This window comes from Aphis gossypii, unplaced genomic scaffold (assembly GCF_020184175.1).
Source record: "Aphis gossypii isolate Hap1 unplaced genomic scaffold, ASM2018417v2 Contig00649, whole genome shotgun sequence".
Lineage (NCBI taxonomy): Eukaryota > Metazoa > Arthropoda > Insecta > Hemiptera > Aphididae > Aphis > Aphis gossypii.
The window spans coordinates 1-70730 of NW_026083210.1; the positions used below are offsets into that span (position 1 = coordinate 1).

A 70730-nucleotide genomic window follows, 5' to 3' on the forward strand; every position below is an offset into this window, starting at 1 on the left:
ATAATCAATATCATACATTAAGATGATCGTATACTTCTAGTAAAACCAAATTACCTATTTTCAAAATTATTATTATGTAAAAAAATATAAACATCAATTCGGGGGGGGGGGGGGGGGGGGAAATGTCCAGTACCACTAAAATTCCCGAGGGGGAAAAGGCACGAGGGGGAAACGTCCATATATCCCAAGTAACCAGTCACCAAAATAACCGCCTTTTGTTTTTTCCACAAGTTGATACGGAGTCTAATATATAACGCGTCGGTCGTCGGTATACGCAATACGCCACACGGTACACACTACACATGCACAGTGCACACAACAACAGTATACGACACACCATATTACACCAATAATATAAGCATTGATTATGAATAGTGAATACTCATTAATTCATAATCAATGATATAAATTATAACCAAATTACACGAAGTTTTAACTCAACACTCAACGACTGTCAACGTTTGTGTTTTATAACTTAATAAGTGTTTTATAAGTACCTACCGATGGTGAATATATTATAGTGGCTACGCGATCAACAATACGAACAAGAGTTGAGACTACTGAGAGAGATCAATCAGGTAAAACATTTTTAACTTATATTATAATAATTTTTTTTTTTATATAAGCATATATACCTATAACAGAAATCCTATTGCTTTTATCGCCATTGTTTTTGTTTGTTCTTAAAATAACGTCTTACCATAACAAAGTCTAATTAAATTAAATGTTTTTATTTCCATGTAGATTTTTTGTCTACATCATAATATTCTTAAGGCATTCTAAAATGATAAAAAGATATAGATCCAAACGGAGAAAAATTGCAGGTATCACGTCAATTGTTCGTCTAAAATAGTTCACGCGACAATTAATCGCGTGACAATTATTCGCAGGATAATTATTCGAATAAGACAATTGTTCGTAAAAAAAAAAAATAATAAGACTTGATTATCATGTAATATATTTTATTATCTATACGGCAGTTGATAAATAACGTACTATTTGATTTAGTGTGAAATGTGTGAAGTTTTAAAATCATATCGATAACGTATCTCGTTATTGAACATTATTATATTATGGGCACAAAAATCCCAATGTGTTCTGGAATAGTAGGTACCTACTAATAACAATACTAATGCTAACACATACCGGTATCTGTCACAAAAATCATATAACAGTACAATCTGTAATTTTGACCATCCAATTTTATTTTAACGCAATAAGTATTTATTTACTACCTATGGTTTTAAAATAGTAAAAAGTGATCGCAGTACAGATATACTCGTAGATAATAGTTACATGTTCTACCGCAAAAAAACAAACGGAAACAAAAACTTATTGGAAATGTTCATTGTATAAAAAATATAAGTGTGGTGGTCGTGTTCATGTGGAAAATGACGAAGTTGTCAAAAGTTATTAACATAATCATATACCAGATAATGTTCAAGTGAAGACAAAGGAATTAATCTATAATATGAAACACGATTCACGAACCTCCGTTGCTACAAGTCAAGGAGTTATAGGAAATTTAGCAAGTCAGGTAAATTGAATTATCTAAATATTTTGAATCTTAAATTAAAGTTATGAAAAAGTGCTCGAAACTTGCGTCAAGAACTTGAATTTTAGGCTGAATGTTATAGGAATAAAATACATGTCATGTTAAAACTATTTCAAAGAAAGTTACATTTTTTGCATTTTATTTAATTTTGTATATTGTTTATTTTTCAAAAAAAAAAAACCTTGTAATTTCACCTTAAGGGGATGTCATACCCGCGTGTTGTCTCCGTCTTACACAAGTACGTCGTAAACATAACGCGTTTACGCAGACTGAGAAGAACTCGCTCAATTTTGGTTCTAGAATAAATGTAGGTACTTCAATTTTCTTTAGATGATATAATTTTCAAAATATTTTGCTTATTTTAATGCTATTAATAAGCATATTTTGAAATATTTGTTTAGTTTTTTTTTTTTTATAAATATTTATAAAAATAAAAATATAATATAAGATTTTTCATAAGTTTGGCTTACAATAAAAAACTTATCATTTATTTGAAATTTAAAGAAATACGTTAACGTTTATATTTTTCTTAGGTCCCGTTATCGGTTGCAGGTCAATTACCCAGCGTAGCTAGTTTGAAAAGAACAATACAACGTGCTCGTCGAACTAAAATTAATAACTAAACTTATTGCAAACTTAATAAACCCTTTAAATTTTAGTTTTGATATTCCTGAAGAATTTACAAAGACGACAAATGGCGACGATTTTCTTCTTTTTGATAACAAAACGGATATAAAAAGAATATTATTGTTTTTAACAAAAAATAGTTTGGAGTTAATGAATAATTGCCTTAATTGGTTTTGCGATGGCACTTTTACTTGTTCACCTATTCCGTTTAAACAGTTATATGTACCTATACCATTCATGCTGTACATTATTCAAATGTTATTCCTTCTGCTTACGCTCTTCTACCCGATAAAATAGATGATACATGTATACAAGTGTTTAAGGCTCTTAAATCATTAAACCAAAATTTCTAGTCTATTATGATAGATTTCGAAAAATCAGCGATGAATGCTGTTAAATTTGAATTCCAAATACCTCAATAAACGGATGTTTTTTTCACCTATTACAATGTATTTGGCGCCATTTACAAGAAGCAGGGTTACAAAAATATTACATACAAGATTCTAAATTTGCCTTACATATTCGTATGTTACCTGCTCTTGCTTATGTGCCACAAAACAAAGTTATAAAAGACTATGAAAAACTTTTAGATTCTGAATACTTCTCTGAAAATGAAAACTTTTAATGCCAATTATAGACTACTTTGAGGGCACCTGGATTGGCCGTTTGCACCGTAGAGGCCAAAGAAGAGATCCGATCATCCCCATTAGTGTATGGAATTCTTATGATTTAGTAGCGGCAGACCTTCCACGAACTAATAGTTCAGTTGAAGGATGGCACAATTGTTTTTCGTCTACACTTAATTCATTCAAACATCCATCAATTTGGAGATTTATACATGCACTCCAAAAAGAAGAAAGTATTAATACTTTAAAAATTCAGCAGTATATCACGGGTCAAGAACCACCATCAAAAAAAATGTATAAAAATAAAAGTGAAAATTTAAAAAAAATATGTGCAGATTATAATAACCGTACAACAATTGATTATCTTCGTGGTATTGCATACAATTTTCAATTGCTAATATAAAAACTATGTACCTTAATAACTTATTTTTGACGTATTATTAGTATATTATTATTATTATTTATTTATTTTTATTTAATATTATGTGAATATACAAACAATGTATGCACGAACAATTTTCGTATTCGAAAAATTTCCAGGCGAACATTAGACGCGCGAGCAACTGTCGCACGAACTATTTTCGTTGAAAAATTGACGCATATCCAAATTTCAGATGAAATTTTCACTATAAATGCCTATCAACCATTATTATGTACAACTAACAGTCATCAACTGCACCAACAAACTTCAGATTTAAATATTAATATAACTGACAACTTTTTACTTAACAATGACAAAAACGAATGTTTATTAGAACAACGTCCAACTATACAATTATTGACTTAATATTACAAAACTCAAGTTTAATAAATGCAGACAAGAATTGTAATGAACATCACTACAATCAATCTAAAAATGATAATAAATAATAAAATAATAGATTTAATAATGATTTATTTCCCCTCGATAATATTACAAACATACCAAATGATATTATTTATTCTAAAATACCATTAGATTTAAAACTAAAAAAATGGTCTATAGAATGTAATGTTCCACATGTGACTCCCAAAAAATTATTAACAATTTTTCAAGAAGAAAATTATCTTCCATTACAAAAATTGCCCTAGAACATTACTACAGTCTGGGTCATCAAAAACCACAAATATAGATATTTTAACTCCTGGAATATACTATCATTTTGGCTTAAAGAAGGTATCAAAAATTCTTCATTGAAGTTTAAACTAGATAGTGAGATAGAAGTCATGGTTGGAGTAGACGGTTTACCTTTATCTAAAAGTAGTTCTAGCCAGTTTTGGCCTATTTTAGCATACATATATCTACATTCTAATTATGTATTCCCTGTAGGAATTTATCATGGTAATGAAAAACCCCATGACAGTAATGATTATCTTGAAAAGTTTATACATGAAGCTAAAGATTTAATATTAAACGGGTTAGAGTTGGAAAATATACTATACAAAGTATCAATTAGAGCGTTTTAATAAATTTATAGGATTTATATAAGGATATACAGTGGCAGTCTGATGGTTGACTTTGTGCTGTTAGGGGAAAAAATATATATTAAATAGATCTATTTTATTTTTTTTATCATAACATTTTAGAGCGTTAAATAAATTTTAATCGTTCACTTAAAATTATTAAAATTATTTACCAAATTAAAAATTTACCCATCTATATTTAGTTTTCATAATGCAAAATTTTGCCGTAAAATACATGAATGATAGCTTTACAATTTTTAATATTTATTACACAAAACATTAATTAGTCTATATACTTATATATATTTATATTACATAAATTTCAGGAAGAATTGGTAAAAAGTTCATAAAAAATACTGATCGAATAAGGTCAGGGAATACTTTAAGGAATACTATAAACCGACGGAAATTGTATAATTATAGTGAAAAATCTATAGGAAGAAAATGGTTAGTGCCCGATCAAAAGGTCCTGACAGTAATTATGGGTTAGCTGAACCTGTAATAGATACTTTAGATGAAGATAAACTACAGAAAAAGAAAAATTCATTTATTCAATATCTGCATACAGTGGACTTAAAAAAAATTGAAATTGATACGAGGGATCAAAACTTTAATCCTAATTGGTTTCAAGAACGAAAAATTAGGTTGACAGCTTCACCAATTTATGAGATTTGCAAAATGCGACCAAACACTAGCTGCAAGACCAAAGTGTATAGCATACTTTATAAGCCTCCTGTTACATCTAAACAAATGAGTTAGGTGTAGGCATAATGTTATGGGCTACGAGATATCAAGGCTAAGTTAGTATGACCATGCCTCGTGTCGAGGGAGATGTATATGCTATATGTACTATGACCATGAAACGTGTCGGTCCAGTGAAAACCGTTCAAGAATAGTCTTTTTTATATGTGTCGAAACCATTAGTCTTTTTGACTGATTTTCCATCGAAAACGGTTTTCGATACCTTTGAGAATAGACCCCCACAATTTGTATCATATACATGAGCAGTAACTGTTAAAAAAGAGTCACTGTTTATAGATGTTCAATTATCTTATGTAATAGCAACATAATTAGATTCAATTAACATTTGTTGCACTTTAACTTTGGTTGATTGGTAAATGTCAGGCATTATTTTCCTAGTAAGGTACGACTTGGTATGAGCTCTAAATAACGAGAATCTAAAAAACTGACCATTTTTCGAAAACCATCATGCAATGGGTTGTAAATCTCCTGCTATCATATCCATTATAATTGATATGAAGTCATTGTTTTGTTTTGTTGATGGTTCGTTAAACCTGTTGCATTAAATACAAATAATAATTATAATTTTTAAAGTGATAATTAGAGGTAGAATTTTATGACTGTCGTACATATTTTCTTTTAGTCTATACAGTTAAAGGGGAGTAAGATTTCATAACGATTCGTCAAACACCAAATTCATAGGAAAAAATTAACTTTGCATAATAATGCATATTTTAGGGGTTAGCGACAGAGGTGTTCCCATTAATTTTTTCGAAAGTATACTACATCACCAAATATAAACATTTAATACAATAAAAATATTTTTCTTATGATTTATAGGAGTAAATCCGGTAGAGAGAGTGTCAATAATATGGAAAAAAAATTTAAATCAGATTTTTTATATATCCTCTTTATATTACATATATATTTTATCAATCTTCAGAAATATTTAAAAGATTAAGGAAATACATTGGTAAAAACATTTTCTGCAACTTATTTTCATCGTTTGATTCTTGCCGTTCCTTACCTCGTGGAACTGAAACTGCTGAACGGCGATTTTTCAACCAAATCTTCACATAAGGTCATGGATAGAAATCTGCAACTGATGGGCCATTGATAAAGATGAATATCAAATCTGACACATTTTCGATGTTTAAACTAATCTTCAAATCAGTTATTGTCAAGTTCATATCTAAAAATCCTCGTTCACAATCAGCTGTTGAAGTCGGGAGTATATTTAACGCATTCATGAAACTAAAAGAAGCATTTCTTGATCGAAAGTCAACTTCATTTTCTCCCTTGGCATTATAAGTTGCTGTTTTGAACACTTCATCAATCACCTAAAAAAATGTAATTTTAATGTCATTTATGCTGTTTAAATTATTGCCAAATTTAAATTTAGTATTATTAATATTTTCAATTTTCATTGCCTGAAAATCTTCTAGTATAGTGCTATTTTTTGTCATCAAATAAGTGATGCCGCATTCTGTTAACTAGATTCTGCAAACATTTTAGCCTGTTCATTCCTTCTGATTTTTTCATTGTGATATTGACATCTTTATGAATTCCTTTCCAAATAGCTTCTTTAATTTACTTTTCTTTTTCTCCAGGTTCAGCTTTCAGACTTTCTAAAATTCTAATGGTTCTATTCATCTCTGATTAGGCACGCATTAAGGTTGTTTTTCTGGACTGTAATATGCGGAATAACATTGCAAGCTCAGAAAGAACATAGTAAAAGAGTCCAAGATCTTCTAAAAAAGAAGAAGATTCTAATTTATTTTATATGCCATTAGATATCGCATCACGTTCTTTACTAATATGTAAATATATTCCAGGATAATTATTCCATATGGCCTTTATAGTTCTTTAACTGTTTGCAGAACAACGTACGTTCAAGACTCGACCGATTTTTTTCATTTCTATGCCTACTTCAACACAAGACTTGTCCAAGCCCATTGCATTTTTGGGACTTTGATGATAGTAAGTATATAGTTTGTCCATTAAACTTTGAAAACCGGATACTCCAGTACAATCTTTTATGACATCGTGTACTGAGAGTTCGAGTCATAAACAATGCCACGTAAATAGATTGGGGATTTTCTCACATAGTTTAGTAGCAACTCCGAATTTCTTACCCGTCATCATACTTGCGTCGTCACTGGAAAAACGAAATCCAATTATTTAATGCAAACGATGATGATATTCCATTTCATTTTAAACTAGTTAGTTATGAAAGAAAGAGTGCGAACTTTTAAATGGAAATTTATATTAAATTTAGAATCACGGCAGCCGTTTCTAGCGTCACTATTGCCATAAATAATAAAGTTAAATAAAAATTAGCGATATCACATCAAAATTCCTTCGTAAACTACGTGTAAAAATGGCTAAGTAAAAAAAAAATATTAGATCTTTAAGCACTATAAAGATGTGATATTATGAATAAATGCTAAGTAAAGTAAGTATATTGAATTTAAATAAACTTATTTTGTTTCAATAATTTATTTACTAAGCTAGGAATTATTTCTTAAAAGAAACAAAGTGTAATGGACATTATAATTAAATGGAGAAAGACAATTACAGTATACCTTATTATTAATATTTATATACTATGATAGTCTATATTCTATAATATTTAAATATCTAAATTACTCTACCTTTACTGCTATGAAGTACCTATCAATACTTGTCCAAAATTAGTAATAACACACTTTTTGTATAATTTAACAAGTTCAATAATTAATTTCTTACCGTTTTGATTCCTTGGTTTTCTTAATTTTGGTAGGTGGCTGTTCGTGGTCCGGTATTTAATCCGTTTCATTTATAAATTGGGCTATATTAGTAAATTTAATATAAAAAGTAATGGATAATAATAAAATATTAATATTAATATTATTATTATCAATCCTAATTAAATTATATTTAATTATAACAATTTATTTTTATCATAGTATTTTTAATTATTTAATCAATTAAGTCCCCAAAAAGTATTAATATTTTAGATTCTGAGAGGATCAATAGATTGTATTGATCTTACGATATTAATTCTTAATGATGCATGATTTTATTTATTGGTAATGTGTACAGTACAGTTAGTACACTAGACAGTTTACACAGTAAATAGTTAAAATAATGTTTTGATTTTCACCTTTGAGGGTGGTTTCTAATAGAAAATTTAATATTAACACAATTTGCAAATTATATTTTAGACACCTACATTACAGAAGAAGCATTATTTCCACCAAATGTTTGGGCTCAATGTAGGGCTGAATTTAATTTAACTACGAATACACTGAGTCGTTTCACTCACATTTAGCACCGTCCTTTGCTAACACACATCCAAATATACATCACTTTACAAAAGCTCTATTAGATATTCAATCATTCTGTAAGCGAGGTCCCTATCAAATTGTTGTTCGGGGTAATCACGCTTTAAAATAAATATGACTAACGACAAGTGGACTGTATGTATAATTAAATATATATAATGAGATGTATTAAAATATAATATAACAAAGTCAATATAAATTATCAATTAATGCACCAAGATATAATTGTATGAAATTACAATACAATATTACAATAAAAATTATACCAATATATTTATAAAAGAAACAATATAACAAAATATATTGAACAAAGTTCTTACCGCGTACTGCGCCACTGCAACAGCCGACAAAACACCAATAATTACGAGGAAATTACTAACGCAAAAAAAAAATACGGTGACTAGCGGGTCAAACGGTCACGGCGGCTCGTATATATAGCGACCGTCGTGGATAGATCAGCAGCGGGGGGAGGGGGTGTCGCGTCTAGAATATTCGAGTTTGTCGTGGTGGCCCAGGCGCGTTTATCGAATGATCGAGAATATCGTAATGTATTGCGATGAAATCTGATAAAGAATGTACCTATTTGCTGTTTTGAATTTGACAACTTGACAAAAATACATGGTAAAAAAACTTGTATAACGAACATTCCATCTTTTCGTAAAGTTATTATGGAAGTTCCTCTTTCTCAACATCACCAGGCATCAAATGATAATTAAAATTCATAACAGTAACAAAAAAAAAATCTTTCAAGTCCATGTCCCCATAATAAAACTTAGCAATTTATATGCTATAAACAATTTAAACAATTTATTCATTGGATAAACTCGTGGTCTGCAATAGCCAATAGGCAAAGGTAAATTATAATTAAAAAATATTTTATTTCTATTATATAGGTTGTTAATAAATTATTTACGCATCAGTAAATTGTAATAATTTTTACAGGAAATTGTACAGGTATTCCAGCATGTGTAGTGAAAACGATTAGAAAAAAATATCCAGAAAATAATGGAAATTACGTTGGCTTCAAAGAAAACAACAAATTCCCAAAGTAACATTATAATAATATGAAAAAAACCTACTATTTATAAAATAAAAATAGTATAATACTTGTTATTCTTTCAACAATATATTATATTATTAGGTCAAGATAAGCTATATTTATATACGCATAATATAAACTTAATTACTAATAAAAAAATACAAAATATCATAAATTCATAAAAATGTATAGAATGATTTTTTAATAAAAACTTAAGTGTTTAAGGTAATTTAAATGTTTTAAGTATTATTCTTAGCTAGTAGCTATTAGTTAAGTATGAAACCAGTATGAACTATAAAGTAGTAATGTAGTATGTCGTACGTTTGTAATAGTCTATAATAATATGATAAATTATTATAATACCAACTCGTATGACATATTTGCATCGCAGCGTAATGTGGAGTGTGGATTATCGGCGGATTACCGGTGACAGGTTAAAAAAAAAGTATATAGTTTGCTATATAAGCCTCATACTTCAATAAAAGAAATGGCACATGGGATCGAAATGGAATTGCACGCAAGAATTGAATTTGAAAAGTTAAGTGGCCGTTTTGTACAGTTATATGGACTGTTTTCTGACATTGAATTTCCATACCTTGCGGCTTCTTCTGGTAATTATTCTATATTCAACATTTTTAAAATCCTAAATATTATGTACAGGCAGTGTATAAATATAAACTATAAAATATGTATATATTTGTTATATATTTAGTCGGACTAGTTGATGAAGATTCCAACCTAGAAATTAAGTGTCCATATGCAGCCAGGGACACTAAAAGTCCTGTTGAAGCAGTAAATAATAAACTAGTAAGAAGTATTTAAAAAATAAAAATTTCATTAAACACCGACAGGCTACAATATTTTTGAATAATTTTAAATTATGATTTTTAGTTAAAATATTGTAATATTATAAACAAAAATCAAATTGCACTAACGAATGAGTACAAATATTGATACCAAATAACGAGTCAGTTACGAATAACTAGTCGAAAATAATTTATTTTGTGATTCATACACATCACTGGACGACCATTCAAGAAATAAATTATGACGACGATTTTGGAAGTTTAAAATTTTTGACAAACGAAATAAGTAAGATAGTACATTGCCATTTACTCTGTTTAACCTTTAATATTCAAATGTGTTACATTTACTTACATAAAATAAGCGATTCTACCTAATACCTAATCTTATTGTACTTCAGATTTTATCTAGAATACCTGGGAGTTAAGTATATTATTAATATGATTCAAATTACCATCAGCAAAAACATTGAAAACAATCATCTCCAAAGAGGAATTACCTGAGTTCTATAGTAAATAAATCAGTTCATTGCACACAATATAGTATTAACATAGGTATTAACTATTAAGTATAAGTACATGTTTCATGAAAATAAAAATAAAGCCAGTTTTCAAAATTGAAAGAAGGTTGAATTACAATAGGTAGGTACTTATTAACAGTATACTTTTATTACTTGCACATTAGATGATAATTTTGACTTCAATTCTAATATTCTTTTAACTATTTTGGCACGATGGACCGTAGGTAGACAAATCACCCGCACCATAGATTCATTTAAGCATAAAAAAGCTCTTTCATCTACTCCATGATTTAACCATTAGAAACATATAGGTAGATAAAAATCATAAATTAATTTTAATATTTAAATGAAATATTATCCTATTGTTTTCTCAACAAAAATGAAATGTATTTATACTTGAACACTTATGTCTTATACTAGTTATACTCTCCGAATATCTTATATTATATAAAAGTAAAGTAGCATAATTTATTACAAGAAAAAAAAATAATTTTTATGGTGATAATTTTATATTATGTTCGTAAAAAATAATTGGATGGCTGACAGTGGCGGATCCAAGGGGGGGGTAATAGGGTAAATACCCCCCCCCCCCCTTGAGCTTATTATATAAAAATGTATAAAATTTATTACATTGCGACTTGCGAAAAATACTAGTTATATTCAGCGTTACGTATCGTATTATAACGATAATAACGTACCCGTGTCTCATTACCCACTACCCAAAAGAATTACGATAAACTATCGATCGGGGATTGACATAACGATTTATTTCACTATAACTCGTTAACTTTATATCTTATCTTTTTGTATATAGTAATATTAAGCTATTATATATAGTATTACTATATATAATACGTACGGTATAGTAATTACGATATAATTTCTGTATAGTAATCTTTAGATTTCCAGTTTAGTTGTGTCCTACGCAGCAAAGTGTATAGTGTATCAGTGTGTATCAGTGTGTGTGTTATAATTTCATTTTGTCACGTAAATACGTAATAATGTCCAAACGAAAGTCTAATCCTATTCTAGAAATGTTCAATAAAAAACAAAAAAAAGAGCAAAATGATGAAGAAAAATTAAACGTAAGTAATGTATTACAACTTAATTCTGACAGTCCTGCGAATAATGAATGTAATGATATTGGTGTTTTATTAGAGACAAAAACTATTTTTACTGATATAATTAGAAAACACTTGCTTACAAATCCATTAATTCCACATCAAAATGATCCACTTCCATATTCTGAGCATTTAAAGAAAGGAAATATTGTAAAATATTATTTAAGATTTTATCATTTTCAAAGATTTTCATGGATAATATACTCACCATTTAAAAAAGGAATTTATTGTAAATTTTGCACCATATTCGCTTTAAATAAACACGTAGGAGCTTATAAATGTAACAGCGAAGCAGGCTATTTAGTAAAATATCCTCTTATTTCCTTTTCTAAACTTATTGGAAAAGATGGAGCACTTATAAAACATGAAAATACTATATATCATAAAAATGCAATAGAAGCTTCAAAAGACTTTTTAAAAATTTATGATCGGCCAGAACTAAAAATAATTAATAGATTAGATGATCATAGGTTAAAACAAATAAAGGAAAATCGTTCACGATTATTACCAATCGTTGATACTATTATTACTATGGGTAAACAAAACATACCATTTAGAGGTCATAGAGATGACGGAAATCTGCTTGATGAACCTGAAAACTTTAGTATTACAAATGAAGGAAATTTTCGTGCTATTTTGAGAATGCGTGTTAGAGCTGGAGATGACGAGTTAAAAAATCACTTACAAAATAGTTCACAAACAGCCACTTATATTTCTAAAACCATACAAAATGAGTTAATTGATATTTGTGGGAAAATTATTTCAAATAAAATATTAAAACAAATTTCTGATAATAAATTATATTCAATTATGTTTGACGAAACCACCGACATATCTCACATTTCTCAATTAAATTTAGTATTAAGATATTTAAACAAAGATTCAATCAGAGAGGATTTTATTACCTTTGTTGATGTTCATAAAGTAAATTTAGAAAATTTAGAAAATGATGATGAACCGAAAATAACAGGTGCTTTATTAGGAAAAACTGTTGTTAAAATAATGAACCAAAATGGATTGAACTTGGATTACTGTGTTGGTATTTGTACTGATACTTGCAGTGTCATGGTTTCAGAACAATCTGATGCTATTTCTGAAATAAAGAAACATACAAAGAATGCCGCTAGAGCTCTTTGTCGAAGTCATGCATTGAATTTGGTACTATCTAAGTCAGCAAATATTCCAAGTATTAGAAACTGCTTTGGTACAATTAAAGAAATAATTGCTTTTTTTCATAGTTCAGCCAAAAGAAATTTTGTTCTCAAGCAAAAATTAGGTTCCGAGTTGAGTGGCTTATGTGATACAAGATGGGTAGAACGACACGAATCTTTAATGTTTTTTAATGATAATTTATTTCAAATACTGCAGGCTTTAGAAAGTATAAGTACATGGGATGATGTGACTTCTTCTTCAAAATCATATTGCTTTATTCGTTGCTTGACATCAACTGACTTTATTGTTTCTGTAAAAATTATTAATTTAATTTTTACAATAACACATTCCCTAAGTAAATCACTCCAAAAACAAAGTTTAAATGTGAACACCGCCACTGAGTTAATTAATAATACGAGACAAATGATACAGAATGAAAGATGCCAAGCAAACATTACATTTAATAGGATTTGGAAAACCATTCTAGACATTTCAGAAAAACTAAATATCGTTCCTAGTATGCCAAGACTATCAGTGAAACAAACGTGTAGGTCCAACATCCCATCTGATACAGTTGAAGATTATTATAGAAAAAATACGTTTATCCCATTATTAGATGCCATTATTTCAGATTTCGACCAAAGATTTGATAAAAATACTGTTCCGATAGAAATAGTTTTATCATCTTTACTTCCAAAAAAAATATCTCAAATAGATACAGAAGAACTACAAAGAGTAACATCACATTTATGGGAAACATATTCAGAATTACTAAATACGAACATAAATACTTACAACAACAAAAATATATTTAAGTCTGAAGTTGAAATATGGAAAGCCAAATGCAACAGTAATAATACGATACACGGTGAATTGGATAATATAGAACTTTTGAAGTTGTGTGATGAAGACATCTATCCGAATTGCAATTTTTTACTTAAGATTTTGGCTGTATTACCGGTGACAGTGTCATCTGCAGAGAGAAGTTTCTCTACCCTGAAAAGGTTAAAAGTCTGGTTGAGAAATAGAATGAGTGAAGAGAGATTAGTTGGATTAGCTCTGCTGAATGTACATAATGATATTGAAATTACGCCTGACGAAGTTATTGACCAGTTTGCTAAGAGTAAGAATAGGAAGCTAGACTTAATTCTTTAAATTTGAATTTAATATTTTATTTTTATTATTATTTTATTGACATATTATATACTATTGTGTACAATGTAAATGAATGAAACCTTATTATATTTTTAATTTTAAATGTGTATTTAAGTATTTTTTTTATTTTTGCTGTACCAGATCTATACAATTAGCGTTATTTTTTTAAAGTATGTAATTAAGTATGTATAGTATCTCAGTATCTGTTAGATACATTTTAATTACCCCCCCCCCCTTGATAAATTTCTGGATCCGCCCCTGATGGCTGAACTATAAACGTTGTCTATTTATGTTACGGCGTATCCATCACTGATAGATTACTATTTATTACCAAATGGAGCATACAAGAGGATATTGATGTTAATAAATTTGACTAGATAGTAGACACTTAGTTATACAGAGAACAATTTAATGTATATTTAAATGTAAATACATATAATATATTTTACTTTACCTACTGATGACCTGGACAAAATATAAATTATGAATACTTATACATTTTCTTTTTTTTTATTTATTAGAAAACAAGAATATATACAATCTGTAATAATGTATACAATAGGTAATGTGAGAGAAGACATATCTTAGGGTCCCAACGCACTGCGGTATATTCGCCGTCGGGTCGAAACGGTTCTACCGTTCGCGGATTTTAGGACCCGCACCGCGCCGCGTTTTTTTGCCGCTGAAACAATTGGTGTTATCACTCGATTTTCGCGCCTAAACTGGCTAAATATCAATTTCTAATTTAAAAATATTGATAATTGTATAAATTGTTAGTAAAATTGTTGGTTAACTACAACTACTATGGTCTGTGATCTCGTGTAATCTACTGTATCTAATACTGTAAATTTAAATTGTCTATAACTACCTACGTACCACGATTTGTACACAAACATCTAAATACATGTAAGTAAATTATAAATTAATTTAATAGTTAATTTAATGCATATGCTTACTTATTAAATTACATTTAATTTATTTAGAATGGAGTTAGATGATTATGACAATTTATTTAAAGTGATTGCTGTCGCCGAAGCATTTAGTGAATTGGATCCACCAAAACCAATAGTAAAATATTGGGTTCATCCAATTAACCATGGTAGAGAAGAATTGAACCAATTTGATACTTTTTATACAAATTTGAGATTGTACAGTGATAAGTTTTTTGAGTATTATAGGATGTCTATTGTCTATAACTTCTTTTGATGAATTATTAGAGAAGTTACGCCCTTACATAACAAAAGAAAATACCCAGTTTCGTAACTCTATTAGTGCTGAACAAAGACTAACAATTACATTAAGGTAATATATCAACTTGATTAAAAAAAAACTACTGGTATGGTAAATTTAAAGCTATTTTAAAATATCAAGTGATTTGAAAACTTAGTAGAGTTTAAAATAAGTGATTGGTTAGTTACCTAGTTAAAACTAGATGAATTATAACCAAAAATCATACCTACTAAGTTTAAACAATTTTGTAATATTAAAATAAAAATAAAACATAATAGGTATATTTGGTATCCGGACAATTTCCCCCCGGACATTTTCCCCCCGGCTGTTTTTGGCGTAGTAGGACATTTTCCCCCCGAAAAATGTTCCGATGCGGACATTTTCCCCCCCATTTTTTTTTTCATAAACATAATAAGACATAAAAAATTATATACAAGTAAAATAAATTAAAAATTTCAACATAAAAATGATATGTTTTGTAAAAAAGATTGAATTTCTGATTCTTTTTTTATGTCGAAGCACATATTTTTTAATCGTCTTTCATATTTGTTTTTTTTTGTTAAAAAAACCGTGCCTGTTTTAAGTTTTAATAATTTATTAATTGCCATTGAATTTGACTTTTGTAGTGCTTCAATGAACATCCAAATATTTGGATGGTGAGTTCTTACCAAAGTTTTAAATTTGTTATTGAAACCTTCACAAATATTATTTGTTCTACCTGTGTTTTTCTTTGTAGCATTATGTACATTCCATAAATAAGGAGGAAATATTGGTGAAGATCGCCAAAAAATAACAATAGTTCATCGATATCAGGATCATTGAAATCTTTTGATAAATCATACAACACAGACATACCTAAACAATTAGTATAATAAAACGTATATGGTATATAATAGTATTATTACATATATTATAGTACCTACATACCTTTCTTAACATATTTTAGAGGCAATAATGCTAAACCTTTAATCATGCCAACCATTTTCATTTTCTTTGTACTTTTTAGCTAATCCTGTGTTTTGAACTTTACGCCAAATACTTTGGGAAAGATGATAATAACAACATTGAATATTAATGTCGACAAATACTAATTCAATAGCCTGAATCATTGATTGTTCAAAGTCAATACTTATAGTTTTTAATTTCAACTCAGACAACATACTTTTAAGTTTTGATAAAAGTTCAATATAGATTTCTTTATTTTTTCTTTGTAATAAAGCATAAACACACGGAATTGATGTGTTTTTAATACATGCGTGAATTATGTATACTTGGTAAAATTCTTTAGGACAAGTAAAAAATGTTCCATCCATACTCCACTTGGTCGATTTTGACAACTCTAACATTCCTTCGGGAGACGCAAAAACAATTAATCGATTGTCATTGTTTTCATTATCAAATAATAAAAATTGTTTTGGTTCAGCACCTCCTGTAGTAGCCCAATTACTATTTATTTTCAATTCCGATAAAGGGCATAGTGAAGGATACTTTTTATTCCGAATTCTTCTTAGTGATCTTTTGATCGATTTTTCATCTGTCAATAAAACCATTGCTTCGTTGGATAAATTAGATGCGTTTCTTCTGCAAAATCTCTGGAAGGAGTATAAAAATTGTTTTGGGCTTTAGTATGCATATTCAAAATGGCTTTTGTTGCTTCTACTTGGGCTGAGGACGGAAGATGATTTTCATGTTCAATATTTTTCAACACATTTAAAATCGACTGATCTGTTGTTATACTACCTTTACATTTTTTCTTTTTTTTTTCCACACACTCCCATCTAATTTTGTTGTTAACAAGATTTTTTTGTTTTGTATACATATAATCATTAAAAACAATCTTTAAACCTCCCCTGTCTGTTTTAATAATTTCTATTTTATCCATGATCACAAACAAAATTACGAGTTTGGAGTTATAACCGCACTAAACCACTACTAAATGACTAAAACTGCTTTAAACAATTTTTATACAAAAGTCCAAAACCTTTGCTGATAAAAATATGAGATTGTAGAAGAATCTTATCTTAATAGTCTAAATCAAATAATAAGATAGTTTTTGACAGCCCAGCAATTGATTGGGTTTTAGATACAATTTTAGATTTCAATGTTACTAGCGAATAATACAATATGCTAGTACTACCTATTACTGTTTTATTTAGACAATCTTTTAAATATAATATATATATTACTATTATTTTATTGCTTCAAGCAGTTGAATTTATCAAAAATACACATCTACTATAATAGGTAATTATAGTATAATTGATTATATTTATAAAAAAAAAATTATATTTTACTGGAAAAAATAATTTCTTATTAAATATTAAATAATAAACTTAAAAAAAAAAATGGGGGGAAAATGTCCGCATCGAAAATATGTTGGGGGGAAAATGTCCTACTACGCCAAAAACAGTCGGGGGGAAAATGTCCGGGGGGAAATTGTCCGCCATTCGTATATTTAACCACCTTTTTGATAGTAAAACTTGTTTATGTAATAAATTTAAATACAAAATAAAATAACTTATAACAATTTATCAAATTTAATAATTTAATTATAACAAGAAAAATGTATAACATTTATAAAATAAAATAAAACAAAATAGGTACCTATGTATTCAAAAAAAGAAAAATTATAAAATAAAATCAGCCTTTTGATAGTAACTTATTAATGTACAAAATTAAAATACAACAAAATAACTAATAACCTTTAGTTAAATTTAATAACTAAATTAGAAAACATTTATAAAATAAAATAAAACTTTGAACATACCTATATTATAATATAATTAATAAAAAAACATTTTTAAATAATACCTATTATAAAATTAATTGGACGGATCTGGAAATGGAGAATATCCTTGAGACTGAGATGGTGTTTGATCAGTCGACTGAGTAAAATTATTACTTATTGGATTATAGAAGTGGTGGTAGGTAGGTTGTGTATAGTTGATAGGTGATGGTATTGATATTGAGCTTTGTGGTTGTGGGGCCTGTTGATAATTTAAAGGACTATAGTAGTTTGATATACTTGGATTATACTGTGGTACATTATTATACTGAGAAATATTCCTAACACACTGATGAAATTGAAATTTAAGTTCTGATTTTTGCTCTGGATTTAAATTTTTAATTTCAGGTAAAAAAGACATTAAGAAAGCTTTATCAGCATCTCCTGTTTCAATAGGTCTGTGAGAGGGGTTCTTTATAGCAGCCAGTAATGTCTCTTGAAAGGGAGTCATCATCGTTTTCTTCTTTTTTTTGAGGTGGAAAAAGCTGGGTGACAGGAGTACATGTGTTTGAAGCAAATTCTGGAGATACACCATCATTCCTATCATTATCAGTTTGAAGTTCAGTTAATGTGTTATCCAATGACGTCTCGATAGAACACATGTTTCCAGTGGTTCTATCAAAATAAATAATGATATGTTAATTATTTTATTAAATTAATGTAATTGAACTATACAAATTTGAAGATTAACATAAATATAACAAATATGTGACCTTTGGTAATTTCTAAGCCAAAAGTATCTTTAAAAGAAAGATTATTAATTTTTAATTGGTCTATTTTTTTAGTTAATTTATTATTTGAACATATCAAAAAATAATCCCAAAACTTAATTAATTATAAACATTTCGAATATTTAATTCAAACACTTATTTACATTTAAAGGGCTTTAAAAAGTTAGTTTTTAAAAAATTAAATTAAATTAGTGAGAACATTAAAAAAAAAAAGCGGGCAAGTGAGTACCGCTCTGCTGTACATTAGGTGCCGTATGGATCATTATTATATATTATAGGAGTGTTAAATTTGAATCCAATGATAGTTATCATTGTATACGAAAAACGATTCTGAACGAAGATGATTTGTCAGTCTAGGATATAATTTCTAGTGGTTGGTGAAAAAGGTGGTTTATGTTTTAATGGCCTGAATACAACAAAATTTAAGTTCTTTTATAATAATTGTAAGCTAAACTAATGAAAAATCTTGTATTAAATTTTCAACTCTTAGCTACTTATACAAAAATTTTTATGAAATATACCTACAAAATAATTTCCAAGTATTCATAGTTTTGACGAATTTTTGTCAATATTTGAACTTCAAATGCTAATAAAAAAAAATTGTGCCTATGTATTCTTATAATTTTTTAATCACTATAAGAATAACATATGAGAAACTTTGCATTAAATTTCCAAGTATTTTGATAGGGTCAAAAAAATTTTATCGACACTTCAAAAAAAATTTTTCAGAAAAGTTGAAAATTTCAGTTGTCTATGAATAGCTCAAAAAAACTCAAAATATTTTGAAAATTAAACCATATAAAGAAAATGCCAATCTAAATAACTGGTAAAATTTTCAAGTATCTACGACTTATACTTTTTGAATAATAACAAATATCAAAAATCGTTTGAGGCTAAACCGTTATTTAACGCGGTTTTGTTAACATTTAAATTTCAAACACTCATAGAAATTTTTTGTCTGAATCCGGTAGAGTTTTTTTTACAGATATCTGAAGAAAAATTTATGGAGAACCTTGTAGCAAATTTTCAAAACTTAGTTATAAAAGAAAAAAATTTTATGATTTTTCAACTTCAAAATTACTTGCAAATTTTCGCGTTTTCGACAGATTTCGTAAAAATTTGAACTAAAACGCTTATAAAAAAAAATTGTGACTAACGATTTTGAATTTTTTTTAGCTACATTAAAAACAACTCATAAGGAACCTTGTATAAAATTTTCAAAACTTTTTGGTCATCCAACAATTTTTTATCGACACTTTAAAAAAAATTTCTCAAAAAAATCGAAAATTTCAGTGGTCTATAAATAACTCAAAAAAAGTCAAATTTTTTTGAAAATTTATACAGATACCACAGACATTAACATTTGGTGAAAATTTCAAGTATTTTCAGCGATTAGTTTTTGAATTACAACCATAAAAAAAAATCGATTTGGTCGAAAACTGGATTTGCGTAAAAATTCCCGTTTTTCCGTCATTTTTTTTTTGTTTTTCTCGATTTTTTTGAAAACTGTTGGAAAATGTTAACTTTTTACCTCTATAATGCACCAAGGATATTCACTTTTACATCGGAAACCACCCCCATTGTTTGAAATTGGAGCATTATTTCGTCTAGTTATGCTGTACACAGATACAAAAACAAAAAAAAAAAAAAAAAACACATCATTGTAAAATCAATACATTCATCACTTCGTTCAGAATCTAAAAATGAGAGTAGTGATGAATTGTGAGTGCGAAGAAACACTACAATAGATCAATGTTTTAGTAATTACCTAGTAAACTAAAATATACAGAATGATTATTTTAAGCATGCTCTGTCCCATTTCAATAGTACATTAATTTTGATTTTTAGAATTTTTAAGTATACCTAAGACCATTTTATCAAATTTTTGATATTTGTTGTACTACTGAAGGAGTGTCCTATGGCGGTACAAACTTCTATTTTTCTGGGCGAAGCCCCCTTTATACTGACAATTATTTAGTGAATGATTTTTTTGAAGATATTGATATATCTAAATCAAAATTCTGAGTTAATAAAATGTTTATACTAAGGATAATAATCCTTAAAAATGGTTTTAGAAAATTGTTAACTATATGTATTATTAGTTGTAATAGGTAACATTGTTATACTGTTTTTACAAATTAAATTTAAAATTAAAATTAACCTACGCCCGTGACAATACAATTTGTAAAAACAGTATAACAATGTTACCTATTACAACTAATAATACGGGCTTAACCGTTTTCGGCCAAATTGATCCTAGCCCGTTATCACCATGGCCGTTTTCCGCCAAAGGTTATTTTCCGATTTCCGCCAAAAAAATTAATACATTTTTTTTTTGAGAACCCCTGAACTGAATCCATTAATTAGTAATGATTCGATGTACGCGTTTCACTTTGTATCACACACGCGTGTTGCCTCACACAGATATTGATCATAAACTATTATCTATATCTTATCTTACTATTATTATTCACCTATTTAAGTATACCCACTATATTTTCCCAAGTATACGCTATTATATACGAATTTTACGTAAAAACAGTACCTATACTTAAATATAAATATCACATTTTAAACATCACTAGTTTTTCGTCCAAACAATAGGTACATTATTATTATAAAACATTAAAATTATATAAAAAGTACACATTAAATTATAATCGCGGACCTACATTGTAATCATTACTATTTGATGGATTCAATTCAGGGGTTCTCAAAAAAATGTATTAATTTTTTTAGCGGAAATCGGAATATAACCTTTGGCGGAAAACGACCATGGTGATAACGGGTGAGGGTCATTTTGGCGGAAAACGGAAACCCCCATTGTCACAATTGGTACAAAAAAAGCTCAAGTATTCAAAAATAAGGTCATTAGATGTATTAAAAAAGTAAATGAAAAAAGTAAGGTGCACATGCTTAAGAGGACGCCACACCGAAAGTGAAACGTATTCAACGGCCGATAGAACGCGCTGTTAGGTGTTTTCATGATGCGCAAGCACGCGACGTTTAAGCCACGCCCACTACTCGTAGTCCGCGATCGGGCTGACGATTGTCGGATTGTACTCATTCGGGAGCGATATTAATATGTTTATTATTATCTGAACCTTCGTTTATGACGGAACGCGTAAATATACAAAATGCAGCTGTAATATTTTTAATATCCGGGGGTACCTACGCGATTTGTATTTAATACATTATAAGATACTTACTTCATAAAATGTATAATATATATAATACAGTAATAATAATATCTAATTTATAACAATAACCTAAACGAATATTACCTAAATATCTAAATATTAGTTTTGTAGTAGGTAAATGTATTGCGTAGGTACATTTTACGTTATACCATTGTACTTATTACTTAAAAGTGTAAGGCGTTGGCGATTCTATGTTACTTGCATTAGATAGTAAACACTAAAGTAATCAATTAATTACATAAAATATACGTTAGGTACTAATTTACAGCATAACGTACGGAAAAATTATAATATTGGCAGACAAAACTGAAATCATATTATACATTATTATTTATTTTTCAGTTTTTAAAAGCTGAAACAGTTTAAAAATATTAAATTTAAAAAAGATAGGTATAGCAATTTAGAATACAAAAATTATTTACATACATCAAAGTTAATACATTCAATTTAGGTTTTTTTTTTTTTTAGATTTTTTATTGATTTATTTTTATTTTTTAGTTGTTGAGCTTCAATGATTCTTGAGGGTTCTCGAATATCTGACACTAATAGTCGCTTACCATATAAAGGTTCTACTATTTCTGGCAATAAACAATCTATATAAAATCTGAAAAATAATTCAATACGATTATTTTTTTTTTTGGCATAACAAATATTGTAGTAGGTAAAAATGAACTTTTTTTATAATTAGAAAAAAGTAAACTGTAATAATACTTACGCAGTAAGTTTTCCAACCATTTTTGTTTCCCAAAACTCGGCATCATAAATTATTTTTTCTATATGTATCCATTTAGTTGCATACATAACAAAATAGCATAGTTGTCTCCTTGTAATGTGTAACTGCCCCATCACCTGATAACAATAACTATGGTCTCTTTTTAATTGCACAATCTGTTGACCATTATTTGTATGCAATAGTGTGCAATATTGTAACTACAATTAAACAAAAATTAAATATATTTTATAATTTAAGACAAATTTAAAATTAGATGAATAAGTAATTAATATGTTACATATTATACGTATATTTATTTTAGTATGAAATAATTTACCAATTTATTATTTACTGCTTCGATTACATCGTTAGTATCCTTTGCAATATATGAACACTTGATTTCAAGAATAGCATCATTCCCGACCATACCATCTGAAAATTAAAAGTATATATTATATAGTATATAAACATATTATAAGCCAATAAGGCAATATAAATATTATACACAAAAATTATTTTACCTGGACTAGCAGCCAAAAATGGAATCTCGCTGTCTACAATTAGTCCACAAGTCTCAACACTTAATCGACATACATCCTCAAATTTTTTTCTACCATACGATTCCATTTCAATTCCATGAGTTAATTCTTTCGTTTTTATTTGTGGTTTATATATAATTGCATGGACTTGTCGTTTACAGCTAGTATTTTGTCTCATTTTACAAATGTCGCCAAATTTGGAAGCTGTCAAACGTTTTTTTCGTTCTTGAAACCACTTTTGATTTTCACTTTGATCTCGAGTGTCCAAATTTAGCTGGTGCAGGTTAACAGTTTTTAATTTATTTAAAAAACAATTTTTTTTAATTTCTAGTTCCTCCGGTAATATAATGTCAATCAGGGGCTCAGCTAAACCATAATCTTTATCTGGAGCCGACGAGCTTTTTTTCTTATTTTTTTTGGCGGTATTTACAAATAAACATCTTCTTTTTATAGTATTTTTCCTAATTCTATTTAAATTATTTAGATATTTTTTTCCTATGTGTCCTGTAAAAAAAAGCAAAATGAATTGTGTAAATTTATCAAGTATTTAAATTATAGCAGGTATCTATATTTAAAAAATACTTACCTGGACTTTTAAAAACCATTTTTTTATGTATACTTCGTAAATATTCTTTGGAATTGAAAGAAACTATTGCTGCTTCAATTCTTGTAGTGTATGTGTTTCTTAGAGTAAACCCGAGTAGCATTTTCGAGGTTCAATGTCGGTTTCTCATTACTGTGAATTTTTAACGGTTTATACACGGTATGATAACTGCACTGTTTAACCATTAGGGTTCAGTTAATGTGCTTCCGTGTAGTTTTTTAACTCAAAATTATATAATGATTCATAGTCGGTGTGTCAGACACTGAACAGTTCAGTCAAAATGTTTCAGTTCAATTTTTGAACCGAGAATTATATTATGGTTTATGGTCGGTGTTTTCGACACTGAACGGTGCAGATGTTGTGTGATGCACCGACGGAATATAAACGGTTCGTACAAAATGTACAAACACATTGTATATAGTTCAGAGATTGGGTATTCAAACGGTGTTTTAACAGTGATTTAAAACATTATTACCACAGTGCATGGTCAGTATTACTGACGCTGAATGATGCAGTTTAATTTATGGACTTTTTACGAATCCGTTTTTTATCAATTAATATTTTAAACGTAATTAATTATTCTTGTACGCTTAATGAATAACTGGATTAAATTAATAGGTAATACCTGTGGTTTGTGCCGTTTGTGGTTTAGTGTTAATTCTTTAAATTTTTTTGTTTGGTTGTATTGTGATAACATGGCAATGATTATGTTTGTCATATAATCTGTGATAACGTAATTTTCACGCCGACCAATCAGACACGTTTGTTTGTCCGAGTCGGCCTTAGTGTCGTTAATCGTTATTCGTTATATTATTTATAAATATATATATATATAATATATAGTAATCTTTGTTACATGCGGCAGTATATTTTGATCATAATATATTATAATATTATATTATATTATTATCATATTTTATATTGTTTTATTCTGTGATTTTGATCGTGATTCCGGATTGAAAAACAGAACAACGATCAACTCCACATCTGCAGCCAGTGAAGCTACTGCATTATATAATATTATATAATTCGTAATATTATTCATAACATCATTTTTGTCTTTTGATAAAGTACTAAAATGTAAGTATACATATTAATATTATATAATATATTAATTAAAAATTATTGTTTATAATAAATATATAGTGTACTAGTGTAGTGAATTCGATTTCTCAAAATACTATTTTTTCCGTTACTATACCTTAATATAATAAGATTCTACTGTGTGAGTTAATATAGTATGTATAAGTGATAAGTTTATAACCATTTATAGAGTGTTTATAACATATTACTTGACAACTTCTACTGTACCTACTACCTTAGTATATTACCTACAGTAATCAGTAGATATAAACCCAGAAATATACCTAATTAAGTTGTGATTGAGTTTTTATGTTACATAATATATACTTAGCCTTTTTGTCAGCATAATAAAGTTAACCTTACAATAATATTATGTAGCTACATATAGGTATAACATACTTATATAAATTGTTCATTCTCAGATTAAGAAAAACACATCTAATTTAAACAATATAATATACTGCTGTGATTGATATTATAACTAGGTATTGCAATAATTTGTTACGCTTCTCTTGTTAACCTTATATTGTATAAATTTATGATAGGTCTAAATCTACTAGATATCGTCATCGTAAAAGAGCTATGCAACAAATTAATGAATTATGTTCATCGAGTAGTGAAAATGAAGACCAGTCATTAATTTCTGCTTTTACAAACCCAACTATACAAAGTTTTAATCATATTCCATCTGTATCCATAGATGAAAGATTTCAGTCTGATGAAAGTTATGATAAAGATTTCAATGATGTAAGCACTTCTAGTGAAGAAGATGATCCAAAGGAAATAAATTGTAATGAGGAACTTGACACAATAATTGCCTTGTGAGCTGTGCGCCACAATATAACTCATACAGCTTTAAATGATCTGTTAGTTAGTTTATCTGCTTTTCCTCAATTTAGTTATTTACCCAAAGATTCTCGAACATTACTAAAAACCCCTATCACCACTCCAGTAAAAAATATAGAAGATGGAATTTATTACCATTTTGGAATTAAAAAAGAAATACAACATTTAATCACAATGAATCATGTTTTACCGTCAACTTTGTTCTTAAGTGTAGGAATAGATGGATTACCAATTCAAAAAAATCCACCTAGCCAAATGTGGCCAATTCTAGGATTTTTTTCAAACATTTGTAGTAAGAAGCCTAACATTTTTATCATTGGTGTTTACTATGGTCAATCTAAACCAAAAAACTGTAATGAATATATACTTGATTTTGTTAATGAGTTGTGTGACCTTATTAATAATGGTTTTGTGTATAATAATATACATGTTTATGTTGAATTAAAATCTATAATATGTGATACACCTGCAAAATCATATTTATTAAATATTAAAGGACATACAGGAAAAAAATCTTGTTTAAGATGTTGTGTTAAAGGTGAATATGAAAATAACCGTGTTTGTTTTACTCAAATAGATTCAAATCTCAGATCACACCATGAATTTTTATCTTATTCTGACTCAGAATTTCATATTGGTGAAACAATAATAACTACAATACCAAAATTTGATATTGTTTTTTCAATACCTTTTGACTACATGCATTGTGTCTGTATTGGTATAATGAAGAAACTTCTAATGTTTTGGACAGGAGTTAAACGTCATGCATCAACTCTTCCAAATGGTATTATATCTGCATTAGATGAAAGATTAAATAACTTAGGTAAATATGTTCCTCATGATTTTCAAAGAGCACCAAATAAAGACAATCGAAAACACCCTCTTAGAGATGCTAGTAGGTGGAAAGCTTCAGAATTACGCCAAGTTCTTTTATACAGTGGTATGGTTCTTTTTAATGGTATTTTCAGTAAAGAAATTTATGAGCATTTTTTACAACTTTGTGTTGCATTACGATTATTGTCTTTGAATAATTTATCTGATGAATATAGAGATTATGCTAAACTACTAATACAACATTTTGTAATTTCATTTGGTCAAATTTATGGAAAATCATATATGTCTCATAATATTCATATTATTCTTCATCTGGCAGATGATACAAAAATATTCGGGTCTATTAACAATTTTTCAGCATTTCCATATGAAAACTTTATGCAACCTTTGAAAAAAAAAATTAAAACAGGTGCAAAACCATTGCAGCAGCTTATACGACGATATGTTGAAGAAAAACAGTTGCAGTTAAATAAGAAACCAGAATTTTTAGAATCCACTGGGCCATTTAATGCTCATTGCAAACTTAAAATTAGACCAATGACTAATGATAGTTGTGACCCACAGTACAGTGGTTGGAAAACAGACTTGTTTATTTTAAAATTAAATGAAAGTGATAACTGTGTTCAAATGAAAAACCAGGATATTGTAAAAATAGAAAATTTTACAACTTCAAAATTTGACAGCAGCATATTAGTAGTTGGACGGAAGTATGAAAAAAAAGAAGAATTTTTTACAACACCATGTTCTTCATCATTGCTCCACATCCATAAAGTTTCTAATCTTAGTCACCTTCAATCTTGGAAATTGACTGAAATAAAGGAGAAAATGATGAATCTACCACTTCCAAATAGTTCAGCATCAATAATTTTGCCATTCTTACATTTGCAGTAAAATTACATTTAAATCATAATTAACGCCTGTTTTCTATATTTTAGTTGTGTTTTGAATTAATTAAAGTATAAAATACCTATTCACAATAAATAAATAAATAATAAAAAACAATAATAATTAGATATAACTTATAATTTATAATTTATTATTTTAGATTAAATTTTACCTATATATTTGTATACATAATCTTGAATCTATTTAGTATAATTAGTATAGGTACTTTTTTTAACTAATCTATATAATATATAGCATTTTATACTCCGTTTATATATTATATAATATATAATGTATCTACATATGTATTTGTATTATACAGGGCTTTATCTTGGTTTGTAGTAATATTTACTAGTACAAATGAAGTAGAGCATGTACCTCAATCTTGGATAGTAAGTGATGAAATATGTTGGTTTCCATATGTACAACTTGATAAGAAAGATAGATATTTTACATCAACTCAAATTGAAAAATTAATAAAACAACATTCAGAAATAAATGAACATGATGGTACAAATCACAATATAATGAAAGTTGCTGGACCGTTTGGTAAGTTATCCTAAATATTATAATATAATAATATTTATATAATAATAACTTTGTACAGAAAAAGAAATTAAAGCTAGGAAAGTCTCAAAAACCTGGTCAGAAATTGATTCTGAGACAGATGAAGAAGAATTGGGAAATAGAAGAAAACGTCGTTTGTTGCCACTTAAAACATATCCACAGCCAAACTACCACAATTTACAAAATATTGATAATTTGCAACTATCTTTACCAAAGCCACCAGAAGTTTCAGGTATTATTTTTTTTTGGTTTCCTATTTTATTTTCTTAATTTGACTTAATATTAATATTATATTATATATTTTTTTTTTTAGTTTTGGAAACAAATGTCAATTTTGATTGTGTTTCTGAAAAAAATAATACTAGTATAAATTCAAATGCTATTTCCAATATGAGTTCATGTGATGCTGTTGAAAATTTTATAAGCACTATCACTAATAGTCCAATGAATCAAACTGAACTAGATTATCCAGAAATAGATAAACACCAAATTACTAGTATGTGTTGCAGATATAATACTGACTGTTAATTTATACCAAGAAAATTGAGTTATAATAATTAATCTATTAAATATAATTTGTATTTAAATAGGTATTACCAATGCACATTCTAACAAAAATGATCCAAGCAACTTAATTAATATAAATGAGTTCAATCATTTTGTACGTGAAGCTGGTGAAGGTGATTTTGAAATTTTAAATATTGATAACGATAGTTCTATGTTGGATGATTTGGATGTAAATAGAGATGCTATTTTAAATACTTCTCAAATGAAAGGTAAATAATTTTACTATACTTTATATTAATTACATAATAAAATATTGGGGTATAAACAATGTTAATTATATAAATTAATGAGTTATACTATAATCAATTTGAAACATCTATTTTTAATTTGTCAAAAAAAAATTGATATTGAATATCTAAGTATAGTCAATTTGTTCCTGCCCATTGAAATTATAACTTATCATCACTATTTTTATAAAAGATTTTCTTATTTACTAGCAGTATTTTAACTCTAAAATATGATTATTAACTAAAATTATAACCAAACATTTTTAATAAATATATTTTCAGAAAACTCTCATACAGAAAATTGTATCAATTTGATTAATATTATTGAAAAAAATGACAAACACTATAAATCTACATTAAAAAAATTAATGCTGCAAATGGTTCTATTATCTAATTCCAATGCTAAGCTGTGCAAAGGTTTGTCAAGTATGGATGTCAAACTACAGGCAATATTAAAAGCAGATACTAGAACACGAGCTTTAGCTCTTCCGATACCAATTATACCTACAGCGTTCATTGATTTGTTACCAGTTAAGACTGTTGAACAACTAGAAATACCTGAGTCTTTATTATCAGGAGAAAATGAGGATTGCATAACTCTTAAGGAAAACTTGGTGAGTTAAAAATCTTAGTATTTAAAAATAAATTGTATGTCATTACTCCTTGTGTTTCAGAAAAGTTTTTTGCTTCAAAAAGTAGGTGCATTGTCAATAAGTGTTGCTGTGAGAGAGGCCTTAAATTGTTGTTTTGATTACCCTATGTTGGCCATGTATAGCTTAAAAGGCAAAACTAAAAAAAAATTTATAGATTTACAATTATTTTCTGTAATTTATGGTAAGGACTAATATATATAAGATGGTTTTTTTTCATAAGTATTATTACCATAAATTGAATTTTTAGAATCATTGTCTGGGTTACGAGTCCATCCAGCTGATGAACAAAAGTTTATATCTGTTCTCGATAACTATTTACGACATGCTCCAAAAACATCAATAAATCCATGATTTAATTTATATGTTTAGTTATACCTTATAACAGAAAAAGTATTACAATTTTTATTTTGTTAAGTTTCTTACACTTATGAAAGGACTGTAATTTTGTTAATTATTTCTAATTACATACAGAACTATTACAATTTTATTATTATTTTTTTTTAATATTTATTACTACATTTTTAAGAGGACCATGTTCTTTTGTTAATTATGTCTAACTAGATGCAGAAGTATTTCAATTTTTATTTTTACTACATTTATATATAAGAACCATGTTATTTTGTTAGTTATAACTTTTCACTTTTATATTTTTAAATAAAATCAAAATCTTTAAAATATAATATGTATACAATAATTGCGTTTTGATACATTATACCTATAAAGATAATTTTATATTTGAAAAAAGAAAATACGTTTGGAAGGTTATTTAAATAATAAATATGCACACAGATTGCACGGTAAGATATTGCATCATAAAACGGTGAAATACCAACAAATATACACAAATCGCACAGTAAACAAATGCACAAAAACACCGTTATATAACTAAGGAATAAACCCAAATTTCACGGTTAAAAATAGAACAAATCTACTGATATTTAACCGATAACAGCACTGTAAATGCACTGTTTTATGTGCCTAGTTTGAACAGTAAAAACGGTGTTTAAACCGACCACAGCATTTACAAGGCACGGTTAAACCTATGTTAAAAATCGGTATTCATTTTTCGAAAAACACGGTGCTCTGAACCAGTTTTGTACCGTACTTTAAACCATCGACTTAATGTACTTTACACGCTGTATGCACTCAAAATGCTACTCGGGAAGTTAATTCTTTTACCACCTATAAACTTATTGATTAGACTATTGAATTGTTCGCACGCATTATTATCAACGTCTTGAATCAGGCTGCTTGAATTATTAGCAAGACGAAGAATAATATTTTTTACTTCTCTCATTAATCCACACTTTTCTACATCACCGACTAAATTTATTTCACCGGATTTTGAACCAGAACAAAAATATCTGTCACAATTGTCATGTTGTCCAAATCGGTGATATGGACTATTTTCAATATCTTTTCGTAGATCTAAATGGGTATTAAACAAAAGAAAAATAATTATAGAATGTAAGAATATAATTGTTGTTGGATAAAATTATATAATCAGCAACACTGTCACTTAATTTGTTATAATTGATAAAAAATATTTACTAAGTTGAAAAGTGAACTATATATATAATTATATTTTTACAATTAAAATGTATTAGATAAACATTAATTAATGTACAATAGTTAAATATGAATCAAATTTTAAACCTGCTATTTTGTTTGGAATAGATAAATCACTCGTCTTACGATGCTGTACAGCTTTTGTTATGTCACTTCTAAATCGAAGAATATTGTTTTGTATAAATTTTCTTATATGAACGGGATATTCGGTTCTTTTGGTTAGTGCTAACAATTTTTGACAAGAATTTCGTAACAGATGGTTCCTACATTCAATTTTTTCAACCGTAAAATGAAGACCATATGGTAGTACATCATTCAAACGTTTGATAACGCTGCTGTCACCATCGCCTATTTAAACCCTTTATAGGGCAAAGCAAAAATATGAAAAAAAAAAATAATAATAATATTTTAAATCGTAGAAAAAAAGCTAAATAGAGAAAAAAATTAAAAAAAAAAGGAATATATAGTATACAAAATTCTGAGTTTAGTGATATATTGACATTTCCTTTGACGCGCTCTAACGGTGAATTACTGAAACAGAACCTTCAAGATTTTATTTGTGTTGGTGGGAAATATATATCCCGCTGCCCTATAAGGGGTTTTAATAATGATGTTTATTGTATTTACATAATTATAATTTTATAACAAATTATGTTTTTATAAATATACCTATGAGTTTATTATAACTTAAGACCGTGCATTTGAACACTGTTCAAAACCCCTTCCAGTATACCATCAGCTTCCATCCCGGTTGCATATTAACAAAGTGTACATGGCCTCGGCACTACATATAAAATTACCCAATTTCATTGGCCCGTTAAAAAGTAAACATTTTACCGCGCTTTACTGTATATCTAGTGATATCATATCTTATCATATCATTATTTATATTCATTATAAATTATAATATATTATTGAATATTAAATATTTATTATTAAAAAAGCGGGCAAGTGAGTACCGCTCTGCTGTACATTAGGTGCCGTATGGATCATTATTATATATTATAGGAGTGTTAAATTTGAATCCAATGATAGTTATCATTGTATACGAAAAACGATTCTGAACGAAGATGATTTGTCAGCCTAGGATATAATTTCTAGTGGTTGGTGAAAAAGGTGGTTTATGTTTTAATGGCCTGAATACAACAAAATTTAAGTTCTTTTATAATAATTGTAAGCTAAACTTATGAAAAACCTTGTATTAAATTTTCAACTCTTAGCTACATATACAACAATTTTTATGAAATATACCTACAAAATAATTTGCAAATATTCATGGTTTTGACGAATTGTTGTCAATATTTGAACTTCAAATGCTAATAAAAAAAAATTGTGTCTATGTATTGTTATAATTTTTTAATCGCTATAAGAATAACTTAAAAGGAACTTTGTATTAAAGTTTCAAGTATTTTAATTGGGCCAAAAACATTTTATCGACACTTCAAAAAAACAATTTTCAGAAAAATTGAAAATTTCAGTTGTCTACAAATAGCTCAAAAAAAGTTAAAATATTTTGAAAATTAAATCATGTAAAGAAAATGCCAATTTAAATAACTGGTGAAATTTTCAAGTATCTACGACTTATATTTTTTGAATAATAACAAATATTTACTATCGTTTGAGGATAAATCGTTATTGTTATGATATTTCGTAAAAATTTAAAATTCAATCGCACTTAAAATTTTTCCTATAATGATGCTTCGAGTTTTCTCTATAGATACTTGAAGGTAAACTTATGGAAAACTTAGTGTTGTATTTTTAAATTTTTAATTCTTAGTTATAAACACAACAAATTTTATGATTTTTCAGCTTCAAAATTAGTTGCAAATTTTCGCGATTTCGACAGATTTCGTTAAAATTTGAACTATAAACGCTTATAAAAAAAATTGTGTCTAACGATTTTTAATTTTTTTGAACTGCAATTAGAACAACTCCTAAGGAACCTGTTATTAAATTTTCAAGTTTTTTGGTCATCCAAAATTTTTTTATCGAAACTTCAAAAAAAAATTCTCATAACAATCGAAAATTTCTATGGTCTATAAATAACTCAAAAAAAGTCAAAATATTTTGAAAATTTGACTATATATAGATTTCAAGTATTTACAGTGGTTTTTGAATTACTACCATATAAAAAATCGATTTGGTCGAAAACTGGTTTTGCGTAAAATTTTCCGTTTTTCCGTCATTTTAGATTCTGAACGAAGTGATGAATGTATTGATTTTACAATGATGTGTGTTTTTTTTTTTTTTTTTTTTTTTTTTTTTTTTTTTTTTTTTTTTTTGTGTCTGTCACCACGTTTTGGAGCAGTAAAAGTGCTCCGATTTTAAAAAGTGGACCCTGTTTCGGATAGGAAAGTGAATGTAGTTTGTACTTTGGGGGGTCAAAAGTAAAAAATTTCCAATAGTTTTCAAAAGCGCCGGGAAAAACCAAAAAAAAATGACGGAAAAACGGCAATTTTTACGCAAAACCAGTTTTCGACCAAATCGATTTTTTTTTATGGTTGTAATTCAAAAACTAATCACTGAAAATACTTGAAATTTTCACCGAATGTTAATGTCAGTGGTATCCGTATATAGTTAAATTTTCAAAAAATTTTGACTTTTTTTGAGTTATTTATAGACCACTGAAATTTTCGATTTTTTTGAGAAATTTTTTTTAAAGTGTCGATAAAAAATTTTTGGATGACCAAAAAGTTTTGAAAATTTAATACAAGGTTCCTTATGAGTTGTTTTTAATGTAGCTAAAAAAAATTAAAAATCGTTAGTCACAATTTTTTTTTATAAGCGTTTTTAGTTCAAATTTTTACGAAATCTGTCGAAAACGCGAAAATTTGCAAGTAATTTTGAAGTTGAAAAATCATGAAATTTTTTTCTTTTATAACTAAGTTTTGAAAATTTGGTACAAGGTTCTCCATACATTTTTCTTCAAATATCTGTAAAAAAAACTCTACCGGATTCAGACAAAAAATTTTTATGAGTGTTTGAAATTTAAATTTTTACAAAAACCGCGTTAAATAACAGTTTAGCCTCAAACGATTTTTGATATTTGTTATTATTCAAAAAGTATAAGTCGTAGATACTTGAAAATTTTACCAGTTATTAAGATTCGCGTTTTCTTTACGTGATTTAAATTTCAAAATATTTTGACTTTTTTTGAGCTATTTATAGACAACTGAAATTTTCAATTTTTCTGAAAAAATATTTTTGAAGTGTCGATAAAATTTTTTTGGCCCTATCAAAATACTTGAAAATTTAATACAAAGTTCCTCATATGTTATTCTTATAGTGATTAAAAAATTATAAGAATACATAGGCACAATTTTTTTTTATTAGCATTTGAAGTTCAAATTTTGACGAAAATTCGTCAAAATTATGAATATTTGCGAAATATTTGAAGTTGAAAAATCATAAAATTTTTTTTGTTTATAACTAAGGATTAAAAATACAACACTAAGTTTTCCATAAGTTTACCTTCAAGTATCTATAGAGAAAACTCGAAGCATCATTATAGGAAAAATTTTAAGTGCGTTTGAATTTTAAATTTTAACGAAATAGCGTAACGATAACGATTTATCCTCAAACGATTTTAAATATTTGTTATTATTCAAAAAGTATAAGTCGTAGATACTTGAAAATTTTACCAGTTATTAAGATTCGCGTTTTCTTTACGTGATTTAATTTTCAAAATATTTTTTAGTATAAGCTGGTTTTTTTAAACCACCTTTTTCACCAATCACTAGAAATTATATCCTAGGCTAACAAATCATCTTCGTTCAGAATCGTTTTTCGTATACAATGATAACTATCATTGGATTCAAATTTAACACTCCTATAATATATAATAATGATCCATACGGCACCTAATGTACAGCAGAGCGGTACTCACTTGCCCACTTTTTTTTTTGTTTTTCTCGATTTTTTTGAAAAATGTTGGAAAATGTTTACTTTTTACCTCTATAATGCACCAAAGATACCCACTTTTACATCGGAAACTACCTCCAAAGTTTGAAATTGAAGCATTATTTCGACTACTTATATGCTGTACACAGACACAAAAACAAAAAAAAATCACACATTATTGTAATATCAATATATTTATCACTTCGTTCAGAATGTAAAATCAATCGTATTTTAAACTACAAAATAAATTATGAGCGAATGCATGAAGAATGTATCATTTTTTTTTAGCTTTTTTATCAAGTATATTGTTTAATGTTTATAATTCACTAGTTTTGAAAATAATAGCATTTATGATTATAATAAATTAACCTTACCCAAAAACAACAATATTAGTTTGATTTTATAATATTTCACTAGACGATGTCTATATTGAGCATATTAAAATAAAAAATTCAGAAGTATCTACCTTATTTATGTGAGTTCATATAAATTTAAAAATATTGTATGTATTGTTACTTACTTTAAATTTGTACCACGTTTTTTTAATCTAATGTTCTTCATTCGGAGTGCCATAGTTTTTTTTTGTACTCTTGTTTTTGAGCACAATTTTTTTTTGGTACCATGTTTTAATTTTTAAAAAATAATAATAATTATTTGCAAAATGCAAATTAAAACGTATCACTGCACCAAAAAAAATAGCTGATTACTAATGTAACTAGTAAGTATAAAGTAACTACCGCTTTGCCTCTAGACTCGAGTATAATAGCGCTAGACAGTAGACGAATAACTAAGATCTAAGAGGTATAATATTTTATATTTTTGTATTTTCTGTACACTATTTAAAGTACACATGTCAAAAGATTTTTATTTTTGGATTTCAAATTATAATATATATAGAATAACAGTATATTGTATAGTAAATGTACATTATTGAGTACATTCAATATTGTAGTTATTTATTAATTATTAGAAAAAGTGTTTTATATATATATATTTATATAGAATGCATATAATTTCAACAATTAAATTATGCCGCCGTATTCTTGGAAAACTAGAATGAAATAGTCATTAGCAGCCCGCAGACGGCACGCTGCTTACCACCGTACAAGTAGATATCATGAATGATGATTTTATCCACTGCACGGTTGTGGCAGCACATGCTACGTCAAAATTTATACCCACTATAGTAATGTTAAGAACACCAAATTTCAACACAATATAAAGGACAAAATTATCTGTGTTCTCTCAGAGAGTTTTTTTAAATATCTTACTTTATAATTTTTTGAAAATGTACAAAAATTGCCGATATTTATAAGCTTATAACTTACTCATTTTTTACGTAATTAAAAAATCTCTCTGAGAGAACACAGATAATATTTTTTTAGTTGTGTAAAATTTTTGTTTTCCTAAAGTTAATGTACCTTGAGTGGTTTTAATTCTTGCAAAGGCTTTTTCGACGCTCGAAATACGGGTGTGAGACGTCCTCTTAAGGGTATTTTTGGGGTGATGTAGAATGGAAGGTGGAGATATTTTTGATGTTGATGGCATAGTCATGCAGGCTAGTTCCACATCATCAGATAGATTTGAAAATAATGCTGAAGATGAGGCCGTAGGCAATCCTGAAGTATTAAGAGTTTCTGAAGTATGATTAGGTTTTTTTTTTTTTTTTTTTTCCGGTTTGAATCGCAAACCTGGGAGGGAAGTAGGTTTCCCCATTGCTGCCTCCCTGGACGCATCGTTTATTCATAAACATACAATATATGTTGGTTGAATACAGGAACAGTCCCCCTGCAACAACCTTACAACAACAGAAATAACAAGAAACGAGGGGCTCTACCCCCTCAACTTTGCTTTCAGCGTACAAAACTACATTAGCTTAACTACTACTACATCTGAATTCGCGGTTGATCGTGCTGCCTCAGCTGCCTCTCCCTCTCCAACTGCTCCTTGTATCCCATTATGTCCTCCACCATCTGGAGGAATTGTCTCCTGATCCTGGAGGCCGCTACTAGAATCCTGCTGCTGCGAAGTGGGTCTTCGGGTAGGTCCGCCGGAATTGGCCCACATAACATGTCCATCACGTCTTCCGGACGAATAAGTCGGCCCAAAGACTGTTCTAGCTCCCGTCTCTCCCCGGTCCAAAAGTTGCAGATAAAAACTGTATGCTCCGCATCGTCTGACTCCGCAGGGCAGTGGGGACAGGCTTCACTGTGCACCTTGTTCATCTTCCAAAGGTAGTGCTGGAAGCAGCCATGGTTCGTAAGGACTTGGGCCATGTGAAAGCTAACCTGCTTCAGCCCATAGCACCACCACCTGATCAGATCAGGAATCAGACGTCTTGTCCATGCCGCATTAGTGGTCGACACCCAGAGGGATTGCCAGCGTTCGAGGATTTCCACCTTTATGTCCCGTTTCGCTAACGTAGCGTCGACCGCTCTCGCCTCCGCCATCATCCTCCTGCCCTCCGCCTGTAGGGTAGCCGGGGGCATCCTGGCCAATACCAGTGACGCCATGCACGATACAGTCCGGTAGCACCTCGCTACCCTCAGCGCTGCACACCTCTGCGACTGCAGCAATAGGTTACTTACTTTCTGGGTCCCAAGCACGCGCTCCGACCAAATTGGCGCTCCATATAGAAGACGGCTATGGATTACGCTCATCAAGAGCTGTCTTTTTGCTTGAGACGGTCCACCGACGTTAGGCATGAGTCTCCCAAGGGCGGCTGCAGCCTTTCTCGCTCCCGCCGCCACCATGCTCGCGTGTTGAACAAATGACAGCCTAGTGTCCAGCATAACGCTCAGGTATCTAATTGCCGGTTTGACCGGGATCTGGCAACCCTGGAGAAACAGATTTGGACTCCGATAGCGGTATTTGTTTGTAAGCACCACACATTCAGATTTCTCCGGGGCTAAGCATAGGCCGTTCTCTGACATCCAGGCCGTGACTTCATTCAGCGTGGGATTAACAATCTCCTCAATTAACTCGGCGTTATGCGCGACTGCTACCACTGCTACATCGTCCGCAAATGCCACCAACTTGACGCCATCACGCAGTGGGAGCCGTAAGACACTGTCGTAAAACAAATTCCAAAGTGTGGGCCCCAGGACGGAACCCTGTGGGACACCACACGTCACAGGAATGGTCCTGTCGTTGTCAATCTGGAGCTCTCTGTTCTGCATGTAAGACCTCAAGACTTTAATCAGGTATTCAGGAACTGCACATCCGTGTAGGGCCTTGTCTATAAGCTTCCAGGGTGCTGAATTAAACGCGTTGCGGACGTCGAGGGATACGAGGACGCATAGATCCCTGTCCTGGACCGGGCCTCGGGCAGCTCTGCGTGCACAACTTAGGACTTCCTCGATAGCACCTAGGGTGGATTTCGACCGACTGAAACCGTGCTGTGCATCGCTGATCGCACCGACAATGGTCAGGTGGGACTCCAATCTATTGAGCAACATCCTCTCAAAAATTTTCCCGGCTCCGTCCAGCAGACTTATTGGCCGGTAGCTAGATGGCTGGTCGCGGGTTTTAACCTGCGGGCTTTACCCTGTCCCTTGTACAGTAGCACCAACTTCGCCCGCTTCCATCTGGACGGGAAGACCCCGTTGACAATGCACGAGTCGTAACACCGTTTGAACGTCTCCGGGAATCTATTGAAGACCATTCTAATCGCCTCGTTTGGCACTAGGTCAGGCCCCGGAGCCTTCCCATTGGGCAATCGGATTACAGCCTTCCTGATTTCCTCCTCCGTGAATAGCGGCACCAGGGGGTCGTCCTCGGTTGGAATTGTAAAGTCCATGATGACTGTTGGTTGTTGAACGACCATGGGGATGCAGGCCCAGTCCGTAGGGGCGGCTGTAGGGAACAGTCCCCCGGGCTACCCTGATGACTGAATCCGGGTCCAAGGCTGGGGCACGGCGTCCGAGTCTCTTGTATGAAGTATGATTAGGTTAGGTTAGCCTTTTTTTTTTTTTTTTTTTGCTTTCGGTATCGGTAAACAGCCTCCGAACTGCGTTAGCACAACGTAGAGGCTGCCACCATCGTTTATTTATAATAATTACAAACAATTAACGGTTTCAGGGAGAGTGTGGTAAGACAATCCCTTATCCACCCTCTCTTACAAATAGCTTATAAATTATGAAGGCTCTATCCTTCTAATTTTGCCGTTTCAGCGTACAGATTACCTTAATCTAAGTGTGGACCAGCCTGCCGCCTTCTTTCATCCTCGCACTTGTACCGCATGACTCGGCTAATGAAGGTAGCGATGATGGTCCATTTGGATTTTCCCTGGAGCATAACGTCCACAAGGTTTTCCTGGGTGAGGTTTTGTCCGATTTCTCCATACATTTGTCGTCGCCAATTTTCAAATGCGTCGCACTCGAACATGGTGTGGTTGGCATCGTCAACCGGTGCGTCGCACAGTTCACATCTCGGGGAATCTGCTTTCTTTATTTTGTTGAGATACGCTTTGAAGCACCCTTTGTTGGTTAGTATCTGCGTCAGGTAGTGGTCTATATCTCCGTGCTTTCTTTCAATCCATTTTTTAACGTCCTTTATGAGTGCATGCGTCCATCTTCCTTTTTCCGATGAGTCCCACTCGCGTTGCCATTCTTTGATCGTCTTTTTTCTGGCGATCTTTAATGCCTCTTGCCTGTTCGGCGCTCTATGCGCTATGCAGCGCTCTTTGGCTATCAACGTGATAGGGGGCATCGATGCTATCAACGTTGCCGCCTCAAACGATACCGTTCTATAGACCCTGGTGACTCTCAACGCTATCAGCCTTTGCGCAGCTTTCATGTGGACTGCATAGTCCCCTTTGATCGGTATGTCGCTGTCAGCTCTATGATCTAGCAGTGGCTGCCAGATTGGCGCTGCATACAGGAGCTGGCTGTGTACCACGCTAGATAGCAGTTGTCTCTTTGCTGTAGATGACCCTCCAATGTTTGGTAGGATCCTCGACAGTGACTGCGCCGTTTTGGTTGCCTTTGCGCCGACTGTTTGCTCGTGGAAAGAGTGGTCCGAAATGTGTCCGAAATGTGAAATTGCACTCAATCTGGTTCACGTCACACAGCTGTTGACGGATTTCAAACTGAAGGTGGGATCGCAATTTCACATTTCGGACGTGTCATTTTAAACCTCCGTCCGGAGTCTATTTCGACACCCAGATATCTGATGGAGTTTTGGGTATTGATTCGTTGGCCTCCAACCGTGAACGTGGGCCTCCGATATCCCTTTTTCCTCGTTAGCATAACGGCTTCCGTCTTGTGCGTGGCCAGCCTCAACCAATGTTCTCTCATCCAGTCATATATTATACCAAGCGATTTATTGACGATTTCTTTCAAGTGTTCCACTCTCCATGATCGTGCTACTACGGCCACATCGTCCGCAAAGCCAATCAGATCGTCTCCTACCGGCATTTCTGTGGTGAGCAGGCTGTCGTACATTATGCTCCACAGCAGAGGGCCGAGGACTGACCCCTGTGGTACGCCACTTGAGAGTACTACCTCGTCCTGGTCTTCGCCGTGGAGTATCTTCCTTTCGCAAAAGTAGTTCCTGACGACGCATACGAGGTATTCCGGTATATTCTTAGAGGTCATTGCCTGTATTATAGCTCTCCATGACGCCGAATTAAATGCGTTAGCTACATCCAACGTGATCAGTACGCATAGTTGCCTTTGATATATGGTCCCTTTACCAGCATCCTTCACCACATTCATTACTTTGTCGATAGCGTCGATGGTGGATCGACCTTTCCTGAAACCGTACTGATTATCCGCTAGTCTTGTTTTTTCCTTGGCCATTGCCTCCTCGATTCGGTTCGATATAATCCGCTCGTACAGCTTCCCCGTTGTGTCGAGCATACATAAGGGGCGGTAGCTTGACGGGAGGTTCGCGGGTTTGTCTCCTTTTTGCAATAATACCAGTCTAGCTCGCTTCCAAGGGGTCGGGAAAATTCCGTTGGCTAGGCATTTACTGAAGACATTTTGGAACATCGCTGGGTTCGTTCTAACCGCCACCTTCAACGCTTCGTTTGGCACGCCATCCGGTCCTGGTGCCTTTCCCGGGGATAACCTTGTGCTCGCTAACTCAAGTTCTTGTTGGGTGACCGTTGGTATTGGCGCTGGTGCCCTTTGCACTTCTTCTTCAATGACCGGGTGAATAGGAAATAGTTCGGCTATTATTGCAGGGATCATTGTCGTTGGTATCGGTTGCCGTTTTCCTAACTTTCTCATGACCGTTCTGTAAGGTGTCCCCCACGGAACACGGTCTACTTGAGCGCATAAGTCCTTCCAGCAGTTGTCCTGGCTCTTCCTTATCGCGATTCGTAAGCTTTTCCTTGCTTCTTTACATATTTGTTTTTGCTCTTCAGCTGGGCCTCTCTTGACTGCTTTTTGGTATTGCCTTCTTGCTTTTAACGATGCTCTTCTTAGTTCGGCTATTTCATTCGTCCACCAGTACTGAGGCTTGTGGTAGCTGCGTGCCGGCTTTAATCTCGGCATAGCCGCGTCACAAACTCCCGTGATGTACTCCATAAGTTGGGAAGCGTCATTTGGGACATCTTTCCGATCTAAGAATTGCTTCAGCTTCTGCGGATCCAGTTTACTCCGGCTCCATCCTGTGGGACAGTCGCCACGTCTTTCCGTATACGTCCTGATACTATAGTAGATGTACTTGTGATCACTCCTGGTCTCTTCGTCTAAAACGCTCCAGCCAGTTATTTTTTGCGCCGTGTGTGGTGTGGCGAACGTGAGGTCGAGGATGGAGTGACTCAATCCTCTTTCAAACGTTGGGGTGTTTCAACGTTACATATATTCAAGTTCAGGGAGGCGGCAAATGATGCAAGTTCGTTTCCTCTTGGATCATTAACCACCGATCCCCACTCCGCATGCTTGGCATTGAAGTCTCCTGCCAGTATGACTTCTCCGGATGTTGCCCGTATACTTGCCTCTAACTGCTCTAGGTAATCTCTGTAGTCCTCTATGGATATGTTTGGGGAGACATAGCAGGAATATATTCGGATTCCTCTGATCCTAACCCACATGTACCCTCTGCCTGGGTGGCCTATTTCCTCTGGGGTAATCGCCTGATGCATAGCAATAGCGGCTTTCCCACCCGTGTCTGCGTACCAATGAGGTAGTGTCTTATTCTGTTCGTATATTATTATTATGTCAGCTTTCTTTTCGGTGGCCGTCTGTTGGAGCAGTTGCTGCGCCACCTTACAGCAGTTGAGATTTACTTGCAGTATTCTTGTCATCGTTTTTCCCTGCAGTTAGCTAGGAATCGTTTGAAAGCCGGACATTTTCCACTTCCGGAGAAGTGATCACCCGTGCCCTCAACACCGTCTTCTTCGCACAGTCCGCACCGCGCGTTCGAGTTACAGTCCTTTTTTGTGTGTCCAGGCCCCCAACAGTTGAGACAAATACCTGTGCGGTCGGGTCCGGTGCACGTGTTTTTTCTGTGCCCGAAGTCTAAACAGCGGGCACATCTAATCATGGGGTAGCATATTCTCGTTGAGCATGATGCCCAGCCAATGAGCAGCCGCGGTCCTGTAGCCAGTTCGTTGGCTGCTCTAGCTGAAAGCAGAACCACTGCTGTTGATTTGCCTCCTTGACCGGGTTTAATCGTCTTGATGCTCTGCTTCGTCAAAGCATTTGCCGTTCTAGCGGATATCGCAGCAGCCAGGTCTTCTGGGGTTGCATCCGTGTCTAGGCCCCGTATTTCTAAAGCGACGGTGGACGTTTTAAGGTAGGTTTCGGCTCTTGTTACATCCTCTACAACGGTTCTTAGCTGGGATGTTTTTTTGTTCTCTTCTTTAGCCGTAGCAGCAAATCTCCGTTCATCGTTCTCTTCGACATTCCCACTTCATCCATTAATCCGGCATCTCTGAGGCCTATCTTTACGCTTCTTAATGTTTCTTCATACGTCTTATCCTTATTTATTTTAACGATGACTGCTTCCGGTGTTACTTTGGCCATATTTTTTCAGTTGCCTTTCTTCTTTACCGTCTCCCAGTTGTTATTATCAGTTCCCTTTGGGCTGGGAACAGGCTGCGTGCTTGCAACTGGCGCCTCTTCCTGAGCTATGTTTAACTTCTGCTTACGCTTCATTCGTTGTCTTTGCGCCTGCCTCTTAGTTTGGTGAGCAGAGGTTTGCTCGTCCTGCTCCTCGCTGTTTGCGTTCAGGCGCTGTTGCTGTTTCTCGTGCTGCTGATGCTGCCGTTCTTGTGGCGCGTCTTCCGACACTCGAGCAATTTGGTCCAATTCAGAGATTATTTTGTCCAGCTTCCGATCCTGGCTAGCAAGCCTTTCGTCCTGTCTTGTGACCGAGACATGTCGTTGCTCAATCCTTCTGGTTGCCGGTTTTGTAGCAGTGTGTCCATTTTTCCCTGCATAAGCTGTTGGTGCCGGAGCTGCTCGTCACGCATTTCACTAATCAGTTTCATTGTTTGGGCGTGCTGTTGTTGTTGTTGCTGCTGCATGAGCCGCACCCGTTGTTCGATAGCCTCTGGGGATCGTGTCATGCCTATTTTCTTTGCAATGCTCATGAACTCTCTGAAATATAAGCCCAAAGCCTTGATCCCAGTTTTGATTTCTACTTTGGTATTTACCGCAGCTTGGACTGATGCCTCCACTGCCTCCAGTTGTCCCTTTGTATCTTCCAGGAGTTTGGAATATTTTGCTTCAGCTTGTGCCCGGGACTTAATCTCTGAAGCCGGTCGTGTCTCAGCACTAGTATTTGTTAGAGTGGTGGGGGCCTAGCTGGCCACCCCCGCACCTTCACGGTCGCAAGATGACGACCGTAGTGGGCCCGCTACGTTGGGCCCGGGTTTTACCCCGGATCCACCCACTACTGCCGGCACCTGAGGGTCCGACTCCCCTGGTGCGGTAACCAAATTTCCGTTGTTAGCTTCCATTTGTAGTTTTTTTAAAGGGTGCCTTTCCCTTGCGTTTTCGCCCTACCGCCAGGGGGGTTTGGAATCGGCGTCGCCTTCACCTATGACGGATGCCTGCCAAGGCTAAAGAGCCCGTCCTACCCTTTGGAACCTCTTGGTTGCCTCTCTCGTACGCGACCTTCCGGTATGGGAGACCCTGCCGGTATAGCTCGCGGAGTCAACAAGAGACGTGAGCCCCCCCACCACGTCAAGGTGGGTCCCGTCGAGGGGGAGGTTAGGTTAGCCTTACCTTTTTTTTTTGTGTGTGAATCACGGCGCTGCGGGGAGGCACTTCACCCGTTGGGGTCGTCCTTCTCCCCGCATCCGTATCATTTATTAATGCCAAAAAACAAATGATATACAAAATATATACAAAATATATAACATTTAGACATCTATGAGCTAAGCTCTACATAAAAGAGAGGGCTCTATCCCTCTAATTTCCGCCTTCGGCGCACATTTAACACATATCTTAACTAGTTTCCGTTAATTTGCATTCCGGTTCCGTTGTCGTGCCCGTTCTTCTTCCTCCCTTATGGACTGCACGCGTTTTACATAAGTACTGACTGCTTCCCAGTTACTAGCCTTCTTCAGCATACAACCTATAATGCTGTCCGGATTCAGCTCCTCTTCTAGCTCCACCTCTAATGCTCTTCTTTCCCTCCACCACCTATCACAGTTGAAGAAAACGTGCTCCGCATCGTCGATCGCCTCCTGACAATCCACACAGGAACTGATCTCCAATTTCCCGATCCTGTGTAGATAATCTCCAAAACATCCGTGGTTGGACAGGAACTGCGTCAAATGAAAATCCACAACTCCGTGTTTTCTGCTTGTCCATGTGTTTATATCCCTTATCATTCTCCAGGTCCATCTTCCGTTCTTTTCGTTGTGCCACTCAACTTGCCATTTACGCAGCACTTCTCTGTGGATTTCCATAGACACTCGGCCTGGGTCTGGTTCGTGTTTCCGCATGTATCTTTCCGTCCTCTCCCATGCTAAGAGATGGCCCGGTATTAGACCCGCGATCACCATCACCGCCGCTGTAGATATCGTGCGGTAGGCTCTCGCAATCCTTACTGCCACCGTCCTCTGAGGCCTCTCGATGGTTTCGACGTTCCGGCTGAACACTAGAGCTCTAGCCCATATCGGCGAGGCGTACAGTAGTTTACTCGCCACGATCGTAGACAGTAACCTCCTCTTCGCCTGCCCCGAGCCTCCGGTATTGGGCATCAGCCTTGATAGCGCCGATGCTGTAGCCTGCGCTTTCGCCGCCGCCCTCTCCACGTGCGCTTTAAATCCCAGCACTCTATGAAGTTCTACACCTAGGTAGCTGATGCTGTCTTGGATTCCGATGCGATTTCCCGCTATCGAGAACTCCGGCATGCTGTATCCCCTTTTCGTGGTCAATATCACGGCCTCAGTTTTCCGTATTGAGAGTGTTAGGCCGGCACTCGTCATCCACTCGGCCACCCTGTTCAGCGCCTTGTTCGTTGCCGTCTCCAGTAACCATGTCGTATGACCGGTTGACACCACCGCCACATCATCTGCGAAAGCCACGAGCTCCGTTGACGACATACCGCTCTCGTTCCCTCCCGTGTCCACGTCCAGCAGCCCGTCATACATGAGGTTCCACAAGAGCGGCTCCAGCACAGAGCCCTGTGGAACTCCACACGTTGAGGGTCTCGAGCTTCCCTCGTATATGACCGACCTGTTGCTCAGATAACTTTGGACGATGCTGATGAGGTAGGGTGGCACACCCTTGTCTTGCAGTGATCTGATGATTTTTGGCCATTTTGCTGTATTGAACGCATTAGCCACGTCCAAGGCTACCACTGCGCACAGTCTTCTTCGGTATAGCGGCCCGGATCCGACTTTGTCGACAACGTCGGTGACGCGTTTGATCGCGTCCACCGTCGACCTTCCCTTCCTGAATCCGTATTGCCGATCGTTTAGGTCGCCATGTTCTTCGAGCCACTTCTCCAACCTGGTCTTTATGATTCTCTCAAAGAACTTGCCCACCGTATTTAGGAGGCAGATCGGCCGGTACGACGATGGATCGTCCAAAGGTTTGTCCCCTTTCCTCAAGAGTACCAGCTTCGCCTCCTTCCAGGATTGGGGAAAAACACTATCTTTGAGGCATGTGTTATAAATGTCTCGCAGGATCTCGGGTCTGTTTATGGCAATCTCCTTGACTACCAGGTCAGGGACGCCATCTGGTCCCGGCGCTTTCCCGCGTGGAATTCTATGAGCGAGCTCTGCGATTTCACCACACGTGACCTCTGGAACTGCAAGGTTCTCCGTCCTTCGAGGCCATACCACTACGTCCTCCCTCGGGAAGAGGGCGTCAATTATAGACTCCACCCTGCCTGGCGTTGAGAGACCCGGAATTGGCCTTCTGCCTACCAGTTTCTTAGTTACCAGCTTATACGGGAGGCCCCATGGATCGGTTTCGACCTGTCTGCATAGGTCGACCCAGCTGGCTTTCTTGCTCTTCCTGATAGCCGACTTCAACTCCTTCTTTGCCCTCCTGAAGTCTTGCTTCCTTTGTTCCTGTTCTTCGGCCGGTCGGAGGCGTCCCCTCTTGTATTCACGTCTTGCTTTATGACATTCGCCTCGCAGCTTGGCTACTTCCTGGGTCCACCAGTATGTGGGCTTTTTTCCACCCCGATAGGTACCTTTCGGCATGCAGCTGTTACATGCATCATTTAGGTACCGGTTAAGGGCGTCTGTGGAGGACAGTGCTTCTGTTCCGGGTGCGAAGTGGGTCTGCTTGATGAAATTCGACAGTTTTGTCATGTCGAGCTTCCTCCATGCCCACCTTTCCTCTACCGGCATGTTTTCCAAGCGTGGCGCCCGCGAAACTGAAAAATATGTAGCTATGGAGGGATCCAGTGTACTCGTCTGCGACTTTCCAGTCCCTCACTGCATGGCTCGCCGTTCCAGATACGAACGTTATATCGATGTGCGATCTTGATACGCCGCCGCCGTACACTCTCGAAAATGTAGGTCTATCTCCGGAGTTACATACCACCATTCCAAGGCCCGCCATCATGTCCATAAGCAATCTGCCTTTTGGGTCTTCCTTGTGATCGCCCCACGCAGGAGATTTGGCGTTGAAGTCTCCGGCGACTAACACCATACCCTTCTTGGTTCTAATACAGCCTTCTAATCTATCCAGGAAGTCGACAAACATTGTATATTCCGTGTTTGGGGACCAATAGCAGGCGTAGGTTAACCTTTTTTTTTTTTTTTTTTTTTTTTTCCGTTTGAATCGCTAATCAGGGAGGGAACTAGGTTTCCCCATTACTGCCTCCCTGATCGCATCGTTTATTTAACGAACAGCTTATAATACTATTTTACATTGCCATATATATATACATTAACAAAAGAAAACAGACAACAAAAGGGGGCCTCTAACCACCCAAAATGGCCGTTCAGCCCACAACAAAGATGACTGAACTAAAAAATATTATCTCTTGACTACGGGTGAAATGGGAACCGGTTGGCCGCCTGCCGCTCACGCTCCAACTCCTCCTTCCTGCCCATAATCGCCTCCACCATGTCCAGGAATTGAATTCTGAGGTTGTCAGCAGCAGCCATCACTCTCGCCCTGGATGAATGGTCATCAGGGAGTAACTGTCTCTGGGGGCCACAAAGCAGGTCCACCACGTCTTCTTCGCACAGAAACGCCTCCCCAGAGACGTCTCCAACTCCCGCCTCTCGCCGCTCCAGTAGACGCACACTGCGAGAGTGTGTTCGGCATCGTCTTCCTCGGCCGGACACAGTAGACAAGCCGGGTTGTGTGCCCTCTTCTTAGTCCACAAGTACTTTTGAAATAATCCGTGGCCCGTTAAGATTTGCGCCAAGTGGAAGCTCACCTGTTCTGGTCCATGGAACCACCACCTAGACAGGTCTGGAATCAGGCGTTTGGTCCAGGCTGCTTTGGTGGTGGACTCCCATAGGGCTTGCCAACGTCGAATCGTGTCCGCCATTAATTCCTTCCGGTCCAGCACCGCACCGTCCCTCTTGGCGCATGCAGCTCTTTTCCTCGCCAGTGCTAACACCGTGACCGGCGGCATCTTTTCCAGGACAAGCGAGGCCATGTCCGAGACTGTGCGATAGCACCTAGCCACCCGTAGTGCCGCACACCTCTGGGCTTGCAGAAGCGTGTTGCACGTTCTCTGCAGCGCCAGGACCGGTTCTGCCCACACTTCGGCGCCATACAATAAGCGGCTCATGACCACGCTCATCAGCAGCCTTCTCTTGGACTGTGTTGGCCCGCCAACATTCGGCATAAGCCTGCCAAGGGCCGCCGCCGCCTTTCTTGCCCCCGCTGCCACAGTTGTAGTATGGTCAACAAAGGACAGTCTGGTGTCCAGCCGGATGCCCAGATACCTTATCGCCCGCTTAACTGGTATTGGACAACCCTGTACAGTAAGATGTGGGTCGCGATATTTTTTTTTAGTTGTTAGAACTACACACTCCGTTTTCTCCGGGGCGAGGCGGAGGCCGTTCGCGGTCATCCACACTACTACGTCCACCAGCGTTGTGTTGACCAGCTCCTCGATCATCTCAGCGTTGTGGGCAACAGCAACGACCGCCACGTCGTCAGCAAAGGCCACAAGCCTTACGCCTTGCCGAACCGGTAGCCGCAGGATGCCATCATAGAATAGGTTCCACAAAGTGGGCCCTAGGACGGAACCCTGCGGTACGCCACATGTCACGGAGATGTGCGCGTCCTCGCAAGTTAGTAGTCTTCGATTTTCCATGTAGGACCTTAGGACCTCCACGAGGTACTCGGGAACCGCACATCTCCGCAACGCCTTGTCGATCAAGAGCCATGGGGCCGAATTAAAGGCATTCTTGACATCAAGGGAAACGACAACACACAGTCCCCTGTCTTGCCATGGTCCGCTATTAGCAGCCCGGGCTACGCCCAGCACCTCCACCACGGCCCCCGAAGTGGATCTGCACCGCCTAAATCCATACTGCGATTCACTAAGGGCGCCAACCCTGGCTATGTGTGCCTCCAGCCTGTTCAGGAGCACCCTTTCGAAAACCTTACCAGCACCATCCAACAGGCTTAGTGGCCTGTAACTGGAGGGTTGGTCAAGCGCCTTTCCTTGTCCTTTGTAGAGGAGGACGAGTTTGGCGATCTTCCACCGAGCTGGGAACGTCCCAGTGCTCAAGCATCTATTATAGCATTCCACAAACACGCCTGGGAGTTTCTGGAATGCGTGCTTGATAATCTCATTTGGAATGTGATCCGGGCCAGGTGCCTTCTTCGTCGGCAGCCTGTCAACAGCCACGGAGACCTCCTCAACTGTGACCGGTGGCACAATGGGGGAGTTGGCCAAAAGCGAGGACAGGTCAAGAATCACTGAGGGCTGCTGTCGTACAATAGGGACGTGATCCCAAGAGATAGGGGGTGATTCGGGGAAGAGTCCCCGGGCCACGCGGGCTGCCATGTCAGAGTCTAAGTCCGGAGCCCGGCGTCCGAGTCTCTTCGACACCAACCTGTAGGGAACACCCCAGGGGTCGTTCTCTACAGAGCGACAGAGTTCGCGCCAACATTCTTCCTGAGCTTTCTTGATCGCTATCTTCAGCTCCCTATTAGCTTTTTTGTACTTTTCGTTTTCAGGTTCTCTGGAGGGGGCGACGGCTCGACGGCCAGCCCGTTGGTACGCTCTACGAGCAGCAATGGCGGTCTTCCGAAGGGCCGCGATCTCGCTGTTCCACCAGTGGACTTGGCGCTTGCCGTTAAACAACGTCCTGCAAGGCATAGCTGCGTCGCACGCCCCCTTGAGGAGAACGTTTAGACGGTCAGCATGCTCGTCGCCCGACGCACTGCTCGAGAGCAAGGGGGGCACACCCACTAACGCCCAGTATAGCTCAGCAGCCGCAGGATTGAGCTTCTTAATCGCCCAGCCAGTAGTTCGAACACCGCGCGAGTTACCTCTAGTAGGTGGAGTTCGCGGAACGCCGACCGTGTAGGATACGTACGCGTGATCGCTGGCCGAGTACGTCCCTTCAAGCACTGTCCAGTTGGTAACCAGTGGGTAGTTGCCAGGTAAAGGCCTCTCTAGCGTGACGTCGATGACCGATGCAGCGTTGACCCTGCTGTAAGTGGGGGTGGAGCCTCTGTTGCAAATGGCGAGATCGAGAGTGGAGATCAAGTCCGACAGGAGCGATCCCCTGACGTCATCATTTGCCGATCCCCATCCGGCAGAGTGGGCGTTAAAATCGCCAGCTACCACAAGGTTCACCTGCCTGGTAGTATGCTCGCGGATGGACGCTTCGAGACCCGTTAAGAAGGAATCGTAGTCTTCAAGGGTACAGTTTGGACTGCAATAGCAACTATAGTAGGCGGTACCCTCGATCACAGCCCAGGCAAAACCAAGACCAGCACCATGGCCAGTAATGGTCGGCCGAGGGTTGCCTGTGACAAAGATAGCCGCTTTTCCGTCCTCGCTGCTCACCCACCGCTCAGTATCTCCCATGGGTTTGTGATAGTCGCAGATAATTGCTATTCTTGCTTTCGATTCGGCCATTGTTTGTAAGAGGAGTTGCTGTGCAGCCCAGCAGTGATTTAAGTTGATTTGGACAACGTTAGCCCCACCCGGGCAGACTACATTAGTATTGCTGGCGGTCAGACTCATCATGGCGATTTTCCTCCGACAGCGCCAATGCGTTTCGCAAACTCCTGCGCAGCTGCAGCGGTGGCGCAACAGCCAGCCACTAAATGGCCAGCTTCACCACATCGCCTGCAGCACGCCGTCCTGTCAGGGCCATCACAAGTTTTCGTCGTATGACCAAAGGCAAGACAGCGGAAGCAACGCGTTCTTGACTCGGCCAACCTCACCCTGCAGCTAACCAGGCCCACGCGTATCCTGCCAGCATCGATTATTTTCCGCGACGCGTCGAGTGGAAGAGACACCAGTGCTGTTTGAGTTCCCCCAAAACGCTTCCTAAGGCCAACTGCCTTTAGGGTCCCTACTTCGATACCTGCGTTGTTAGCTACCATTTCCAGCACCTCCTCAGAGCTGGACCACTGGTCAAGATCCCTGATCTCAATAAGGGCCCTCTGTTGCAAGGTCCGGACGGCTACCTCCGAACCGGCAGCCCTGGAGATCTCGGCCTTCACCGCATCGAGTCTTGCCTGACCACCCCTGACCTCGATTAGGAGACCGCCAGATTTAGATTGTCGCATGCCCATAACACTATCGCCGATTACTGTTGGATCCACTCCCCCACGAATCTTACTGGCTAGTGCCGGAAAATCCTCAGCCTTGATTTCCACCATTAAAGCCGAAGAGCGAGATCGAACCCTAGGTTGCTGAGCCCTACCCTGGGTTATGGTCGCCACGTTTCCAGGCAAGTCGTCAGGCATAGGTGGTTTTTTCGAGGTATTCTTCTTTTTCTTCTTTTTCACCACTTCAGTCCAGCTAGGACCTGGCAGGTTCGCATGACGCTGTTCTTCACTCCGACCAAGGGGGGGCACATCCACATGTCGCTGTTCGTCACTCCGACCAAGGGGGGCCACGTCCCACCAGCACGGTGACTGAGTCTCAATATCCTTTTTCACGGCTAAAGCTGGTTTCGCGACGGCGATAGTTGCCAATTTGTCTGCCTCTTCCTTCCTGACAATGTCCACTACTGCGTTGAATGATCTAGTAACCTGTTCACGGCTGTCTTTGAAGACTTTAAGTACGGATAGTAGCCCATGAACCGCATTTTTGATCTGTTCGGATCTCGTCTTCTCAATGACACATTCAAGCAATCCCGCCTTGGTTATGAGCAATTTGTACGCGTTGTCCTGCTCCATTAACTGCATACCAAGCGCCTTAACAGACGCATAAGTAGACGATTGGTGTCCGACTTGATGTCCGTCGGCTTCAGCACTAGTAGCGTTGAGACTGACAGGGACCTGGCTGTCCACCCCTGTAGTCCTGTGGTCGATGGATGACGACCCCCGGGAGCCCACTTGCTCACCCCCGACTGCCGGCATCTGGGGGTCCGAATCCCCTGATGCGGTAACAAAATTTCTGTGCGAGACGTCCATTATGAGTTTTTTGAAGGGTGCCTCTCCCTTGCGTTTTTGCCCTACCGCCAGGGGGATTTGAGGTCAGTGTTTCCTTCACCTAGGACGGATACCTGCCAAGGCTAAAGAGCCCGTCCTACTCTTTGGAACCTCTTAGATGTCTCTCTCGTACGCAACTTCCGGTATGGGTGACCCTGCCGGTATAGCTCGCGGAGTCGACAAGAGACGTGAGCCCCCCCACCACGGCAAGGTGGGTTCCATCGGGGGGGGGGGTTAACCTTAGCCTTACCTAACCTAACCTAACATAACCTAACCAGGATCGATCAGATCCTGACGTATTGAGAGGTGAAAGTGATGCAACGGGGGAGATTGAACTAGAAGTATTTATTTTTTTTTATTGATGAACAATGTAACAATAATTGATGGAGGATTTATTTTATGTTTACTCTCCATAAAACAGTGTAAGATGTCATAATGTGCTGGGGCCTTCATGAATCCATTGCCCGTCATATAAGATCGTTGTTTGTGATTTTGATAAGATTTCTCCAAATTTCTCCATTTTTCGAAACATTTATTGCCACCATATTTTATTTCATTTGATATAATATAACTATTTTCTTTCATTTTCTAATACACTATTTGCCACACTTTAATTAAACTAATCTTAAAGCTAAACCCATAGTCTTTGTCGTGGCAGTTTCTTGGCAGATTCAATATCCGATCGTTTCGCAGACGTATCAATGGCTTCGGATATGAAACTAACTTGATTCATAGAGTTAAGCACTCTCTGTTCATTTCATCGACTTCGTTATTAGTAGCCCAAAGATGCATTACTTGTGGTTGAAAAGTAATGTCTAGGTGGGTTATAAGATTTTGGAAATATTTTATATCAGCTTTCCTCCAACTGTCCTCTGGCCAACTTTGTTAACATTATTGCAAATTGTTTGTCATCTTTTTGGCGCATTATTTCAGTCAACTCATAAACTTGAATGTTTCCCAAATAGATTTAATCGATAACATTTCTACAGCACTTGGAAATTTAGACAATATTTCTTCAAAACTATCGTACAATGGTGTTGCTTTATACCGGTGCTAATTGAAAGAAATCGCCAAACCTATTACATTTATGTCACCAAATGGTTTATTTATTCTTAATATAGACCTCAATCGTTGATCAATGTATCTCAGTGTTTTTTATGCCAACCATGGAAATTTCATCAATTATCAAAAGTTTTACATTGGCAAACTGACAACGTAGTGTATTGAAATATCTGAACTTAACTTTGGTAATAATCGCGGAACGTGGAATGAAGTGTTAATCCTTTATTCCACATGCAGCTTTACCTGTTGGTGCTGTCAGCAATACGGGAGGAAGTGACAGATCATCTATATCTGGTCTAAGATTTGCTATCCTAATTACAGATTGTGCTAATGCTCGTATAAGCATTGACTTTCCAGCTCCCGCTGGTCCAGTGACAAATACTTTCATCGCAGTATGACCTTTTCCCCATAATTGACTTCTTATGACATTAGTTGTATGATATAAGAGTTGGCGTTGACCGTCATTTAGACATCCGATTAAGTCTTTAAACTGTTCATTGTCTATGAGGTGCACTATTATCTTACCACCATCTTTAGGTGAATCTACATCTGATGTATTTGTATTTTCAACATAATCTCCAACATCGTTTATTAGTACATCGTCTGGTACCCAATCTTCATCGTCTACAAGCTGATTGTTGTTACGGCCTTGTTCCCCTTCTATTTGGATTTCATTATTGTCTAATTGGGTTTCTTCTACTTTATTAAACTGTTGGTACAACAACTTTTTTATTTGATCAATGTTTGTTTCATACACTTGTTTACAGTTAATATCTAACAATCGATATTTTCATCATCATCGCGCCATGGTAAAATACATAATATTTTCTCTGTAAAAGTCTTGTTCATTTTTATCCACATTAAACCAAACATACCGTATGATTTTTCTGATTTTACGTTTATGTATATACTTGTTTGGTTTTCCGATTAGAGTGGAGTCAATGGGATAAGTGGTATCAGGTTCATTATCAGTGTCAGAATCAGAACTGTTGTTAGCCGGGTTTTTTTTACCGAGGACTTCATAATTGGAGCCAAATTCTGCTAAAGTACATCTTCAAGACTGTGTGGTCTACATGAATAGTATTCATTGAGACCGTCAAAAAAATGTCATCAGATTTTGGATCCATTTCTCCTCTAACTGCCATTGGTTTCAACATTCGAGTTCTTTTATCAGGATGGCTAGTGTTTATAATATATACCCAGTTGAAGTATTGCAGTGCTTCATACCTAAGCAAGTGTACACTGCTTCCTGTGCAGAGATTTCTTGACTCCCTGAAAAAGTTGACGCTATTTTTTCAGTTGTTCTTTAACCGATAAATCAGTAGAAGACTTAAGATTTTCGACAATGTCTCTCATTAGTTTTGATATTCCACGTTGGCTTTTTCCAATATACTCGATTACATATTTAACACAAGAATAAACGTCCAATATGAACTGTATATCCATGTTAGATTGCCTAACGGAAATAATTTTTCATTGAATCCAGAAACCATTCGTTGTTTTATGGTACGTTTTTTAGAAAAACTGTTGGCCGTCTGATAACAGTTCGAATAATGGATTTATATTCATTAACATCTTTAATTGACAATTTTTGTAACATGTCTTCTAATGTTGGATCTGAAGATGAATCACTGTCCTTGAAGTCCCTGAGGTATTACAGAAATTTTTCATATTGTAGTATACGAATTTTCTTGTGATCGGATTACTTATGTCTTCTGTTAGCGGAGTCAATATACAGGTTTCATTCATTGGCGGATATGGTATGTTGAAGCGACACTTTTCATTTGTTTGTCTTTGTCAGTTCTGTAACAAGTGTGTGTGACTATGAGTATTTTTATGCAAATACTGATAGGCCGGACTGCCATCGTCTACCATACACGTAATGTATTTGTTGATAAGTGTTACACATGCACCAAAAGTTTCTGGTTTGACTGGGTCGAAACAGGTGCATTGTCTAACCACAATAGCATGTGTACATGTGGACTGCCCCTATGTTGATATTCGACACGATAAAAGAAATGTTTCACACTGTTTTTTTGAAATAACATTTTTGGACTTGATCAATTTAAAAATGCTCTAAACCTATGATCAAAATAAGTAGCACAAACAACTGGGTCTTGTCGAATTAAATCTGATTTTTGTGCATAAGTTAGGACAGTATCATCAGACAACGTTTTTTGAGTAACGCTGTTTATACAAAATCTTTAACAAATCAGTCCAAGTTGATTCACTAGGGCTAAATGTTAAGAATAATGTCGGTTGACCTTCTTGACGCACCATGGCAAATACATTTTTTCTCATCGCTGCAAGATATGAAGGTGAATTTTGTACGTTGTGTAACATTCGGTATCCTTGATCGTTATCTATCATTTTGTTTAGAACAGCTGGATTTGCTACGTCATTCGCAGTTGTGTTTCCTTTTTTGTTTTTTCGTAAAACAATTTGCACATTGCTTGCAATGAGTTTTTGAACTAATACTTTGCATTTAAAAAACAAGTTTATTAGTCCGATGCAAACCTTCGATCTACGTTCAGCAGTTCAGACCTTACTACTTTTGAGTAATTTTTTAAAGGTGATTTATTTGTACGTGGATGCCCACCAAATAAATCAGGAAAAGCTTTTTTCCTCTGCATGGTCATCAATAAGAATAGATAACGGTTTCATGCCTTCGCCTGGTGCAAAAGAAACAAAATCACAGTTTTCAATCATCGTGTCCATTGATCCCGGATTGATTGGTTCAATATTTGTGTCTTCATCGTCGTTTCTTCTTCACTTTCATGATCCGAGCTGTTTTCTAACTTTTTGTTGTTTCTGACACATGCGCCAGCCAATCTTTGTCTATTACAGCATCTTTATATAGAGGTTTTTTTAATCAAATCATTCAATGCTGATACTACTGATGGTCTGACATTTTGATAAAGATAATGCTATTTAAAGCACGATTTCTTTTTATTTTACCTACCTTCATCATCTTAACTGCAGCTAAATTTTCAGCACGCCTTGGCAAAATAGATGTAGTCTTAGTCAGATCTATTGAACATTGATAACGTTACCTTTGATTTTTAGCTGTCCATCACTGCGAAGACATTTGAATATTTTCATAAACGTTAATCTAAGGGAAACCATTTGCTTTTCTATTTGATTGAATAATGAAGACGGAACACTGTTTTAACTCATAACCATTTCCTATGTACAACGGAGGAACTTTGGATTTTTATATGCGAAGACAACTTGTACATATCGTCATAGTACTCTTGGCATCACTTGGAATTGACATCCCCAATCGATTGAAGATACCAGAGTTGCATTTATTGACACTGGATGGGAAACGTAATCTATGACACGAATGACATTTTTCTGATAAACCTTGAGACCTTTTCAAAATATATTCAGATATCAAAACATCTTTCTTCTGCCTGGTTTCATTTAATTTTTGCCATTCTCGTTTTTTATAAGATATTGGTGTTTTCTTTTTAGTAGATACATTTTGACATAGGCTACTATCCAATGGTAATCTTCGCTTTCTAATGTTTCGAACATTTGAATTTGATATGTTATTTGAAAACTGGATTTTCCATTCGTTTCAATCTGTTCTTCCCACTGGCGATCTGGTTTGCTTTTTAACATCCGGATCTTGCAGTCGCTTCGATCTGTTCTTACGACTGGCGATCTGGTTTGCTTTTTAACATCCGAATCTTGCAGTCGCTTCGACCTGTTCTTACGACTGGCGATCTGATTAGCTTTCTTTAAACTGGGTCTTTCAATCGTTTATTGTACTTTTTAAATATAACATTTTCTTTGATTTGTAGCAACAATATAATCAGACGCACGGCTTAATTGTTTTTCTCAATTTATCCTTTTCAAGTTCTTGCAAATGAAGAACAATGTTTTCGCGTGATATTTTTATTGCTTCTTTTTTATTTTGTGTACGTTTACTCGGACGTCGCATTTTATGAAAAATATATATATTATTACAAGAAATAAATAGACAAAAATAACTAAATAAAAATAAACTTACAGCTAAAAAAAACCTTAATACTAAAAGTTTAAAAAAAAAAAAACAACAACAACAACAACTGCTACCTCTGTCAACCAAAAAAAAAAATACAAAATTAGCTGATAATTAGAGTATATAATATTATAAAATAATTAATTTGAAAATTACCTTAACACAAGTCACAATCACAGAAATCCAGTAAATGAATCAAGAAAAAAATGATCTAAAACAAAATTATGAATGTTACCAAAAAGAAATATATAATAAAACACCTGAATTTTAGTAGCACCGCTATTATAATATGATAGAGTGTAAGGACACAACCTTAACATTTTGACATTTACAATTAATATACAAATACATACTAAATTCCTAATTTATTCATTTTCCTTTATTAAATAAAGTAGTTATTTTTTTAAGAGGATGCTATCCATACATTTGTTGTCTCCGTCTTACACACGCCCGATATACCAAAATTTCGTTCACTAGTTTCAATAGTGGGCTGTTAATTTTGATATTGGAGTAAATTGACCAATTATACAATTTTTATATAATAACATTATCTGTGTTTAAGCGTTGGCTTCTATTCTATAGTTTAATTCTTAAGCGGGATATGAACATTTTTAATTTGTGATATTTCACTGCATACTTGCTCATAGTATACTGGAAAAAATTGAAAAATCGCCAAAAGCACAGATAATGTTCTTATCTAAAAGTTTGATAATAGGTCAATTTAATCTAATATCAAAACTAACAGCACACTATTGAAACTAGTGAACGAAATTTTGCTATATCGGGTGTGTGTAAGACGGAGACAACAAATGCATGGGTAGCGTCCTCTTAATAAATAATAAATATATCTAATATTTTAAAAATTAAGTACAATTAAAATATTAAATAATATCTCCTACTCATAATGTCTAATAAGTATTATATTTTCAATAATCAAATGATAAATATTTTATGGAATCCAAAAAAATTAAAGAGCTTTATTTATATTTAACTATTATAGGTATTTATTATTGTTTAACACGAAAATCATAATATATGAGTACTTTTTAATTGGTAATCAGTCAAAAAGTCTATGGAAAAAAGTCCGAACACATGTTTAGTGTCGGACAAACAAAAAGTCCGAAAATATAAATTATTCTATTAAATTTTCATTTATAATTGTATAATTTATTATCCATTTTAATCAATTTTAATAGGTATTTAATATACATGTATTTATCTAGAATCTAGATCTATATAATGTTTGTTCTTTTATATAATAATCGTGGTAATATTGATTATTGTTTGTAGGTACATAATATAATTTTATGGTAGCTAACATGTAGACATACAGCCACATATCATAGCGATAGATATATCTTAGAATTTAGATCATATACGATCTAAGAGATATTTAATATAATATAATATATAGGTAATTAACTATAGTAGATTTCCGTTTTATTTTTTTTAGTTATACGAAATAATAAGAATAAGAAAATAGAAAAAAAAATATAGTTATAAAGAATATTTTGTATTTTCCGAGTTTTTGTTAGAAACTAAATAATGTGCTAAAAATTTTTGTCCGACTATAAAAACTGAATCCGGACTTTTTGTCAAACTTTTTTAAAACGGACTTTTCTTCAGCAATTAATTTTAGTTAATTGCTGTATTCATAAAATGTACAATGTAAATACACACTACACACTTGATAAACGAAAAAAATTATTCTCATACATGAGGAAATTCTTGACATAGGTACTAATATAATATATATATAATATATATATACGAATCCGATGATTGCAAAAACGTCATGAGTCAATTATTTAAAGCTTTTGGATAATTGATAAAAACTGTAGAATATAAATATTTTTGAAAAATAAATTAATTTAAGAAAAAGTACTTATTAAAATATATCATACACCTACTAATAATACTACACCTATAAAGTCGGTTTTTTCACTCAAAAACACATGATATGACTATTATAGTAGGTATATACGTTTTTACTAATATCTCAATTTCAAAAAAAAAAAAAAAATATATGACTCGTGACGTTTCTAAAAATATCGATTCACAATTTTTTTTACTGAGCATAATATTCAGTTTAGCATTTGAAAATTATTGAAGCATAAACTTATAATAATTTGTATAAATCTATAGTTATAAATAATTTATAAAAAGACATAATATGGAGACCAAATTATAATTATAATTTGATTTTTGTGTAGTATTATCAAGCTTTAAATACCAACGCAAACTGATATTTACAATTAAGCAAGCTCCACTACTATAGGCTACAATATTATTAAAACAGAAGAAGAGGCCCAAACAATATACAAATAATAATATTAAATAAATTTCATTCAAAATCAAAGTATGGATCTAAAACATGATATATCTTTCGGATCACCTCCCGTAAACATACCACTGCACCTATGTAGTATGTACCAACCTACTAGGTAGATATTAAGATTATAAACTTAAGTAGTTAGTAGTTCCGCACCGGCAGCCGTCCGCTACACACGTATGTTATCATCGTTGCGACCCGCGCCTTGTGCTTTACAAACAACGTACTCAATATATTTTATATTTGCTAAATAAATAATCTTTGTGACTAAATGCTTTCACTACACAATTAAAACATTACTTTTACCCCTTCTTCCACGCGTTCGTTCCAGATTCGAATTCGAATTCGAATGCATAATACTTATGTAGCTCTAAAAATTATTTGTATAGTTTACAATAGTTAATTGCCCAGTTACGTAACACACCGACTGGTGTCGTCTTATCTGCGGCCCGTCGCTGACGGCGGACAATTACAATCTAATTACCTTCTATCACCAGAATGTTATCGTCTACGAACAAAAATAATATCAATGCTACGTCGCAGAACAACAAACACGCAAATTCAAAACACAATGTAAATACAAATACAAATGAGACTAATCAAAAGGCGTCATCGACCAATTCTACCTCAATGACTAACTGGACGACTCAAAAAAAAAGAAATCACTCCAATTCCTCTTACTCGAATTCTGAACCACCAACATCTCCGCAAGATCACTCACATACACACAAAAATACAAAAAAAAACTATTCATCACGAAAAATCGCTATGAAGTACTCAGTCAAACAGAGCAACCACCTGAAACATCCATGGATGCAGTACCAAGCCCAGAAATTGAACCAGAAGTTATAGCTAAACCCCCTCCTCCTATATTCATCAAAGATGTACACGATTTCCCAGCGCTGTGCACAGAGTTAATCGATCTGATAGGCGTAGACAACTTTCACTGTAAGTCAACGACAGACCGACTTAAAGTACAAACAGCAAATCCTGAGTCCTACAGGAAACTAGTACACTTCCTTAGGGAAGAAAAGGCCGAATTTCACACATACCAGCTAAGTGAGGACAAATCAACACGTGTAGTAATTCGTAACTTACACCCATCTACCCCTACCGATCTAATAAAAACCGAACTAGAAATGCGACTGTTTGAGGTCAGACAAGTTACCCAAGTTCTTCACAGACTCAATAAAAACCAACTACCTCTATTTTTCGTCGACCTAGAACCTACAATTCACTCAAATGAAATCTTCCAGCTTACTTCCATCCTACACACCAAAATCAAAGTTGAAGAACCGTATAAAATCAAAGCTATCTCTCAGTGTGCAAACTGCCAAGTCTACGGACACACCAAGGCATACTGTGGATACTCGCCACGCTGCGTACGTTGTGGAAATGGTCATCCTTCATCTTCGTGTCAAAAAACCCGCGACGAACCTCCATGCTGTGCTCTCTGCCAAGAAAGCCATCCTGCCAACTACAAAGGCTGTTCAGTGTATAAAGAGCTCCAGTACCGTAAGAAACCTAGCTCAAATAACAACAAATTTATTTTTGATAACAAACACCCTAGTCTTAAGTCTAACCTTGTAAAAGATAGTCATCCATCAGAACACATTAACTCAGTCCCTCCTACAGCTCCTCCCCTTACTTATGCCAAGGTAGCCTCTAATCAATCCTCACGCTCTAATTCCACTCCAACAACTCAAGATACCCCACCATCTGCAGAAACAAATCTATCTCATCTAATGACAAGTTTCTTAAACGACTTCAAAACTCTAATAAATCCGTTAATTTCACTACTCACCACAGTAATTTCCAGTCTGCTTGACAAATCCAAATGACTTCTTCAGCCACAAATAACTCACTCTTAATTTTACAGTTTAATGCAAACGGCCTCAAAAACCACTCAAACGAACTCCAAACTGTTCTCCACAATAGGCGAATAGACATAGCAATTATAACTGAAACCCATTTTACAAAATACTCATATATATTCATTCCTGGTTACAAACTAATAAAAACCAATCACCCTGACAACACTGCACATGGTGGAGTCGCCATTTTAATCAAAACCTCCTTATATTATCAGCTTCTTCCTAATTATAGTTATGATCATATCCAATCTTGCTCAATTTTAATTAAACTGAACAAAATCCCAATCACTATCGGTGCATTCTACTCCCCCCCCTCGACACAAAATAACTAGAGCAATACTTAACGATTATTTCAGCACAATTAAAAATAATTTTATTATCGGTGGCGACTTCAACGCCAAACATCAGAGCTGGGGTTGCCGAGTCAACAACCCTCGTGGTATTGTACTTTACAACCTTACAAACGAAAGGCATATCAATGTTCTTGCCCCCCCAGGTCCTACATATTGGCCAACCACGACAAATAAAAACCCTGACATCCTAGACATTTTTGCTGCCAAAATTCCCAGCAACTTACATTGTTCCACTGTCAATATTCTTGATCTAAACTCTGACCACTCTTCAGTCCTACTCACTATCTCAGCCACTCCGCTAACACGTGTTGAACCACCTAAACTGTTCACCAACCAAACTGATCATAAAAAATTCCATGACATAATTAATGAAAAAATCGATCTAAAAACTAAATTAAAGACAACCTCAGATATTGACGAAGCTGTCAACAATTTAACAACACTCATACAACAGGCCGCGTGGACTTCCACAAAACCTGATAAAACCAGTAGCTCAATCAAAAATAACTCAAATTCTAATTCCTTCTTACTTCCGGAAGAAATTAGAAGTTTAATTACTGAAAAACGTAGGGCAAGAGTAACTTATCAACTCTCCCGTCGTCCATCACACAAATCCGTCTACAACAAACTTGCAAATTCTCTGAAAAAAATCCTTGCTAAACACAAAGCCATTAGCCTTGAAAAAAAACTGCAACAACTCTCAGCTGCAAATGGTAGCCTCTGGAACGAAACCAAACAACTTCTAAAATTTAAATCCATCTCAACCCCTCTAAAAAAATTCGATAACACCCTAGCTATTACCGACTCAGAAAAATCAATCTTGTTTCAATCACACTTATCAAATATCTTCCAACCTCACGCTAATATATATGACCAACAACATCTAGACAATGTTAAAAAATACCTCGACTCTCCATTACCCTATGGGCCTCCAACTAAATTTGTCACCCCAAACGAAGTGAAAAACACTATCCTGAGATACCCAAATAAAAAATCTCCCGGTTTCGATCTTATAACCGCCGAAGTTACAAAATGCTTACCAACAAAAGCCATAGTCCTCTTAACATACATAATAAATGCAATTCTACGATTATCATATTTTCCTTCCTTATGGAAATTTTCTCAAATTGTAATGTTTGCCAAACCTAACAAACCTCCAGACTCACCGGACTCTTACAGACCTATAAGTCTCTTACCTTTTTTTTCTAAAATTTGCGAAAGACTAATTCTGCAAAGAATGTCTTCCCACATCATCAATAACAATATTCTTCCCCCATCTCAATTCGGCTTTAGAGCCAAGCACAGCACAATCCATCAAGTGCATAGATTAGTAGACGCCATCTCAACTTCACTCGAACGAAAGCAATATTGCTCCTGTGTCTTCCTCGACATTTCTCAGGCTTTCGACCGCGTCTGGCATGACGGTCTCCTCTTTAAACTGCGAGATTGCCTCCCATCACCTCTATTTCTGCTAATTAAATCTTACCTAACAGATAGATACTTTCAAACTCGCGTTGGCTCGTGTGTCTCAGAAATGTCTCTAATCCAAGCAGGAGTACCTCAAGGCGGTATCCTATCTCCCCTTCTATTCAATATATATGCCTCAGACCAGCCCATAACACAAGACACCCTTGTAGCTGATTTCGCAGACGATAAAGCGATAATAGCAGTACATGAAAATCATTTAATTGCCTCAACCAATCTCCAAATTCACCTAGACCTTATTTCACAATGGTTCTCCAGATGGCGAATAAAACTAAACCACAACAAGTCGGTACACACAACTTTTACGCTAAAACACGGAATTTGCCCACCTGTTTCTGTAGACAACATTCCTATTCCGTCGTCTGACACCGTCAAATACTTAGGCCTGACCCTTGACAAAAGGCTAACTTGGAAACAGCATATAAGGTCCAAACGACTAACTTTAAACTCACTTTCTCGCTCACTCAAACACCTCTTATCAAAAAATAAATTCACTAAACTCGAAACTAAACTTCTCATCTACAAATCATTATTAAAACCCATCTGGACTTATGGATTACAGTTATGGGGATCAGCCAAAAAAACTAATATAAATAAAATCCAGACCTTCCAGAACATCACCCTACGTAGAATAGCAAATGCCCCACCGTATATATCCAATCTAACCCTCCATAATGACATGCACATCAAAACAGTCGAAGAAGAATCGGTAATTTTTTACAAACGTTTCTTCTCACACCTAGCTAACCACAAAAATCCACTAATTAGGAATCTAAATACATTAACTTTGCCTGAAACACCTCGCCGTCGCCTGAAAAGGAGATGGTGCAGGGACCTCCTATTCTTATAACCTCCAACGATCTAATCCTCGCTATTCATTTCACTCTTATTCCCCACTAAGTCATGGATTAACATAATCCATGCTCATGCCAAGTGTTGCTAATGGGTGACTTCTTACCCCCGTATTATCCAGTGTTTTTTTTTTCTCTCTGCAAATACGCTTATTGTGCTTCTAGTATAGATTGTGTAACTTCTTATAAAAATTAAAAAAAAAAAAAAAAAAAAAAAAGTAGTTAGTAGTTACTCACCAGAAAAACAATGTATTTATTAGATATATAAATGTGTATGAAAACAAGTCCCTTTCACATCGATTGCTAAAAACACACTAAATCAGAATTTACAGAATTTAAAATAAAATATATAATCGAATAGTTGTTGCCAATAACTATAGGTAGAAAGGAAGGTATAGAAAAAAAAGTATTTTGATATTTTGTTGCGCGTGTCAGCAATTACTAAGATAACGATTACAATTTCAAAAATCCAAAAGAAATGTATTTTGATATTTCGTCGCGCGTGTCACCAATTAGTAATACGACGGCTGGAATTTCAAAAGGCCAAAACATTAGATATAACAATGAATAGTATCTATGACTTAGACCCACACCGAACAGCATCGGTAGAAAACTGGTAAAATTATACAGCGAGTACAGGCAATAAATTACGATAGGTAATGATAACTAATTACAAAAAAAAAATAAATTGTCAAGGATAGGTACCTGAGACATATATCAGTAGAGATAAACTTCCGATTTTGGCACACACGTTAAATTACGAAAATGATTGGACCATTCGAGTTTGAGACAACGTTCAAGCACCTACCTACTAGTATACCTACCTACTATATTCAAATAGCAAATGTAAGTACAATATTGACGTAACTTTATATTTATATTTTATTTTTTTACTGGATAAGTAATATTAGTACACAAACAATTAGAATTTTTTTAAATGCATAATATAATTTGCGATGTTTAAAAAATGTTCATTAGATTTGCAGTCGTAAGTAATTCTTGAACAAATTTACATCGGAGTGACGTTTTATGAACCAGTTCAGGATTAAAATTATATTTTTAATTTTTAGTACCTATTATATTGAAGTTATAAAAGAAAAAATAATAGAATAGGATTTATTAAAAATAATATTTATAAATCATTATAATTTAAATTCCTAAATAAAATTGGAAAATACAAATGCTTTTAATAATTTCTGTAACTAAATGTGTTTGAAACCCATCATATACATATACCATAGTATACTTAAATCAGAGGTTCCCACCAACCTATGGTCCGCAAACCATACCTACCTATAAAATTTAAACAAATATTTTAATTTTATATTAATTATATTATTTAATATCTTTATTAGTAAAGGAAATACAAACCCAAAAATCACATTAACGTATTTTTATAATTTTAATTTACTTTTGATAAAAATAATAATACAATATACATTTTTTTAATAATAGTAATTTGTGTTAAATTGTTGATAAATGTAAAACTTTTACTTAACTTGAACAATAACAAACATTATTATTATTATATATTATATTATATTATATATTATTATTATTTATTATTATAATATGTAAGCTATAAGGAATTTCACTATATTTTATTTATTCATAACCTAAATTCTAAAATGTGTAAAAAATTGATTCTTGGCTATGAGAATAAATAAAGTCTAAAATGTATAGTGGTCTGTGACGTATCGAAAGTTCTCAAAGTAGTTCACAGTGTCAAAAAAAATTAAACCACTGATTTAAATATCTTTCAAAATAGTATAGACATAGTAATTTGTATTTTATACTCAGTTCATTCATTTTACTAATTTTAATCTCAAAATATTATCCAATAAGATATATTTGTGTGACATTGTCACTGATGTCATGAATACCTGTACGGGATCCCTTGCCCAACAATTAAATTAACTCATGATAAGTACACACTGTTAAGCATTATATGTACTTTTTTTTGTATAATATGTAAATAAAAAACAACGGTCATCTTTTAAAATTATATAGATTACTTTTTCCTGTATTGTCTACATACTTCTTTTGGTATTATAAATATTAATCACATATCATACAATCATGTGTTTATTTTAATAAATACACATCAATGTTCTTTTTATACAACCATATTTATGTACTGAAATACTATTGTACAGTAATGAAATAATGAAACTACAAAATATAAAATATCAATGCCCCAATGCACATTTAATTTATTATTAATTTTTATTATGAATAATTTAAAAATATTGATGTAATTTTCATGAAATTAAATTAATTTTATAATAAAAATAAATTAAATAAGCATTATTTAGGGAGTTTTATTTAAATGTATGTATTATCTCATCAAGATGATTAGATTAAAAATATATTTATTATCTTATGTAGATACCTAATTATTTTATTTTTATGATCTTAACTGTATTCATATGCTAAACAAAATACCATCATTCAAAATTTGTGGACCTTAAATGATTTATAATTTATTAACAATATCAACTTTGAAATTATATATTTAATATAGTTATTTATGTATTATATAGATGTCTACAATTGTTCATAATTATTATTATGGGGATGCTGCCCCCATAAACGAAGAAAAAAAAAATAGTAAGCATGAAAAAGTAAATTATTTAACTTCAAACTGATTAATTTCTATTTTTTTTTTTTTTAGATGACAATCAACAAAATGTTGATAGAGAAAAAAATAATAATAAAAAACCAAGTATGTATATTGTATACCTATTGAGTATTCTATGTGATTAATTTCACATACCTAATTTATTTAATTTTTTTTTTTTTTTTTAAGAGTGTAAGACGTGCAAAAAAAAACATTTCGGCAAATGCCGAAAACAACAGGCCAATAACAAATATAAAAATAAAAATAAAAGTTAGTATACCTATATTGGATATTAAATTTTAATTGATTAAGCAATAATAAACATGTATTTTGTTGTTTAAATCAGAATGTGATTTATGCAACGTCGGCCACAGAGGCGTATGCTGGTGGCGAGACGAAAAGCAGGTAATTATTGAATTCAACAAAACAGTTTTCTGACTAAGTGCAATTTGAATATGATTATTTTAATAATACAATTTTTTAAATTTTAGAAAACCTCAAAAAAGGATCTGAGAGAGGTCCTCAATAAGCGTAAGAGCATACCAGTAAGTTTTTTTTAATACTTAAATATCACTATGCACATATTGAATATTTAAATACAATAATATTTATACTAAGTTCCTGTTAATTATAATCAAACCATGTCTTCATTTAATTTATTTATCAGTGGAATATCCAAGAGAAAAGTTCAAACTTCAGGAAATATTAAATTACTCTATAGTTAATTAAATAATAGGTATATGATAGTGCAATTATTGATATTGCAATTCAATTGAAATCATGGGCACCCATTGGGGGGGGGCAAGATAGGGCACTTACCCCCCTGGACAAAAAATATTATGGACTTGTAGCTCAATAAATATTACCATAATATTATTATTATCTTTATTAACTTACATTTGAGAATTTTTTTTTTTGACCCCCCCCCCCCCTAAAATGTTACCTATGGACGCCCATGATTGAAATAACTAAAATGGCTCACTTTTGGTTTTCATAATCACACAATATCAAAATACATTCCATTACATTAAAACCAAACATTAAATGTGTATTTATTAAGGATTTTTTTTGTAATGTAACTAAACAACCACCCTCTCTCCCAAAAAAAATTCTGAATATCACTGATGTTCATAAAAAAAAAAAAAAAAATAGGATAACTATCAACTTCAAACACCACAATAGTGTACCACTAAAGAATATGTGTATACACTGAAGAATAAGTTTATTAAAAATATTATGTCATAGTCAAACTAAGCATTTTACTAAATGACAATTAGTCAAATAAGTTCATTTTTTATTCAATTTCACTACCAGTCTAGACATTTAGTTAAATGATTTTAAGAAATTAAAATATTTAACGATATTTTCTATTAATTATTAGGTACTAATTAATTTATATATTATATAAAAAAAAAACCATTAGTGATGATAGTGAAATTATACAAAAATGTAATTTAATAAAATATCTGATTTGACTATATGCCTATCACATATACACTATTCATAAAACTATAGTAAATACAAAATATTATCTAATTCTGTTGTAGAACAAAGAAGAAAGCCAAATGGAGGTGGAGGAGGACCAGGAGGTCAGGCTAATTTCCTTTGAATAAAAAAAAAAAAAAAAATCGTTTTAGTTTTTTTTTTTTTTTACATCCTACCTATCTACCTACATTCATCATGGATCATTAAAAAAAAAAAATTCTACCTACAAAAATTACAAAATTTTATAGTACCTGTTCTTATTATACGTTGACTAGTTGGTTGTGAATGAGTTGCTGGTTGAAGCAGGCAGATATGCTAGCCAGCATAACGTATGCAGACATGCACTAATAAATAAATACACTTTTTTAAATCTGCTTCCTCAGGGTTATAGGACCTGAAAATGTAGGTGAATTATGTTAATGAGTAAGTCAAAGACAAATGTGTCAAAAATGTAACTCTCAGTGTATACCAATAAAGTTCTCGCCGAAAAGAGTATAACATTGTTAATAATACTTACCTATACATTAAGCTATTTCAATTATTGCATTGAAATGTCTAGTCCATAGTAAAGTTGCCCATAATCACATCGGTTGGAGTAGGAAATTTATAATTTATTGGCCAAAATATATTTTATTTCGACAAAACAATTTCAATGAAAAAAAAAATAATAATAAAATAAAAAAAATCACACGTGCAGGCTACAATTAATATTCGATTCACAACCAGATTACCAGAAACCACTATTAAACAAATTTAAATTTAAAAAGTAAACATACCTTGACGAAATGAGAGGTATTATAGGTTATTATATTAAATATAATATAATATTATAAGTCTATGAATATACCATTACAATTAACTAAATATTTTGGTTTTTGATAATCACAATGTAGGTACACTATAAAAATAATTTGAGAATAGCGACTGTCAGTGAAATATTCAAATATCACGTACCTATAACATAGAGTAATACTACTACTATATAATAATAGTACTCTATGACCTATAATGTATAAACTTACTATAAATGTATAATAATATAACATTATTTTCGAAAATTTTAAATTACATATTGGTACCACTGTATAGATTATAATGTTCAAACCACGAATTAAAATAATAATATACTGGATACCCAACGAGAGGTGATAAGGAGCTCCCAAAGTGACTTTCATGTACAAAGGACTACTAGCGCTTCAAGGGAATTCAAAATATACTAATGTCGTTGTAATCAGGAATTGAATTATATAATATATATATTTCCTAGAAGTTTTATTAATTAATTTAATTCGTGGAATTTAAACGTTGACGGTAAATTATCTTGAAAAAAGTCGCCACTAATATGATTACAAGTGCTAGGTGTAGTTTGCAACAGCTGTTTTAGCAAGTCAATTTGGGTCCCAGAAAAATGGTTGTTTGTATAGGTCGTTGGGTATCCACTATATTTTAATTCGTGGTTCAAACCACGGACTAAGCTGATATTATCCATGAACTCAACGTTTATAGATTATTCAAAATTTGAACTTCAAATGCTAATAAAAAAAAATTGTGCCTATGTATTATTATAATTTTTTAATCACTATAAGAATAACATATGAGGAACTTTGTATAAAATTTACAAGTATTTTGATAGGGCCAAAAAGATTTTATCGACACATAAAAAAACAATTTTTAGAAAAATTGAAAATTTCAGTTATCTATAAATAGCTCAAAAAAAGTCAAAATATTTTGAAAATTAAATCACGTAAAGAAAACGCTAATCTTAATAACTAGTAAAATTTTCAAGTATCTACGACTTATAGTTTTTGAATAATAAAAAATATTTAAAATCGTTTGAGGATAAATCGTTATCGTTACGCGATTTCGTTAAAATTTAAAATTCAAACGCACTTAAAATTTTTCCTATAATGATGCTTCGAGTTTTCTCTATAGCTACTTGAAGGAAAACTTATGGAAAACTTAGTGTTGTATTTTTAATCCTTAGTTATAAACACAAAAAATTTTATGATTTTTCAACTTCAAATAATTTGCAAATATTCATGTTTTTGACGAATTTTTGTAAATATTTGAACTTCAAATGCTAATAAAAAAAAATTGTGCCTATGTATTCTTATAAGTTTTTAATCACTATAAGAATAACTTATGAGGAACTTTGTATTAAATTTTCAAGTATTTTGATAGGGCCAAAAAAATTTTATCGACACTTCAAAAATATTTTTTCAGAAAAATTGAAAATTTCAGTTGTCTATAAATAGCTCAAAAAAAGTCAAAATATTTTGAAATTTAAATCACGTAAAGAAAACGCGAATCTTAATAACTGGTAAAATTTTCAAGTATCTACGACTTATACTTTTTGAATAAAAACAAATATCAAAAATCGTTTGAGGCTAAACTGTTATTTAACGCGGTTTTTGTAAAAATTTAAATTTCAAACACTCAAAAAAATTTTTTGCCTGAATCCGGTAGAGTTTTTTTTTACAGATATTTGAAGAAAAATGTATGGAGAACCTTGTACCAAATTTTCAAAACTTAGTTATAAAAGAAAAAAATTTTATGATTTTTCAACTTCAAAATTACTTGCAAATTTTCGCGTTTTCGACAGA

At 33.9% G+C, this 70730-nt stretch overlaps 3 protein-coding genes and 2 pseudogenes across 3 annotated transcripts; 2 read left to right on the plus strand and 3 right to left on the minus strand.

Annotated features, from left to right (window-relative positions):
• The first annotated feature begins 2398 nt into the window (after positions 1–2398).
• On the plus strand, positions 2399–4254 carry LOC126554930 (uncharacterized; annotated as a pseudogene).
• A 1204-nt stretch (positions 4255–5458) lies between these two features.
• LOC126554931 (uncharacterized) lies at positions 5459–6477 on the minus strand (annotated as a pseudogene).
• A 5205-nt stretch (positions 6478–11682) lies between these two features.
• Positions 11683–14183, plus strand: LOC126554932 (52 kDa repressor of the inhibitor of the protein kinase-like). Its single transcript, XM_050209920.1, has 2 exons — positions 11683–12550; positions 12662–14183. The coding sequence occupies exons 1-2, from the start codon at positions 11683–11685 to the stop codon at positions 14107–14109; spliced, it is 2316 nt and encodes a 771-aa protein (XP_050065877.1). The 3' UTR covers positions 14110–14183.
• Positions 14184–22367: 8184 nt separating this feature from the next.
• Positions 22368–23944, minus strand: LOC126554929 (uncharacterized). The gene is made up of 5 exons (XM_050209919.1): positions 23893–23944; positions 23289–23810; positions 23105–23199; positions 22771–22985; positions 22368–22659 (listed from the first exon to the last, which is right to left on the minus strand). The coding sequence occupies exons 1-5, from the start codon at positions 23909–23911 to the stop codon at positions 22503–22505; spliced, it is 1008 nt and encodes a 335-aa protein (XP_050065876.1). The 5' UTR covers positions 23912–23944; the 3' UTR covers positions 22368–22502.
• A 6757-nt stretch (positions 23945–30701) lies between these two features.
• Positions 30702–36757, minus strand: LOC126554933 (uncharacterized). The gene is made up of 3 exons (XM_050209921.1): positions 36463–36757; positions 31229–31489; positions 30702–31000 (listed from the first exon to the last, which is right to left on the minus strand). The coding sequence occupies exons 1-3, from the start codon at positions 36755–36757 to the stop codon at positions 30702–30704; spliced, it is 855 nt and encodes a 284-aa protein (XP_050065878.1).
• Between the last annotated feature and the right edge of the window lie 33973 nt (positions 36758–70730).

What these genes read in the sequence shown, in the direction of transcription:
- LOC126554932 (XM_050209920.1), top strand. Translation starts at nt 11,683, where the DNA reads ATGTCCAAACGAAAGTCTAATCCTATTCTAGAAATGTTCAATAAAAAA. An exon ending in AAATGAGTTAATTGATATTT is followed by an intron (nt 12,551 to 12,661) that starts GTGGGAAAATTA and finishes AATTAAATTTAG; the next exon opens with TATTAAGATATTTAAACAAA.
- LOC126554929 (XM_050209919.1), bottom strand. An exon ending in ATTTTTGGCTGCTAGTCCAG is followed by an intron (nt 23,200 to 23,288) that starts GTAAAATAATTT and finishes TTTAATTTTCAG; the next exon opens with ATGGTATGGTCGGGAATGAT. An exon ending in ATGGTTGGAAAACTTACTGC is followed by an intron (nt 22,660 to 22,770) that starts GTAAGTATTATT and finishes ATTATTTTTCAG; the next exon opens with ATTTTATATAGATTGTTTAT.
- LOC126554933 (XM_050209921.1), bottom strand. Translation starts at nt 36,757, where the DNA reads ATGGGGAAACCTACTTCCCTCCCAGGTTTGCGATTCAAACCGGAAAAA. An exon ending in AAGAATTAAAACCACTCAAG is followed by an intron (nt 31,490 to 36,462) that starts GTACATTAACTT and finishes GGGTTTAAATAG; the next exon opens with GCGATGGTGACAGCAGCGTT. An exon ending in TATTCCAAACAAAATAGCAG is followed by an intron (nt 31,001 to 31,228) that starts GTTTAAAATTTG and finishes ATACCCATTTAG; the next exon opens with ATCTACGAAAAGATATTGAA.